At 38.8% G+C, this 72,089-nt stretch overlaps 3 protein-coding genes across 9 annotated transcripts; all 3 read left to right on the top strand.

The window, feature by feature from the left end:
* The first annotated feature begins 1,929 nt into the window (after nt 1-1,929).
* On the top strand, nt 1,930-10,979 carry LOC143849178 (wax ester synthase/diacylglycerol acyltransferase 4-like). Its single transcript, XM_077358228.1, has 4 exons — nt 1,930-2,879; nt 7,732-8,076; nt 10,206-10,343; nt 10,655-10,979. The coding sequence occupies exons 1-4, from the start codon at nt 2,094-2,096 to the stop codon at nt 10,814-10,816; spliced, it is 1,431 nt and encodes a 476-aa protein (XP_077214343.1). The 5' UTR covers nt 1,930-2,093; the 3' UTR covers nt 10,817-10,979.
* Nucleotides 10,980-20,177: 9,198 nt separating this feature from the next.
* LOC143847845 (uncharacterized) lies at nt 20,178-35,833 on the top strand. Of its 5 annotated transcripts, none has more exons than XM_077356634.1 (6): nt 20,178-20,521; nt 21,260-21,385; nt 28,763-30,644; nt 31,257-32,356; nt 32,796-33,704; nt 35,631-35,833. In XM_077356634.1, the coding sequence occupies exons 2-6, from the start codon at nt 21,309-21,311 to the stop codon at nt 35,641-35,643; spliced, it is 3,981 nt and encodes a 1,326-aa protein (XP_077212749.1). In that variant the 5' UTR covers nt 20,178-20,521; nt 21,260-21,308; the 3' UTR covers nt 35,644-35,833. The 5 variants fall into 5 exon arrangements, with proteins under 5 accessions (XP_077212749.1, XP_077212748.1, XP_077212750.1 ...); XM_077356633.1 differs by having other exon boundaries at nt 35,591-35,641; XM_077356635.1 differs by lacking the exon at nt 35,631-35,833 and adding an exon at nt 33,845-34,526 and having other exon boundaries at nt 20,179-20,521.
* A 29,133-nt stretch (nt 35,834-64,966) lies between these two features.
* On the top strand, nt 64,967-70,032 carry LOC143848261 (uncharacterized). Of its 3 annotated transcripts, XM_077357158.1 has the most exons (11): nt 64,967-65,164; nt 65,260-65,326; nt 65,870-65,974; nt 66,066-66,182; nt 66,670-67,113; nt 67,204-67,574; nt 67,683-67,782; nt 68,351-68,410; nt 68,765-68,848; nt 68,927-69,043; nt 69,542-70,032. In XM_077357158.1, the coding sequence occupies exons 2-11, from the start codon at nt 65,267-65,269 to the stop codon at nt 69,839-69,841; spliced, it is 1,758 nt and encodes a 585-aa protein (XP_077213273.1). In that variant the 5' UTR covers nt 64,967-65,164; nt 65,260-65,266; the 3' UTR covers nt 69,842-70,032. The 3 variants fall into 3 exon arrangements, with proteins under 3 accessions (XP_077213273.1, XP_077213274.1, XP_077213272.1); XM_077357159.1 differs by lacking the exons at nt 64,967-65,164; nt 65,260-65,326 and adding an exon at nt 65,443-65,474 and having other exon boundaries at nt 69,558-69,831; XM_077357157.1 differs by lacking the exons at nt 64,967-65,164; nt 65,260-65,326 and adding an exon at nt 65,444-65,474.
* The last annotated feature ends 2,057 nt before the right edge of the window (nt 70,033-72,089 follow it).

Here is a 72,089-nt window from a genome sequence, read left to right as displayed (position 1 = left end):
TTCTTACCCCCTTGAGTTATGTCTCTAGTACTGTATTATCTATCTCTTGTAATAGTTGAACCCATGACTGTCTTAGACATGGCTTGGCCTGATAAATAAAATCTCACCATTTTTTAAAGTATTTTTCAATTACTTAAAAGCGTTTTGGCCATTTCATAATTTTCAACCTAATTGAAAAAATATCATGCAGATTAGGAATTTATTGAGAGAAACCCCTTAACATTAAGCATTAATACACCATTCAAAAAAATATTAAGCATTTAATGCGAGGAATGCATGAGAGGGCTAATTTGGGCCCACTCGATACACCCTGCAGGATTTCAATATCCAAATCTAAACAGAAAATTAAAATAAAAATGGCCCAATGTGCACAATTATGTATTCGACCGACTCTTCTACGACCGCCGGAAGGCGGAAGAGCAGAGTGAGGGAGACGACATCTCAAAATTCCGTTCCGAGGGAACAAACGAAGAGTGACGCAACATGGTTGCTAGGAAACTATATCCTTTCTCGGTTGACATTGATAATGGCACTCTTTTTTTTTTTTTAAACAATGTATTGATCGATTATATAGAGAATCAGTAGGCAGAAAATGAATGCAGGAATCAATGTTAAAATAAACTTTTTGGCCCCCAAAGGAGGACATGCATTTTAAATGAGACTTGAAATTTTTTTTGCTAGGAAGTACTTTTTGGCCCCCTCTAGTTTCTGACACATCCACTTCCACCCCTATAGTTTAAAAAGTGAAAAATACACCCCTGTAGTTTCAATTTGTTTAAGGTTTGCCCCCTCAGCTGAAGGTTCGTCCATAGATTGAAGGGTTAGGATGATCCGATGGAGCTGATTTTTTGGGCACGCCCTATCTATGTCAGGACCCATCAAATGAACACTTTGGATCATCCAAATAATGTGGGCCCATACCCGAATCCAAAAACTACCAAACGCTTTGGATTCTGGTATGAGCCCACATTATTTGGATGATCCAAAGCGTTCATTTGATGGGTCCTGACATAGATAGGGCGTGCCCAAAAAATCAGCTCCATCGGATCATCCTAACCCTTCAATCTATGGACGAACCTTCAGCTGGGGTGGCAAACCTTAAACAAATTGAAACTACAGGGGTGTATTTGTCACTTTTTAAACTATAGGGGTGGAAGTGGATGTGTCAGAAACTAGAGGGGGTGTAAATGTAATTATCCCTATTAATTATTAAGAAAAAGAGACTCGGTTGGATTTGTTGTGAGAGACTGGTTAGAAAGTCTAGCTAAATGAGAATTGATGGATCAAGGGCCTAAGACCATCCGATCAAGGATGCCACTATTAAGATCAATGGATCCGATCACGTACACATGGCACAAGCGGCACCGAATGAGCGTTTCTTATGAAGGAGACGTACAAGTTATAGCATGTTTTTAGCATTTTCGTGTTATTTACAGGTTTTTAAGAATTATAACAGCCAATAGAAACCAATTAGAACTGTAAAAGGAAGAGAGGAGAGGAGTGAACATTACTATTCCCTTATTAATTATAACGAAGTGATACGTTCGCCCCCTTTTCTTCCCCCGGGCCACCCCCTCCAGTTTATTCATGACTACTGTTTTTACACTACAAGGGGGTGGCCCGGGGAAGAAAGGAGGAGAAATTTACCATTTCCCTTTATCAAAGTGTCTGATTGGTACGGGCCCCACTTGACTAATATTGATCACTGCTAAAATGCCGCATGCACAGTGGAGATTGGGAGGTCCCACCAGCCATCTACCTTATTTAGTTATTTTCCTGATACACTCATTTTGAATGAGTTAAAAATGAAGGGGACTGATATTGACACCCTTCAAATTATGGTACAATCTATCTACATCTCATAGTTTTCAAGTTTGCCACCCAACTGCTTGACCCTTTCGTATAGTTGGGATGAGTTAAAATGAGAAGCCATTTACAACCTAAATAAATGAAGTCCACAAGAAACTACCTAAAAATCTAACAATTTCTTACCTTATTAGGTACCAAGTAGAGTGAACATTGAGCCATTGCTTGCATGATTAAAGACATAAAGAGAAGGAAAAACACAGAATAACCTTGAGAAAACAGTTTCAATGGATTCAACCCAACCAAAACTAGTAGAAGAAGAGGAAGAAGAAGAATTATTCCAGCCAGTGAGCCCGGCCACAGAATACATAAACAGTTCTGTACTCTCGCTCAGTATTCTCGCCATCTTCGAATCCGAAATCCCAATTGATGACTCCCAATCTGTCACATTGCTTAGGGAAGAATTCTTACCGATCAACCCGCGATTTTCCTCCATACTAGTTAAAGGACACAAAGGTGCACAAAAATGGAAGAGAGTTGAAATTCGGCTCGAAGAACACATAAAAGTCCCAATTTTCCCCGACGGAGTATCGCCCGATCAATATGATGAATACTTGCAAGAATACTTGACAAAGATAGCCATGGATCAGCTTCCAGAGAGTAGGCCATTGTGGGAAATCCATATAATCAAGTACCCAACAAGAAACGCGTTTGGGACTATAGTATTTAAGCTGCACCATGCACTTGGGGATGGATTTTCGCTCATGGGTGCTTTGTTTTCGTGCCTTAAAAGAGCCGATGATCGATCTCTTCCACTCACTTTTCCTGCTCCTGTCTCTAAATCCCCAACCGATAGGGGGACAAGGATTTTCAAGAATTTTTTTCAGATTATTTCTGGGTGTTGGAATACTACTTCTGATTTCACTTGGAGCGTGTTGCAGAGCACGATAGTTAAAGATGATCAGAGCGCCATCAGATCGGGAACGCCTCGAGTAGAGTTGCAGCCAATTGAAATTTCAACGGTCACATTCTCTCTCAACCATATCCGCCAAATTAAGTCCAAGGTTGGAGGAGTAAGTTTTCTTACGAAACTTACTTTTCCGAGATATATATATATATATATATATAAGGAAAATGATTGTGAGCTTGAAGCTCATATAGCTTATATAAGCTTGAGGGCCCAAACACATGTGGGCCCACATTGTTAGGATGATCCGAAGCATTCATTTGAAAGGCCCTTACATAGATACGGTGTGTACAAAAAATCAGCTCCATAGGATCATCCTAACCCATCCAAAAGTGGAGGGCAAAATGGACAGACACCGTTTGCCACAAATCTGCTCATTTTTGCCCTCCGCTTTTGGAGGGGTTAGGATGATCCAATGGAGCTGATTTTTAGTACACACCCTATCTATGATGGGGCATTGCAAATGAATGGTTTGGATCGCCACAAAAAATGTAGGACCCACGTGTTTGGGCCCTCAAGCTCACAATCATTTTCCTCTATATATATATAGGCAACTGATATTGCCACTACCATGCATGTTTTAATATTGCACAAGCACAGCTTTGACAGCTTGTCTTTTCTTTTTAAATTGGCTTCTGAGAGGATTTTTGAGAACTGTAACAACCTTTGACAGCTGTTTAAATAATAAAAGACAAGATGGGTTAGTGCAATTATCAAAGGATGGCATTGCCAACATCAATAGCATAATAAAATTTATGTAAAAATGGAGGGAAAATGGGCAGATTTGTGGACAAACTGTGTCTGTCCATTTTTTCCCATTTTCCCTTCCACTGTTGGATGGGTTAGGATCATCCTATGGGTCTGATTTTTTGTGGACACCCTATCTAGGTAAGGGACTTTCAAATGAATGGTTTGGATCACCCATACAATGTGGGCTCCCACTGTATTTAACCCGACCGAGTAGATAAGCTTAGCTACAAGACCGAGTAGCAACACTTTTCCGATGTATATATATATATATATATATATATATATATATATATATATATATATATAGAGGAAAGTTTTTCTAGTCGGCCGACTAGAGAAGCTTCTCTAGTCCGCCGACCAAAAAACACAGTGTGCCTACATTATTTGGATAATCTAAAACATTCATTTGATAGGCCCTGGCATAGATCGGGTGTGCCCAAAAAATCAACTACATAGGATCATCCTAAACCTTTGATTTGTGGAGGTTAAAAAGGGATAGATTTGTGGAGTTTATACGCGTCCAATTTAACCTCCATAAATCGAAGGGTTAGGATGATCCTATGGAGATGATTTTTTAGGCACATCCTATCTATGTCAGGGCCCATCAAATGAATGCTTTTGATCATCAAAACAACGTGGGGTCACTGTGTTTTTAACCTCCACTGTCCATTTTTAATCTCCACAAATCGAAGGGCTAGGATGATCCTATGGAGCTGATTTTTTGGGCACACCTTATCTATGATACGGCCCATTAAAATGAATGCTTTGGATCATCCAAACAACATGGGCCCACTATGTTTTTGGTCGGCGGACTAGAGAAGCTTCTCTAGTCAGCTGACTAGAAAAACTTTCCTCATATATATATATATATACATATATGTATATATATATATATATATATACATATATGTATATATATATATATACATATATATATAGGCAACTGATATTGGCACTACCATGCATATTTTAATATTGCACAAGCACAGCTTTGACAGCTTGTCTTTTCTTTTTAAATTGGCTTCTAAGAGGATTTTTGAGAACTGTAACAACCTTTGACAGTTGTTTAAATAATAAAAGACAAGATGGGTTAGTGCAATTATCAAAGGATGGCATTGCCAATATCAATAGCATAATAAAATTTATGTAAAAATGGAGGGAAAATGGGCAGATTTGTGGACAAACTGTGTCTGTCCACTTTTCCCATTTTCCCCTCCACTGTTGGATGGGTTAGGATCATCCTGTGTTTTTAACTTCCACTGTCCATTTTTAATCTCCACAAATCGAAGGGCTAGGATGATCCTATGGAGCTGATTTTTTGGGCACACCTTTATCTATGATACGGCCCATTAAAATGAATGATTTGGATCATCCAAACAACATGGGCCCACTGTGTTTTTGGTCGGCGGACTAGAGAAGCTTCTCTAGTCAGCTGACTAGAAAAACTTTCCTCATATATATATATATATATATAGGCAACTGATATTGGCACTACCATGCATATTTTAATATTGCACAAGCACAGCTTTGACAGCTTGTCTTTTCTTTTTAAATTGGCTTCTAAGAGGATTTTTGAGAACCGTAACAACCTTTGACAGTTGTTTAAATAATAAAAGACAAGATGGGTTAGTGCAATTATCAAAGGATGGCATTGCCAATATCAATAGCATAGTAAAATTTATGTAAAAATGGAGGGAAAATGGGCAGATTTGTGGACAAACTGTGTCTGTCCACTTTTCCCATTTTCCCCTCCACTGTTGGATGGGTTAGGATCATCCTATGGGTCTGATTTTTTGTGGACACCCTATCTAGGTAAGGGACTTTCAAATGAATGGTTTGGATCACCCATACAATGTGGGCTCCCACTGTATTTAACCCGACCGAGTAGATAAGCTTAGCTACAAGACCGAGTAGCAACACTTTTGCGATATATATATATATATATATATATATATATATATATATATATATATATATATATGAGAAAACGGTTCCTACACATATGTGTAGATAAGTTATCTACACACTAGCTTAAAATACAGTGGGGGCCACATTATTTGGGTGATCCAAACCATTCATTTTTAAGGCCCTCACATATATAGGGTGTCCACAAAAAATCAGATCCATAGGATCATCCTAACCATTCGAACTGTGGAGGCAAAAAATGGACTAATTTGTAAAGGTTTAAAAACATCCATTTTACCTCCACAAATCGTAGGGTTGGGATGATTCTATGGATCTGATTTTTTGTAGACACCCTATCTATGTGAGGGCCTTTAAAATGGATGGCTTGGATCACCCAAACAATGTGGGCCCCCACTGTATTTTAAGCTAGTGTGTGGAGAACTCTCTACACATATGTGTAGGAACCTTTCTCTCTCTCTCTCTCTCTCTCTCTCTCTCTCTCTATATATATATATATATATATATATATATATATATATAGGCAACTGATATTGGCACTACCATGTTTTAATATTGCACAAGCACAGCTTGTCTTTTCTTTTTAAATTGGCTTCTGAGAGGATTTTTGGGAACTGTAACAACCTTTGACAACTGTTTAAATAATTAAAGACAAGATGAGTTAGTGCAACTATCAAAGGATGGCATTGCCAATATTAATAGCATAATAAAATGGGCGCTGATATTCTCCTCCCCCCCCCCCCCCCCCCAACGGCTGGCTAACGTTTTCCCACGATTTGACCGGTCTCTCTCTCTCTCTCTCTCTCTCTCTCTCCACACACAACATGAACAGTTGGTGGGCCCAACAAAAACCGTTGGTGGAATGGTGGGCCCATCTTTGAACAACGTAGGCCCCGCCCATAACACACCATAGGATAATCTAAACCGTCCATTTGATGGGCCATAAACGTAAATAAGTTGCGTTCCAAAATATTATTTCCATAGGCTGATCCTAGCCCTGCGATCTAAATAGAAACTACATCTTATGCAACCTATATAGATTGTAGGGTTGTGATCATCCTACGGAAATGATTTTTGGGGCACAACCTATTTACATTGTGGCCCATCAAATGGACGGCTCGGATCATCCTATGGTCTGGATAGTATACTTCATTTTCAAAAATATGGGTGGGGCCTAAATTGGTACGAACCACACCATAGGATGATCCAAACCATGGACGGCTTGGATCATTCTATGTTGTTGACGGTACGCTTCAAATTGAAAAATATCGGTGGGGCCTACGATTGGGCCTTATTGTTAGTGTATGACCAACTCCATAGGATTATCCAAACCATAGACGGCTTGGATCATCCGATGTTGTGGACGGGCCTTAATGTTACTGTATGACCACAGGATGATCCAAACCATTCATTTGATGGGCCAACCCTTTTGGAGGCACAACCCATTTAAGTTATGGCCCATCAAATGGACGGCTCGGGTCATCCAATGGCCTGGACGGTACACTTCATTTTCAAAAATATGGGTAGGGCCTACATTGGGCCTTAATGTTACTATACGAACCACACCATAGGATGATCCAAACCATGGACGGCTTGGATCATCCTATGTTGTGGACGGTACGCTTCAATTTGAAAAATTATCGGTGGGGCTACGATTGGGCCTTAATGTTACTCTACGACCAACTCCATAGGATTATCCTAACCATGGACGGCTTGGATCGTCCTATGTTGTGGACGGGCCTTAATGTTACTTTACGACCAACTCCATAGAATGATCCAAACCATTCATTTGATGGGGACACAATGTAAATAGGTTGTGCCCCAAAAATCATTTCCATAAGATGATCAACCCTACAATCATTTAGATCGGAGGGCTAGGATCAGCCTATGGAAATGATATTTTGGGATGCAACCTTTTTACGTTTATGGCCCATCAAATAGACGGTTTGGATTATCCTATGGTGTGGTATGGGCGGGGCCTACGTTGTTCAAAGATGGGTCCACCACCATTCCACCAACGGTTTCTGTTGGGCCCACCAGCTGTTCCTGTTATGTGTGTGTGGAGAGAGAGAGAGAGAGAGAGAGAGGCCGGTCAAATGGTGGGAAAGTGACATTTACGTTAGATCCTAACGTTTAACAACGTTAGGAAGCATCCAAGGAGGGGGGGAATATCAGCGCCCAATAAAATTTATGTAAAAATGGATGAAGAAATCATGACATTGATGGTTGTTATAAATGAATGAATAAGTAAATACTAATTTCTACAGCTGGTTTGTCTAATACAGACCGTAAATGATGTAGCCACTGGGGTAATGTTTTACGGAATCCAACTATACGGGCAAAGGATGAATCAGATTTCAAGGGGAAAACGTATGACGGCAGTGGTACTGTTAAATACAAGGATGGTGAATGGGTATCAAAGTGTCCAAGATATGTTGAAGGCAGATACATGGGGTAATCATTTTACCTTTCTGCAAATATCAATCCCTTCATGCAGTGATGTAGAAAAGGCACATCCATTAGAATTCGTCTTCAAAGCCAAGAAAATGATCAGAAGAAAGAGAAACTCAATGGCCTTTTATTTCACTGGAAGACTACTCCAATTGCTCAGGAAGATCAGAGGAAGAGAGGTAAGTAGGTTATTTTAATTCCTTATAATCCCTAAAACTTGGGAAAACTAGTGGGTTTTCTCATCTTATTTTATTGGGATTTTTCCTATAAATCTATGGTAAAAGGGCTCTGTTAATGAGTGGTTAAGCATCATTTAATGACCATTGGGAGCATGATTTCACACATACTTTGATGAAAAAATCTCAAAACCGGTTTAAAAGTATAGAAGTACGTGTAAAATCATGTTCCCAATGATCATTAAATGATGCTTAACCAGTGCGTGAGGGCACTCGTTAACAAAACCCATAGTAAAAAGGTTGAACTCTTTAAAAAATATTTCCAAAAGTTCATGACTAACTTTTGGAATGGCGGGAGCCCTCATGCACTGGGACGCCTTTTTTTTTTCATGACTAATGCTCCTGTTAATAATATACATTAAAGAATAAATTTTTTAATAAGAAAATATCCTTAACTAACTCAAAAGGCTCAATATTTTTCCCCAAAAAAAAAAAATACTTATCTATAGCTAGTACAATGATTTTTTTTTAATAAGAAAACACCGAGAAAAAAAAATTTAGTCAAAAAATCATGAGTTTGTAATTGATTGAAGGGCACTCTTGTCAACAAAACTGTGGTGTAGATTTAGAATTTTTTTTGAAGTATTTTAAAAACAAAAGTGTGTAGGCATTTCATATTTTTCAAGGATTATTTGAGAAATACTTTGCACAATTAGGATTTATTAGCAAAAATACCTATTTAATAATTCTAAATGGCCAAAATTGTTCATCCAGATGAGAATTCCAAAGCCCAAAAGTCACCGGACGATTGTGGCCATGCGATCAAATGCCTTTATTCTCTTCCCAAAAATCACTCAAACCAAACGACAATTCTGACCATGTGATTATTGGAGAATTTTTCAAAAATCTTTAGGAATTTTCAGATAATATTAATTTCTACAAATCTACCAATAATGATAATAATCAGAATTATTAAAAATAAATTACTCAAGAAAAGTTTAAAAATTTCTTGTGTTTAGAAATCGAGGTGGGCTGGAAAACTCGCTCTTCTTAGAGACGATACGCCCCTTCAGCATTGGGTTCACCTGCGTTCATCCCCTAAGATATAACGTGTGAAGCAACTAATTACTCCAAACGCTTAAGTTGTTGGAGAAGGCGTTATTTAATCTTTTATACTTTTAACACACCCCCTCACGTGTGGCCCCTCCTTTTAGAGTTGGCCTACACAAGGCACATGCGGCCTCTCTTTTGGGTTTGGCCATTTGCATGTGGATTTTACTATCAATGAGGTTTGAACTCAGGCATTTGCTCTGATACCATGTTAAACAACCAATTACTCCAAAAGCTTAAGCTGTTGGAGAAGGAGTTATTTAATCTTTTATACTTTAACACAACGATCCTTCAAGGTCTCTTCCGTGCAAGGAATTGATCCCATAAACTCTCACCACTCATATCGCAAAGACAATAAAATGTAAAATGATGATAAAAATGTGAATACTAAGAATCAAATATGATGTAGGGGTTTTTCTATCTAAACTGGTTGTTTTGGGGGAGAGAGACGAATATGAAGAAGACACTTTTGTGTATATCTATTTTACGAGAGAGGGAGAGAGAGAGAGAGAGAGAGGTATTCGTTATACCCCCTAAAATCTCTCCCACTACCCAAAACCTTTTCACGATATTAATTCCCAAATATATGGAAAGTCAAATAAATAATAATATCAAATAAAAAGTTTTAAAAATTTTAAATCAGTAAAAACAATTTCATGCTATCTTTATTAATTACAAAACGATATATCATGCTTCTATTTCTAATTGTTTGTAGCTTGAAAACTTTAAGGAAAGAAAGTTGATTATTACCTCAAAACTATTGAAATTTATAACAACTTCATTTTAATTTTTTTGGGTATGCTTAAACCCCTTAGCTCTTTTGTCGTTTTGGACTTTGAGAATTGATTTTGAGTGCAGAACTAATTATTCGAATCAAAGTTACTTTTAATTTTGCATACAATAATCACTTTTGGGCTTGAAATCAATTCCTGAAATCCAAACAAACAAGGCCTTAGTATAAGTCTTTCCAAGGCACGATTTTTACTGCCAGATAAATAAAAAAGAATTGTTTGATAATACAGACAGTATCTCGATATGTACATTCGACCATAAAAAACACCAGCACGGGGATTTCGAATTTGGTTGGTCCGGTGGAGAAAATGGCGATGGGAGGCAATCCAATAAAGAACTTCTACTTCGTTGTCGCGGGTGTGCCTCAGGTTATTTGAATTTCAATTATGCCTCTCCTTTCATGTATTTTTTTTCTTAAAATATGAAAACAACCTTTCTCTAATATTTTATCAACGAAAGGAAGCTACAGTTAGCCATGAGGTTCTCGTTAGCATTTCCTATTGGCAAAATGAAAGGCTTTAAACTTTAATAAACATTAATGACATTATTATCTATCTAACAAATAAAGATAATGGTGTTATTATCCTTAATTTTTATGATTTTAATCTTTTCTAGCAAGATAAACAGTGCTTTCACTTATATTTATATATTTCTAAGTTGCTTCAATTTGGATTTGCAGAGTCTGTCTCTAAGTATGGTGAGTTACATAGGAAAGTTGACAGTTGTAGTGACAGTAGAAAAAGGATTCATAGCCTCTCAAGTGCTCATCTCTTGCATGAAAGAAGCCTTTGAGAAGATATATGAAGAGGCCTGTGGAAAGACTGAGATGGAATTCAATTGACATCTCACATTATGAATGATTGATCATATAATAATGTCATGGGAGAGAAGGAATTGTTATTAGGAATCTCTAACCATGCTTTCTTAGTCCGTTATTTTCTTAGTTTCATGTTTGCCTTGAATTGTACTTACTATCTTTCAATAAAGGTTTGTATTTCAAGAAATTTCAAATCCTCGTTTTATATCCAGCCTTTCTCAAAATCCAAGACGAACAGGGCCTAAGTCTTTATGGGTAACGTACAAATTAATTAATTAACCTTGTTTTAGTGTCTAACTAATTACCTCACCCCTAATATAGGTCCACTTACACCTTTTTTTTTTATCCTTGTTTGTTTTGGATTTTGAAAACCGATTTTGAGTCCAAAATTGATTATTGGACTCAAATTTATGTTTAATTTTGAATATATTTGTAAAATAGTATACTAAAATCAGATTTAGGATTGTCTCATAGGCTTTTGTTGGTTGTCTGGATCCGATCGGTAACAATTCGGATCATATGATAAGGTCCCGAAATGTGCCTATCGATCCGATCAGTAACAATTCGGATCCTATGATAAGGTCCCGAAATGTGTCTATGGATCCTGGTAAAGTGTTCCCGATGGTCCATCATATCGGACTGTCTGCGTCTATTGACACCCAACTCATGCTCAACTCAGCAAAGCCTTTGTCCCAAACTAGTTGGGGTCCGCGGGTCCATTGACACCCCTACTCTTTTTATTGCAACACCTTTACACAACAGCTGTTATAAATCCCAATAAGTAATCAATAACCAACAAGAGAAACAATCAACAGTAACTCAAACAAATTTAAAATGGAGGAGTGCCAATGTCATATCAAGAGTGTCATTATCATCTCCGTATAAATTAGTATAGCCAAACAGCCTAACACCATATAAAATAGCATTGAAATGTATTTTCATACAACAAACCACACATTGCAATGTAAAGTTCAAACCATAATATCAGTGGGAATCTACACAAAAAAACTCTATATTTTTCTAAATGAGAAAAACAACAAAAGATGACCCAATCATCCACTTAAAAATGTCTCCTCCATTATGGGGGGGACAGAGAGAGACCTTGTGTTAGTATTTTTTAAATCAAAATTTAGAGGGAAGATTCAAATTAAAGTTTTCCCTCTCTTATTTGGAAGGCAAAAGTCTTTTGCTTGAATGGGGACTTGAACCAAAAACCTCGATGTGTGTGTGAACATTGTGCTCTCTAAACCAAGGCAAAATAAATAGTCCCACATGGGAGCTTGAGAGAATTTTTCTCATCCATATAAGATGGAGAGTTGGAGAAAGGCTTGAGCCTTCAAGGGGCTTTAGAATTTGTTGGGTCTTGGGCTTTTAGAAGAGCACAAGCCCATGTTTAAAAAAAAAACACACGCGCGTGCGCGCCTCGCCGGGCCGTTTTGATTTTACCCTTTGGTTTTGATATGGACACACCACCTTAATTGCAAATAACCGTTTAGAATCTCAACGGTCACAAAATGACTGTTGGGAGAAAAAAAACGTTTCTGGCCTTTAAGGGTGTGTTTTAATGGTGGCTCTCCCCCAACAGACACTTTCAGGTCTATAAAAGGGGACGAGACAGATTGTTTTAGAAACAGAAAAATACACAGACGTTTTTGCACTCAAGGTTTTCTGTTCTTCTTCCTCCTTCGTTCCGTTCTTTCTGAGCACAGTTCTGTTGGTGATTCTGGGTGGGCCAGTCAGCGAGTGCACGTGGACTGGGGCCAATTTCGGCTGTTTTATCTTGGAGCGTCGGTTCGCAAATCCTGGTTGCACCGGTAGGGGGCGTATACAATTCTTAAGGAGAGTGACCAGTGGCACGACTCAGCCTTATTCTTTTCAATTCAATTTCCAAAGAGTTTTCAACCAAACAGATAAGTTCTATTTTATTTCTGATTTCCAAACAGAAAGAGTTTTTCATTTCAAGTTGGAGAAAGGCTTGAGCCTTCAAGGGGCTTTAGAATTTGTTGGGTCTTGGGCTTTTAGAAGAGCACAAGCCCATGTTTAAAAAACACAAACGCGCGCGAGCCTCGTCGGGCCGTGGCCCGTGGCTCGTGGCCCGTGGTCCGAGGTCCGAGGTCCGGGTTTGGGTTTGGGTTTGAATGAAAAGGTTATTTTTATTGCAAAAAACCGTTTTGATTTTACCCTTTGGTTTTGATGTGGACACACCACCTTAATTGCAAATAACCGTTTAGAATCTCAACAGTCACAAAAATGACTGTTGGGAGAAAAAAACGTTTATGGCCTTTAAGTGTGTGTTTTAATGGTGGCTCTCCCCCCAACAGACACTTTCAGGTCTATAAAAGGGACGAGACAGATTGTTTTAGAAACAGAAAAATACACAGACGTTTTTGCACTCAAGGTTTTCTGTTCTTCTTCCTCCTTCGTTCCGTTCTTTCTGAGCACAGTTCTGTTGGTGATTCTGGGTGGGCCAGTCAGCGAGTGCACGTGGACTGGGGCCAATTTCGACTGTTTTATCTTAGAGCGTCGGTTCGTAAATCCCGGTTGCACCGGTAGGGGGCGGATACGATTCTTAAGGAGAGTGACCAGTGGCACGACTCAGCCTTATTCTTTTCAATCCAATTTCCAAAGGGTTTTCAACCAAACAGATAAGTTCTATTTTATTTCTGATTTCCAAACAGAAAGAGTTTTTCATTTCAAGTTGCAGATTTTTTGGGTTCGAATAAACCATAGATCAGATCCATACTCTAACTTTTCCAACAGTCTTAAGAATCGTATTAAAACAGATCTGATCTTCTGGCTTCTGATCATCAAAACCCATTTTGTACAATTCATTAAATATGACACTGAACCTATAATACTTGAGTATTCCTTTTGGGATACCAACTCACCTTTGTTTTTCTTTAGGTGAACCTGACAATCTAAAGGTGTCTTTGCAGGTGAACTATCATATTGTCCAAACTTCCTAAGAATGTTTTCCACATAATGAGACTGAGACAATATTATTTCATTTTCTTTTCTAATGATTTTCATTCCAAGAATTATATCAGCTTCACCCATATCTTTGGTTTCAAAGTTTGACATTAAAAATCTCTTAGTAGATTTAACTATGTTCAAACTAGTACCCATAATCAGTATATCATGTACATATACACACAAAATCACACCTTCATCACCATTAAACTTACTATAAACACATTTGTCAGATTCATTTATCTTATAGCAATTTTTAATTAAGACACTATCAAATTTGTCATTCCACTGTTTAGGTGCTTGTTTTAAGCCATATAGTGACTTAATTAATTTACAAACTTTGTTTTCATGTCCAGTTACAATGAATCCTTCAGGTTGTTTAATGTAGATTTCTCCATCTAAATCTCCATTTAAGAAAGCTGTTTTTACATCCATTTGATGTATTACCAATTTATGAATAGAAGCTATAGCTAATAAAATTCTAATGGTGGACAACCTAGCAACGGGAGAATAAGTATCAAAGTAGTCTATATCCTTCTTTTGTCTAAAGCCTTTAGCTACTAGCCTTGCTTTAAACTTATCAATTGTCCCATCAGGTCGTTGCTGGCCCGGTCCCCCTCAACGGCCGCCCTCAAAATGTACCGATCAGGGATGCAGTATTTATCCCTGACGGCCTGAAGTTTGCCCGGCCCCAGATGATTCACCTCGTACAGGGCCCCGACGTTGTACTGTGGGTTGGCCTCCATCTGTGCCTCCGCTATCACCTCAACGGGCGCGCGCGGCAAGCGAGGAACTACCGCTTCAACGCCTTCTTCGTCGTCGCTGGTTTCTACCCGGTGCGGTCCGTCCCCACGGACCGGGATTGTGTCTAAGTCCACAATCACTTCCTCTCCGCTCTCCTCGTCTACTACGATTATTATCTCCTCGTCCTCAACACCGGCCTCCGTAGGCGAGGCCGGCCTCGTCCTCTCCGACGCCCCGGACCCCGTACTACTAGTCGAACCGGACTCCTTTGAGCCAGAGTCCGACTCGGAACTAGTGCTTGACATAAAAAGGGAAGAAAAGAAAAGCTTAAAGAAATTACCGAACTGAGGTGTTGACCGAAGATCTCCGGGCTCACTGATCCGAGGCGGGCAGAAATTTGACTAGCCGAGCAACAGAGAAGGAGAGAAGAATGTGAAAAGTGAAAAATGAAGAGTAAAAACTCCGGTATATATAGGCTTGGAAGAGCGGGAAAAATCCCGCCCTTTTCCCACCAGCCGGAGTGCGCCACGTCACCTACCGCATTAAATGCGCCGCTCGCATTAAATGCACCGTCCGCATTAAATGCGAGGTACAAGTTCCAAAGTGATAACGCCAAAAGACCTGCCCGGCATAGCCGCCCAGAAGCCTTAGCCGGACAGGATATGACGCGTTCGCTAGAAGACAAAAGACCTGCCCGGCTTGGCCGCCCAGAAGGCCTAGCCGGACAGGATATGACGCGTTCGCTAAACGCCAAAAGACCTGTCCGGCATGGCCGTCCAGCGCCTTAACCGGAGCCGGACAGGATATGACGCATTCGCTACGCGACAAAAGACCTGCCCTGCCTGGCCGCCCAGAATGTCTAGCCGGACAGGATATGACGCGTTCGCTAAACGCCAAAAGACCTGTCCGGCATGGCCGTCCAGCGCCTTAACCGGAGCCGGACAGGATATGGCGCAATCGCTACGCGACAAAAGACCTGCCCGGTATGGCCGTCCACAGCCTAAGCCGGACAGGATATGACGCATTCGCTACGCGACAAAAGACCTGCCCGGCCTGGCCGCCCAGAAGGCCTAGCCGGACAGGATATGACGCGTTCGCTAAACGCCAAAAGACCTGTCCAGCATGGCCGTCCAGCGCCTTAACCGGAGCCGGACAGGATATGACGCATTCGCTACCCGACAAAAGACTTGCCCGGCCTGGCCGCCCAGAAGGCCTAGCCGGACAGGATATGACGCTTTCGCTAAACGCCAAAAGACCTGTCCGGCATGGCCGTCCAGCGCCTTAAACGGAGCCGGACAGGATATGGCGCACTCACTAGGCGACAGAGGACCTGTCCGGCCTAGCCGCCCCGTCCAAGAGATCTGTCCGGCCATGACGCCCAGGAGGTTTTGCCGGCCAGACTTCTGGTTCAGATTTCGACCGGACTGAAACGCCCAGAGGCTCCTGTTCGGCTGTACTCCTTCAGACCAAGTTTCAAGGTCGGACCAGGCCGCCCAGAGGCCCCTGGCCGCCGCGGTTTTTCCTGGCCCCTGCCTGAGGCCGGCCTCAGCTGCCCAGAGGCCTTAAGGCCGGCCAGATGCTGTTTTAACCCTCTTTTTGCTTCCCCTAGCCGCTGTCACGACTCGGAGAACCAGGGGGCAACTGATGGGGTCCGAACTCGGCGATGGGGTCCGAACTCAGCAACCAATTGGTTGTTGACACGTGGCCCTCCCAGGGACCACTGCAAAGCCAACACCTGTCCCTGCTAGGTATGACACCTGGACCAATCAGGAACTTCCACCTGCCCCTCCTAGGTATGAGACCTGGTCCATACAGAGGCCACCACCTGTCCTGGACAGGTGGCTCAGAACTACCACCTGTCCTGGACAGGTGGCTCAGGATCACACTATAAATAGCCCTCATTTGTGCTAAGGTGAGGGATCTGAGACCAAAAACCCTAAGCTTTTGCTCTGACATTGCTCTGCACTCCTGCTCATACTGACTTGAGTGTCGAAGCGCCCGTCCGGAGCAACACTCCGGGTTGGTCTTCTGACCCTTTGTCTTCTTGTATGTGCCCTTGTGCAGCGCGGGACTCCACCAGCCCTTCAGCTGTGGCTTGTCAGATCAGCCCTTCCGGCCCTACAATAACCTGTTACCAATTTTAGACCTAACAATATGTGTGAAACTGCACAGCACCGTTTCACTCTCTTACCCCTTGGATTTCCTGCTTAAACAAAACAGTACCACGAATAATTGCTATGGGCACCTACTTTCATTCCAATTTTCCATGCTTTTTCTTTTGTCATTCTAGACTCTTCCTATAATTTGATCATCACACCCCATTTTGTCTTTTGTTAAATTCTCACCCCAACACCGATATCTACACTCCTTCATTCCCATTTCTAGGATTTAATTCTCTTGTATGTGTTCACCTATTGTCATTCATGTTTAAGGATTTCTATTAATCTCAGATCATGTTTATTAGTAACAGTCAGTGCTTATATAATAAGCACTTACAGTAGAAGATAAGGATAAGCATGATAATGGTAATCCTAATCAAGACCACTTTCCTAATCTATCCAAACTGCCTGTCTCATTTAATCCTAGATGATCCAACAGTGAGATCTCTAACTCTCTATGATATGGATTATGATAACCTTTATGTAGATCTTATCCTTATCTTCTTATGTTTATGTAAGTGCTTATTTAAGCACATGATAGTGTTAATGAAAATTATCCCAAATTAGCAGAAATATTCGATTCAATACCAAGGACTTCAAGTCTACAAAAAGGGACCCATGCTCAAAGGGACGCATCTTCTTCTATTCCATAAACACGCTTAATCTCTCATTCTATGGACTAGTCTTGTTCATAAACTGTTTGGTGTTATTATCTTACTTGAGTGTCGAAGGGTGCCCAGGTCCACACTCTAGGGCCCTCTAACGTCATGTTCTTTGGCCGCAGGTCATCTGGAGCATCCGAGTTCTTCTACACTGCCTGCCTGAGATGCAGGTATGGATTTTGGCATCAATAATTAGCAAAACGTGATACGGCAAAAAAAATGGGGATGGGAAAATTTTGGGTTTACTACAATAATGGTTCAGAAAACGTAGTAAAAAACATTTAAGTAAACAAAAAAATGTGTTTAATATGGTTAAAATTTTGTCATTTACGAAATATAGCAAGGAATAGCCTCTCTGCAAAGCAGGTGTAAGGCTGCATACATCTAGCCCTCCCCAGACCCAGCAATGGTGGGAGCCTCGTGCACTGGGCCGCCCTTTTTTTAGCAAGAAAAAATTGGAAAATTAGTCTAAAAAACATGCTTAATATGTTTAACATGCGTTTTAAACATTTTCATAGGAAAATGGAGTTTTTTCACCTTTTACACTGTAACTTCGGCTCTGTTTGGATTGAAGTAATTTTGTAGAAAAGTTTGGAAAGGAAAAATATTTCTAAAATTTCCTAATTATTTTTTGCACACTCACAGGAGAAAAAAAAATGATAACCCCTATTTAACTTTACTTGGAAGGGACCTTCAATTTATGGTAATATCACTCTAAACTAACGATCAACATATTTTTACCCTGTAAATCAGGGAAAGAAAAAATGGTCCCAAGGAAAATTTTTCCATCGGAAATGCTTTTCTTGTAAAAATTCTCAAGTCTCTGCCTCTCTGGCCGTCGCTCACCGTTGGATAGGCTAATATTCCATGGAAAAAAAATTGTGATTGCAATCTTTCACAAGGCTCTTAAAAACTTCAGGGAGATGATAAATAGACACCCCTTGTAGTATAATTCGCACTCCTTGAACGTGAATTATGCAATTATGGGGCACACTTTAACGCTTTTTGACCGAATTCACGTTAAATGGGGTGTGAATTATCCTACATGGGGTGCGAATTTATCATCGCCCAAACTTTAATAGTAAAGTCTATAATAGATTATAGATAGCAATATCTCAGTAAAAGCGATTGTAGTAATTTTCTGTAGAATTGAATAATGGGATTGGACGAATATATTTATTTTTTAGTTAGAAGAGATCCAAAGCAAGATGTGCTCTTTGGAGTTAACGGCGCTTTTTTGACGGCTCTCTTTGACGGCTCTCTATGCCGACGAAAAAACTTCAAAGGTAAGAGCTAAAAGCCAAAATGGAATCTCTGTCGTCTGGTATTTGACGTTTTCCGTTAAGTGCCGGACGCACAATCTTAAATTCCCTGTTAGGGCACACCTGGGCCCACATCCATATTCTGTTTGGGCTACATGCCATGAATGGGCTGGGGCCCATCTCTAAATTCCGAAATGTATTTATTGCAAATTAATAATAATAATAATAATAATCTTTATTTGAGTTAAGAATAAGATGGGGAAAATGCTAATAAAGTTACTTCCTAAAAGTCACATGTGGGGCCCCACTTCTTCCTCGATTACTTGTCTGGATCCGTTGATTTCACATACATACCTCCAAGTGGAATAAAGAAAAGGAAGTGATATATTCCATTCCCTTTTCTCCCCTGGGCAACCTACCTTTGGCGTATTTATGACCATTTTTTTTACACTAGGGGGGTGGCCTGGGGAAGAAATGGGGCAAATATATTATTTCCCCAAAAAATTGCCTTTTTTCCATTCATCATCGTCCTTTTATTAAACCTACATCATTTATGCTAAACATTCACATTCAAGATGAGATGGTTCTCGATGGGAACATAATACCCAATTCATGTGGCAAACTTGATCGTCCATGTCCATCTTGGCCCGACCCGACCCGTGTTTTTGCGGGTTGGGTCACCCGCGGGTTAGTTTTGACGGGTCACTAAAACTCAGACCCGTGCCCGCAAATTTGCCGGTGGGTCGGGTCGACCCGCGGGCACAGGTCGCTTTTGCCAGGTCTAATAATACCCAATTCATGTGGCAAACTTGATCGTCCATCTTGACCACGACAGCAGTGGGTCCCACCTTGGATAATCTGCAACCCGTTGATTTAATGATCTTAAATATATAAAAAATACCTTGAAAAATAGACAATTACATCCAATGTGAAGCACCTAGGACAATTTAATGAGCCAATTAGGATCATACAGTCAAAATTAACATCTAGCTAATGCCCCATCAGAAGCAAGGCAGAAAATTGGACGGATTGGATCAATTTTCATGATCATACTATCAAACACAGCTAACTTTAACTAAGCTGGGGGAAATACCCAATTTACCCATCATGTAATTCAACAAAAAAGGGCAGTTATAAATCAATTCAACCCCCTAATATCTTAAATCGACCCCACCTCTCTCTCTCTCTCTCTCAGCACTGCCCTGTATGGGCTAACCTTCTGTTACTTTTCTATGCACCAATTATCACATCACTAGGACACTTGCATAGCCCTAATGAGAAGTCTTAGAGGCAAAATTGTCATTTCACAGTGGTGAAAGTTAGCATAGAGGGACTTAGGAGACAAAATTGACCAAAGTAGAAGAGCAATTTATGACAAGAATCTAAGCCACATTAAATACGATAATTTCGTGACTAGCGTGGCACAAATAAAAAAGCAAAACTAAATAAAATTAAAAAGGAATTAATATTTCGCACCCCCTTTTCCAACATTCGCACCCCCTTTTGTATGTCCTTCTCTTAAAAAGAAGACAAGAAAACTCATCGATCTTCCCCTCCACTCTCTCTCTCTCTCTCAAACCCCTCATTCAAACCCCAAGACTTCCCTTAAAAAACCAGCAATTATTTATTCAAACCCACTAATCACAAAATACAAAATTACAAATCTACCCACACAATCTCTTGCCTCTACCCATCAAACATTTCTAGTCATTAAAACTAAAAGGAAGGGATAATTCAGTCATTTTAACATCTATAGAAAAGCTCTTGTTCGTTTTCCACCCAACCCACCTCTCTTTGGTCGCTTCCCTTTTCTTCAGGTGTTGTGTGCTGCTTTTGGCCGAAAATGAAGAAACCCTAATGAGATAAAGAACATATGGTTTGAAAGATGATGAAGAAATCTATAACAGAGCTTTGGGATTTCTATTTTCATCGGTATTTTTGACTTTCCACCTTTTAGAATCTCTTCTCCACTTTTCTAGCTAAGCTTGTTTTCCTTTTTTTTGGCGTTTTGAATGTTCTCTGATATTTAATTTTTTTCTATTAATAAGTATCACCTCTTTCTATTTTTAGATTTTTCCCCATCTGGGTTTTGTTCTTCTTGTTTGGTTTTGATTGCTTATTCATTAATATAGCTGTTTTCTATCTGTTTAATCTTTAGATAGATAGATAGTTAGATTATCTTGAAGGGTTCTTTAATAGAGTAGATTGTGAAGTACTAAGATTTATGAAATGGGTATGTGTCATTTTACTTTGTATTCTATCAGAAATAGAAGGTTGTGGTTTTTTCATTCATTAAAACAACTGATTTCTATATTTAGATATAGAGATAGATATAGATTTTCTTGAAGAATCCTTTTTATAGAGTAGGCTAGTGAAACCACTGTGTATTCTATCAAAAATAGAAAGTTGAGGTTTTCTCGTTCATTAAAATAACTGATGTCTATGTCTATATCTATCTATATAGAGATAGATATAGATTTTCTTGAAGAGTCCTTTTATAGAGTAGCTTAGTCAGCTTTTCTTATCAGAGATGAAAAAGTTGAGGTTTAAAGGGGATTCCCCTTACTTCCCTGATATCCAGTGAGATAGTCTGTAATTGCTGATTAGATTCTACCTTTTCATATTGGGTTGGTGATTATATTTGCTGTTGCCGTTGAAATCTGGCCTAAGGTTGAATGGGTCCCAGCTGGAAGCACGCCTGAGGAGGTGACCTGCACTCATGAGCAAATTGTCAGAAAACCATTCGGAGTTTGGACTCTGGGGAGGGTCTCCGATGCTTATGTCAGAACCGGCAAGGTAATATGAGCTCTCTCATGAGAACTGTTGAACTGACTGAATGCAAAAATGGTTAAGAGTCCCATCCCTTGGAGATTGCGCCTCTATTTATAGGAGAGATTAGAGTCCTTACTTTCTATTGGTTATTTATTTATTTTTATTTTTTTTGTGTGAGGGGGCATGTGTCCTTCTGCGATTGGCGCCACATGTCTACTCCCGATTGGTGCTACATGTCTACTCCCGATTGGTGCCATGCGTCTACTCCCAATTGGTGCCACGTGTCCACTCCCAATTGGTGGCGAATTTTACCCACAACAGTTGCATAATATGTTATCTTTTGTCTATTAGTGAAGCGGTAAAAGCACTGTTCTGATGACTTGTCCAAGGCTTGGTTTCAAGTAATTCAATTGTCTACAGAACAGGGAAAAGAGAAGAGTCTCGGGGCATTCATATATTTGATTTTTATGATGTGGAGTCTGTTTTGAAATTTGACCATCATTACTTAGTATGCATAGAACTCAAATACTTAGCTGCTCCTAATAAGAATAACGACACTGTTTGACAGTAGCTTTTATATTGTAGTTAAGGTCGGAAAATGAAAACAACTCCATAAAATGTATCACATACCAAACTATGTATACATACACACACATATATATAAAGTTATTAACATGCAGTGTAATGTAAACTGATTGTATGTAATGAACAATAAGAACCAGGTACTAACTATAGTTGTTGATGATATTTGGGAGGCATATTTATTGTGCAATATTATATATGCAAGCAAAGTTTACAATATTATCAAACTGAATTATCTGAAATGGATCTTGTGAATCTAACCGAATGGGCCTGGTTCAGTCAATAGGTAACAAGATCAAAGTTGCAAGCCCAAACCAAATAAACTGACTAACTAGATTAGTCCTTATCAATGGATTGATTGCCTGACCTCAATTGATGTTGGTAACAATGTGTGACTTGGATTATGCCCATGTGGCATTAAGATGGCAAATGTTTCCATGACCATGTGGCATTTTGGCTTGAATCACCTACTTGTGACATGGGTCTAGTTTCACTTGTGGGTCCCTGTGAGTTTTTGCACACATAAACTCAACTCAACTCAACTAAGCTTTTGTCCCAAACTAGTTGGGGCCTGCTAATGAATCTTTTAGAAAATTTTCATGAAGAAGGTGAAAGGATCTACCCGGCTCAAGTTGACTGTCTAATCCTTACACTAGTTGGGTTCGTCTGCATGGATCATTTTCTTCCACCAAGCTAATGGTCTCTGTTATGTTCGTAGCCCTCAAGTCTTTCCCCACTGTTTCTACCCAAGTTGTTTTCGGTCTACCCCTACCTCTTTTTACTCCATCAACTTGGCACGAGTCACTTCTTCTAACTGGAGCATCCAAAGGCCTACATTGAATATGCCCAAACCATCTTAAGCGGTGCTCTCTCATCTTCGCCTCAATTGGTGCCACCCCCACCTTTTTACGGATGTCCTCATTTTTAATTCGGTCTAACCTTGTGTGGCTGCACATCCACCTAAGCATTCACATCTCTACACTCATCTTATTCTATAGCATTCTTTTCTATGAAGTAAATCCTATAGAAAGTTGTGCACCATGCAAACAAGAAAAAAATGTAGGGTACCTGCCCAGACCAATAAGATGAGAGGATATTTGAGTGACATGCTTTAGCAATCCCAGTTGATTAAGTAGCCTAAATTTGGTGGGCACTTGACTCGACATGGGGTGCTCCTTAGGTGTGCTAACATAGACCCCGTCAAGAGCAGGCTTGGGTCTTGACTAGAAATGTTATTCAGTCCCCTCCATGGAAGGCCTATCTAATATATATATAAAAATGTCGGAAGGCCTATCTAGTTGTCACCAATGTAGCTTAATGACCAATCTAAACCTTGCATGCTGCCACCTCTTCTATGGCTAACCAGAAGACTAATCCCAAGGTCAACCAATAGCTGGATAGACATTACCTGGGCCAATATCACTGTCTAGGCTTCTATGGCTGCCTTTTTGTTAGGCATCCTCGATATATGCACAATCACACATAGACGGCATGCACAAGTTGGTTTTGTCCTGCGACTGACCATGTGGCACACCCTGCGGTCATCGTGTTTTGGCCCCACTCTGTATATAGCTCCTTCATTTATATTGATGATGGGGAGGGTTAAAACTGGAATAAGAGTCGAATAGTATTAAAGTGGTTTGATTACCTTCCTCCTTGACTTATTGTAATTCTTTTTCTCTTCTCTTTGTATCTCTTAAGGACCATCTCAGTTCTGTTTTTTATATAAATCTGCCTTATTAAAAAAAAAGAGTCAAATAGTATTGCTTATTTAGAAAAATTGCTTGTTAACACTCTCATTTTCAACAACTACGAATGTTAAGATTCATTTCAGTTATTTGAACTTGTTGATGAGGAATGCCTGAGGAGACCTTAGAAGACCGCACAATTATGCAAAAAAATTTTCCTTGCTTTGTTCATTATTAATTTGAGTTGCTGGGGAGTGGCATAGAAGTTGCATAGCAATTGAATTGTTTGTGAACCCCTCAAAAGTTGGTTTAAGGTTAGAACAGAATTGAAGACAATCAATACTTTCCAATTCTAGATTTACTGGGAGAGACAATTACATTTAAGTAATTGGGTCAATAGTTAAATTATCAGGAGTTGAACTGATTAAGTAAAAATATAAAAATAATAAAGTTGGTGATTACATGGAGAGAAGGGGTGGTGGGTCATTAGACGTAGGAGTAACCATAAGGATAATGAGATTGTTAGCTTCTCTTCCCTCTTAGGGCTTCTCTTGTTAGCTTCTCTTCCCTCTTAGGGCTCCTCTGTTCATCCTATCTTTCTTGTCTTGACGTTGACGCAGGAGTTTGGATACCGGATACTCAAGGCTCTTTCTATGTTAGCTCTTTCTTCCAAAGGTTGCTCATTTTGGAAGGGAGAAATTCATGTTATACTAGGATTTGGAAATCCGTAGAACGGTAGAATCTCCATGGGTGTTGGCATTTTCTTGGATAGTGGAGTCAAAGAAGATAAATATTTGTGACCAGCTCAGGAAAAGAAGAATCTGTCTGTCTAGCTGGTGCATTCTTTGCACGAAAGATGAGGAATCATTAGATCATCTAATAATTCATCATCCTCTCTCTGTTGTTCTTTGGTGCTCTGTTATGAAAAACTTACATGGCAAGATACATATTAATAAAAAGAATGAGCCAAAACCGAACAAGCAAGGTGGTAACCTCGATTTATTGGCCATGGATGATTTCAATTCTCTTTGGACCACAAACATGCAAGCGGTGCAATATTAAGGGCTTTCGTGTTATTTCTGTGCTCAATTAAAGAGATCATATTCTATTGGGGAGGAAGGCCTTTTGGAAGAGTTAAAAATCCTTTGGGACCTCGTCCCATATGTTCTTATATTGGAAATCCAGAAGGAGAGGAATAAGCGTATTTTCAAAGAAAATAGTCAAATCATTAGGAAGGACAGTGGTGGAGATAAAGATTGAGCTTATTGTTTGGGTAAGGAACAACAAGAGTATAACAACTCATGGCACTTGTCAATTGCAATATCCTTAGAAATTGGAAGAACATTATCTGGGAAAAAGGTTGGAAAGTTAAAACTATTTTTAATTGCCGACCCCTCCATGTGGTTCGATTAAATTAAACTTTGTTTGGATCTCCAAAAGTCAGCTGGGTCGTGCAGGGTTAGGTTACATTTTCTGAGACTCAGATGGTCATATTCTATTGTCTTTTTCTGAATCAGCAGAAGAGCATGACTCTAACGAGGCGGAAGCAAGAGCTCTCCTTTGTAGTCTCAGGATTTTTAGGTCCTTTCTATGTGGTTACCTAATCATTGAAGGTGATTCATCCAACGTCATCTCATGGACGACTAGAAAAGTAGCCAGACCTTTGAAACTCACTGATTTGATTGCTTAAATCCTGGATCTTTGTCACAAAGTTGAACCAGAAATTCTTCATGAATTACGGTCTGCAAGCGAGTTAGCGACAAAATGGCTAAAGAAGGGATGAAGAGGGAGGACAAATTCCATTCCACAATGACACTGGTTTCGTCTTGATGATGGAGGCTCAATAGGGATCTCTATGGGCTTTATTATGGACATTTCTGTGCTATTTTGTTTAGATGCTCTCATGGGAGCTGATATGTTGTCATTTGGATGTATCATTACTTTTTTGGCAATAAGATGTTGTTACATTTTGAAAAAATGCTCCAGCTTGCCAGTTTGACAATGTAATCTAATCTTTCTCAGAAAGAATCAGGTTATGGCATGATAACCGGTGCGATGAGGCAGCTTTGAAGGAGTCTTTCTCTGACCTGTTCGTAGTGGCTGAGAATAAGGACGCATGTGTAAACCAATGTTTTGGGTGGAACGAGGACTTGATATCCTAGAAGTTGAAATTCAGAAGGTACCCAAAGTGGCCAGGTTTCTTGGGAGGCTTGAGAACTACTACATCAAGAAGTCAGGTGAAGATAATAGGGTTTGGATCTAGAGCTCTTTTGGGGACTTCACTGTCATATCATTCTACCATCATATTGTACCTTGTCCCATGCCTTCGCGACTAGTCAAAGTGTGGAGCTTTCCAGCGCTGCCCATGATATGAGCATTCAGATGGACTACGTTCCCTGGCAAGATACAAATCGTAGATCACCTGTACAATCGCCAGATGTTGATCATTGACCATTGTGCTCCTTGTCTTGATGCAGGGGAGTCAGTGGTCCTAGCAGCCTTTCATCGAGTGTGTTAAGCATATGACCAGAGGAGCGCCATTTCTCTGAAAGTGATTAAATGGAGTAAGAAGGAGATACGCAGAGAATGTGAAACAATCGAGAAAGCAGTTCTCGCTTTTCCTGCGGATAGAATGTGTCTTTCTGAATTCCGCCTGATTCTGTGTATTGTGTCCTTCTCAGTAACAGCCCCTTCAGTCCGTCCAATCCAAGTCGTGCCCGTAAAGGAGGTGAGACCATCCAATCTACAAGCCCTTCAATGCATGATGGAATGGCCCAAGCATTACCATCTTAGCTAACTTGCTGCCATAGAGGGAGGTGAAAACTAGTTCAACGATAGGGGAGGCGAGCAAAGTGCGGTGGGCAGAAGCTAGAGCAGGTTGACTCTCCCGATAGGTGGGTGAAGCTAAAACTGATGCAGTGAACGATGCAGCAGTTGAAGCAATCACACTGATGCAGATTCAGCCTCGCATGTCTAATTGCTTACGAACTAAAATAAAAGCAGCCATCGTTTCAGATGGACTATGTTCCCTGACAAGATACAAATCGTAGATCACCTCTACAATCGCCAGATGTTGATCATTGACCATTGTGCTCTTTGTCTTGATGCAGGGGAGTGAGTGGGCCATATATTTCATCTACTGCAGATTGGCCTGGGAGGTATAGAGAAACATCTTGTGTAGATTTGACATGTATTGGGTGTTCTCCTACAAGCTTATTGATCTTTTGGGGGATTGGTTAATGGTGCCATGACACAAGAAAGGAAAAATCCTTGGGAATGTTAGGAATGGTGAATCAGTTGATCACCTCTTTCTTCATTGTTCTTTTGCTAGGGAGATTTGGTGTCGCATGGATTATTTGGAGAGGAATGCAAGGCTCTTCAAAAACCGATCAAAAGGCCCTCTTTTCACATTTACCGAGATCATATCAATTGTTATATCTTGGGTTAGGGCTCTCTCCACTTTCAAATTCTATTCTAGCTCTGATCTCAATAGAGGTTGGAAGGAGATTTGCTATGCATCAGAAAGAGAGGATCCAATTATTCCTAGTTGGATGCCGCTGGATCCTGGTTGGCTCAAGCTTAATTTTGATGGGTATAGCATGGGTTGCTCCATTGTGACCAGGTGGTCGCGGGTTCAAGTCACGGAAACAGCCTCTCTTGCGAAGCAGGGGTAAGGCTGCATACATATAGTCCTCCCCAGACCCCGCAGTGGCAGGAGCCCCGTGCACTGGGCCGCCCTTTATAGCATGGGTAACTCGGGCCCTGCTGAGGTGGGAGGATTGCTTAGAGATGAGGAGGGAGAGACCAGATGGGCATTCTCAGGTCCCATTGGTTTTGAATGGGCAGAGGTTAGAGCAGTTCTCTAGGACATGAGGATCATCGACGACAGCGTGGATAGATTGATAGTCGAGGGAGATTCTCTTAATACCATTAGATGGATGTATGGTAGTGGGAGATTTTGCTCCTTTGAAGAGATTTAGGACGGATTGATGGGTTCAACTGTTTCTTTTTAGAATGTCAGAAGGTCGGCAAATAGCAATGCATATAGGCAAGCTGGGGTAGTGGTTTCTAAGGAGAGTTTGGAGATGTTTGATTATCTTCCTCCTTGATGGATTCCTACTGTGTTTGTTCACCCTAGGGGGGTTTGTTTCTTTTCTTGTCTTCTCTGTATTGACCATCTCGGTCGCAAGGTTCCCCTTTCCATTTTTAATATAATTCATTGCCATTCAAGAAAAAAAAAAGATTCAGTATGTTAAATGATACCCTTATCCTATAGAACACATCATAATAGATTTAAGTATTTGCAATAGGTACATATCAGTTATCATAAATCCTTATATTGCACCACATCTTTTAGTACTGAGTAAAAACATTATGTCAGGCGATACACTTTCTGTTCCTTTGCAAAAAACATATAAATCAGAAGGTACATATGTTGTGTGATTTACACGCATGAATTGATTAGTGTTACTGCTGTTGACATGGCCTAAAGATTATGAAATCCAGGTTCCTCTTTCATAATTATCATTCCTAACATAATTTACATATTTGTGCTCTGAGTAATTGAACCTGTTCTCTTCAAGAAAACATGTGTTCTTTAAAGGCTGTTATGCGTAACTATTGTAGAACCAGAGATTATTATGGTGCTAATAGTAGAATCGTTCAGGATATACATACGAATATTTATTCATGTAGATATTGACTTGCAGTCTGAATGTCTTATCTATTTCAGTTGTTTTAGTTTTGCCTCTTTGTTTTTCCCTCAAATGGAGGGTGTCATGTAACTTTTTTATGCAGTACTTCAGCTATGACAGTTTATGTAGTTACTAGGCTTCTAACATTCACGTGTGCCCTATGACCCGTTTCTATTATCTTTAGTGACGTTTGGGCCCCACCTGACTTATGCCTATAATTTTCTTGTTCTTCATCGCATTTCTTAAAGTAGTCATCATGGGAAATTGGCATCTATGTGGATTCTGATTCTTCTCATTCGAAGTATTGGCATTTCATATTTTGCAGGTTCTCTCTAGCCAGCAGCAGCTAATTTCCACTGCATATTTTTAGAAAAAATTATGTTTTTACTTTCTTGACATAGTCTAGTCCCTGCTAATTTGATTTTCATTACTTCCAGGAAATGCTTGTGGCCATCCAAAGGTTTTCATCTACTTCTGGTCCTAGCATGTATCCTGTTACATCAGGTTGTGTGTGGGCCATGTGGGCCGTGTTCCACAAGGAACTATTTGGTTCCATGCATGGATGGGATGCAGGGGCCTTTGGATAATGATGCGTGCAGACCATATATTGACAATGATGCAGGTTTTCAAGACATACTTCTTGGTGATACTAGCTCAGTTTACACTCAATTAACACCTGGATGCTCCCGGCTTAAGTATGCCTGTACTGACTATGATTCTTTTTGCTTTCCATCAACATTGCCTGGTTACGTGGCGGAAGAAGATAGTCCCAATGTAGCCATTTTAGAAATACCTGAAGACTCCGATGCTCATACATCATCTGAAGGATCAGTCCTGAATAATAACGATGAATTTAACTCGAGCTGGTCAGCAGCCCATGCAACATTTATGTTATTAAATGGAAGAAGAATCTCGTGTTCTTTGAGCCCTCAAAGGGAGCTTCACGACGAGGTGTCTCCTCAGAGGGAGAATGTTGATTGTAAAGGACCTTCCCTTCCAAATGTTTCAATGGACAAAACAATTACAACAACCCTTCGTGATGGTTTTTCGTCACCTCACGTGTCGATAAACCCTCCTTTATTGGATTGGGGACTAAGTCATCTATTTGTCCCTTCGTTGGCTTCTTTAACTGTGGTCAACACATGCAATGACAGTATGTTATATATCTATAAACCATCGAGTACTGACCCACAGTTCTATGAATATGACTTTGATGAGATCACTCTGGCACCTGGTGAGGCTACTTCAATTGCCTTTATTTTCTTACCAAGGTGGCTGGGTTCATCATCAGCTCATCTGGTTGTGCAAACGAGCTTAGGGGGTTTTCTTATTCGTGCTAGTGGGTTGGCCATAGAGTCCCCTTATGGAATACAACCTCTGGTAGGCCTGAGTGTTTTGTCAAATGGGAAGATGAGCAAAAATTTGTCTTTGCACAATCCTTTTGATGACATCCTCTATGTTGAGGAAATAACGGCATGGATCTCAGTTTCATCTGAAAAATCATCCAACTTTGCTCAAGCTGTTTGTAGATTGGATGTATCTCAGAGTTCTGATGAACTTAATTCGTTACCGAATGATAAGGAGTGGTGGAATGTTAAGAGTGGTCAACTGGGTTTGCCACTAATTGGGATAAGGCCGGATAGGCAGTGGGAAGTTGAGCCTCAAAGCACTGAAACTATCTTAGAAATTAATTTCCTCTCTAGCATTGAAGGAAAATTTTTTGGTGCTTTCTGCTTGCAGTTGCAGAGTCCTTCACGAGATATGATTGAAACCATTATAGTTCCTCTTGAGGCAGAGGTGCATGGTAGGGTAGCACACAGCTCTTATAGGGGTTCAGTTTCCGTGTTCCTCGAGTCTATTGTTAGATGTGATGGTAAGGACTCAATGGTTGTTGCCGTCTCTCTAAGAAATGATGCTTCATATTTTCTAAGGGTGGTCAAAATTATTGAAGATACAGAAAGTGTGAAGCTTTTCCAGGTCAGATACATGGAAGGGTTAATACTCTTCCCTGGGACTACTACATACATAGCTGAAGTCATTTATACTCCGCCAGATGATTCACAGGATAGCCCACCTGAGATTCCAAGTATAACTCCAAACTGTAAGCTTCTTATAGTGACAGATGATTTAAGCAGTCCACAGATCGAGATTCCTTGCCAAGATATTGTCCCCACTTGTTCAAGACCTCAACCTTATTCAGATTTTTCCGTGTCTGGAAATTCATATATTGGATTGGAAGCTCAACACGGGAATGAAAAGTCTGCCAATACAAGAACTGGATCTTTAGGCGGCAATATTCAATCACAATCACCAGTCAAGGTATTCTTATTTTCATCCTGGTTTGTAAGTTGAAGAATTTTGATGATGGCACACATTGTTGTGTTTCCTTCATACTGATTTTTGTGATTCATTTTTCTTTTTTTCTTTATTTTGTAAGCCTCTGTGATTCTTCATTTGTTCCGACAAATGAAGAATCAGAGGAATCAGCCATGTACCCTCTAGAAGATTTATATAGTGATGCTTTTGATTCTTTGCAGGGCTCTTCTCAATGTTTGTTGTTATTGAAACTTTTACCAATCTGTCACACCTACATCTTTATAACCATGGTTTGAAATTTCTGCCAGGACTGACATCGGAAGTATCTAAATCCGAATTCCGGCGAAATTTCTCCGAAATCCGAAATTTCGCCGAAATTTACAAGATTTCCACCAAAATTTGCACCGAAATCTTGTAAAATACCGAAATATTTTCTGAAATTTAACATGATTTCAGCCGAAACCGACACAGAAACCATCAGTTAAAACCTTGCTTATACTTGGCTGGGACCTGATTTAGATATTATGTTACTCTTGCCTTTTCTATTTTCTATTTTTCGTGTTAAATGATTTGGTGTTATTGACATCCATTATGAACATTTCTGTTAACTTTCAGTGGAAGGTCTCAGAGATTGAAGCAGCAGATGAGCTGATTTTGAGAAACTGGAGATCTCAGGGCACCATAAGTGGCATGTCTGTACTTGAAGAGCATGAGATACTTTTCTCAACGGTCCAGGTTGGAACTCATTGTTCTAAATGGATCTCTGTGAACAACCCAAGTCATAACCCCGTCATTATGCAGCTTGTACTGAACTCTGGGGCAGTCATTGATCAATGTGGGGATGTTGATGAGTCCTTAAAGCAACCCTTGTTGAGTAGTTTTGTTCATAATGATTCTATGAAAATCAGTGATGGGTTCTCATTAGCAGAGACAGCGGTAACAGATGCCTTTGTCCAACCTTATGGAAGAGCTCTTTTTGGGCCGATTATATTTCATCCGTCAAATCGATGTGTATGGAGAAGCACGGTTCTCATTAGAAATAATCTTTCTGGTGTAGAGTGTTTGCCTTTACGGGGATTGGGTGGGTCACTTTCCTTGGTCCTGCTTGAGGGGTCTGAGCCTGTTCAGAGCCTTGAATTCAGCCCCGGCACGCCAACTTCTCTCAACATATCCACACCAGAGCCATTATTTTACATGGAAAGCACTGACTTTCTCCAACCATTGTCAAAAGAGTTATATGCAAAAAATACAGGAGACCTACCTCTAGAGGTGAGAAGAATCGAAGTTTCGGGAACTGCGTGTGGGAAGGATGGGTTTACGATACACGAGTGCACGGGTTTTTCTCTTGCACCAGGAGAATCAATGAAGCTTTTGATTTCATATCAAAGTGATTTTTGCACTGCCGTGGTTCACAGAGACCTCGAACTTTCCTTGGTGACTGGAATTTTTGTGTTTCCTATGACAACAAGCCTTCCCGCCTACATGCTCAGACTCTGTAAGAAACCAATTTTAGGGATTCTTATGTGGAAACTCGTTAAGGTGGTCGTATTTGCTGCTCTTGTAACGTCTCTGGCGTTCTTCTGCATAAGCATCTTACCCCAACCGATGACATATGGTGCTCAGGACCATTTGTTCAAGAGTGATAAAAATTCCATTGCCACTAGCAACAGTGCGGGAAAGACTTGTCGTCCTCATCGTAACCCAAGAAACACCAGGTTATTTTTGTCTGTGTTTTTTGTTGAAGTATAAATGATCAAATAATACTATCTCTATCATCTTAAGCTTTTGAAGTAAATGGTTATTTCGCATGGTTTCAGAGCTATTACCTCATGGCAGGTCCTGGGTTCAAAACCCAACAACTCCTTTTTGAGTTCTCAATTGTCTATACCAATCTTGAACCTTACACCTCATGGCACAGGGACCTTATTCCCTCTCACCACCAGAGTATCTTGGACCCAACAACTCCTTGATATTAAAAATCCACGTGTACGGCCAACCCAAAAGAGGGGCCACACGTGAGGGGGCGTGTCGGAGTATAAATGATTAAATAATACCGTCTCTAACAGCTTAAGCTTTGGAATAATTGGTTGTTTCACAGTTTTCTTTCTTCTTTTTTTTTTATTCTGTAGTTGAATATCGTAGTTGTATGTTCAGGTCAGTCAGGGAAGTTGAGAACGCAGAGCTGGATTTTCCCGCTAGATATTCTGATCGTCAAAGCAGTGTTCAGGAATTGGATATTACTACTCAACATGTGAAACAAGCGCGGGATAACCATGACCGGATTCATTATGTCTCGGATCATCAAAAGAAAACCCAACTGTCCCCATCACCATCCTCTTCAAAAATGAAGCCGATGACAGTAGCTGAGAACTCTATTATATCAGAAGCACCACAAACAGGGAACCTCACAGTGAGGATTGAAAAAGAAAGAGGCAAAAGAAGAAAGAGAAGAGCAGCACTAACAGGAAAACTCGAAGCTTCAAGTAGTCAGAGTGGGAACTCTACTCCCTCCTCGCCCTTGTCCCCCCTCACGTCCTTCATACCTAAACGAACACCTTTATCTCCCGATATCCAGCAATCTGTTGACTCTCATGACCATTCATTCACTAGAAAAATAAACCAGAGTCACGAGGAGCATGTTTTTGAAGCTGTTAACGATACGAGAATACTAGAACCAAAGGTTTCCACCAAATCATATGATCATAGTTGGCCTTCTGTACCCAAACAAGTTATAGGCAAGTCTGTTCTATTGCCTTCTGCTACTTTTCCATGTAGGCGTGCGCCTAGTTATGTGGGCACACCGCTTTTTTCGTCTCCAACTGCTATTGCCCCGCATGCTCGGGCGCCGGGATCCAAAGTCATTGAGGGAAAAAGGACCGAGACAGAGGATACTGGGGGAAGGAGAGAGTTTACTTACGACATTTGGGGTAACCATTTTTCTGAGTTCCATTTAATGGGTAGGCCAAAGGAGTTCTCAGCAAATATTTCTGATGATTTGGAAGATGACTCCCAAAGTTTCTTTGTAAGAGGCCCCCAGTCTCTCATGCAGAAGTCTACTGAAAGGTCTGTATCTCCAGCTCCTGAATTCTCTATCTATGCTGTAAATTTTCTCGATCAAATGAGTTAATTAAGTTGCCAAGTATTTATGGAATTTTCCACCCAGCTTCAAGTCTCCCTCTTTAATGGGCTTTTTTTTTTGGAAGATAACGAAATTTTACTGAAACATCACCAACTGAACTACATCATTGGAGACAAGGCGTCGCCCATGCAACAGCACTTTACCATTTCCTACATTTATACCCTGTCTATATGCTCCCCCAACACAAAACTCCAAAAAACTGATTAATACCATTGTGATAACACACATACATAAGCACAACCCATCTACCAAGGAGTGAAAGATCTGGTGTCCAATCTCCCCACACGTGCAGATTCAAAAATTATCCAGTGTGGAGCGTGCAGCTTATTTCCAACAGTTCAGCATGCTGGCAAAACATTAAAAACACAAGGTTCACGACTACCCAGATCCATGCCCGGCGCACCGCAATATATCAATATCATTCACACCTATTTGCAGTAGAGAATACAGACAAACCACACCTATTTGCCGCAGAGAATGCAGACATTCTCCCGCCAGCAGCACAGAGCGTAGAAACCAAATTTCTAAATGACCACATTCCATAATTCTGCTCAAGCTTCTTCCAGGACTTCTTGAACAATCTTGCCATCCTCCTCCACTCCTTAATTGGCTTTTGCTCCTTGATTTTTATACTATTGTTTGTTTGTTTTTTTAGTTTTTTTTTTAAAGATTTGGTAATTTAAGAGTTAGTATACATTTGGACAATTTTAACTCGATTTTACAATATTTCATTGTTTTCTCCTGAACTATTCCAAGACTTATCTCGCCTCCGTCCTAGAAGCTCGAAAAAAATTGATGGACTAGTGAGGATGGGCGATTTTTTTTCTCTTTGTTTGTGTTTTTTAATTTTTCTTTTTGCACAATTTTCTGATACTTGGACTCACCCCCAAACACCCCCACCCTCACAGCCAACGTTCCAATATCTCAAGAAGCAAAGGAAAATGGTGTCTAAAGATACATTTTCACTTTCGATATATTGTTAGAAAAGGATATGCACTTTCGGAACTGATATCATATGACATAAAGTAATGTAGTAACATAAAAGGCTATTCCATCTGTTTAACAACTTATCTTTTCAATTATAGCACAATGTTTTTCTTAATTAAAGCTCTTTAAAAGACTAAAATGCCTTTTTATTGTTTAATTAAACTAAGTAGAGCAAAATTAGCATCATTCAAAAGAGAGAGAGAGAGAGAGAGAGAGAGAGAGAGAGAGAGAGAGAGAGAGAAAGAGAAAGAGAGAACTCTTTCAAAATAAAGTATAACAAAATTAGCAATGCTTAAAGGCTCCCTCAATGTCATCAGATGGCTTAGAGGCTCTCTCATTGCACCTTGGAGGTTTGCTTCTTTATTTGATGAAATTAAGTATAGAATTCGATCCGCCTCAATTTCATTCTCCCATATAAGGCGCTCAGTGAACGGAGAGGCTGACAAACTTGCTAGAGATGGAGTTGTTCGGGAGAGAGTCGAGCTCTTCGACTATCTTCCCCCTTAGCTGTTTTGTATTTTTGTTTTTCTGGGATCTCTGGTCCTCTCTCTCTCTCTCTCGTACATTCTGGGTCCTTCTCGGTCCCCGTTTCGTTTCATTTAATGAAATTCAATATTACCATTCAAAAAAAATAAATTAGCAATGCTTATTCTGTAGAATGGATGGGAAGCCAGGGAGAAGGAAGAAGAAACAAAGATAAGTTGCATTCATCGATTGACTGTGCTTTACAATTTGATTGATGTCTTACAATTAGATGCGTAAAAAGAAAATATGCAAAATCATATGTACTACAATATGCTTTCTTCATCAAAATTCTGTACAGGACAGTCATGTACAATTGAACCAGACCCCTCATCCCGCAGGTACCGCCATTGATGGCGACTGCCCAAAAGATCACATTGACCAAAGATTACCAATAATCCAAAGTTACATGAAAAAGTTCAGCTCTGATCTTCTAAATTGGGTTCATAAACCTAGTCATGTAGGCACAAACAGGCTAAACTCATAACGCTGGATCTTGCATCTCATTTACTGATTTTATTTTCATTGTTCTAGGTTAACCACTCCATTTGTTTGAGCAGTTTTAGTTTCTTGGCAACACTCTTTGTTTTCCTCCTTGACTGACCTTTTTGTGCATGCAATCCATGACAATTCTCTTTCAAATTGAATGGTACAGCTGCATTCATTTCACTGTTGTAGACTAAGGTATTTCCCTCAATTTTATCATCTATTGCTAGTTTGGGTTTGGGTTGGGTTGGGCCATGGATTGTTTCCAGATGCAATTGGCGATCGTATTGTCCTTGGGAACGACAACGATGATTGATTTGATTCTCCTAGTGGACATTTACCATATTTTTGTGGTTGATTTGAGTTGCTAGTAATGTCATCTATAGCTTACCTTTAATTGAAGAGTTGCTAATGAACCTTGTGTGAGTTTCCAGTCGTATTATTAAATGATGTAATGGTAGGGAGTTTTCTAGGGATGTGGTTTGTTTCGTGATTAATCTGCATCAACTTGATATTGTCTATCGATAAGGGAAAATGTGCTAGGAAAGAAGTCGGCCTTGGCGTGCTGAATCTCTGAAGGTAAGCTACATTAACAATGTTCTAAAGGCTGAATTAGAGATGAAATAATTTCCTTCAATGAGTTAGTTCATTATGATTTGAGATAATTTCTAATTGGTTGTTCAAGCCAATGAAGAAACATAAAATAGAGGGATCTATCAAAACAAGTGGGCATAAATCTTAGCCTCTTTTTTGTGCATTTTCAATAAATTAAACTGTACATAAGATTCATGACACTCTTCATCTCAACAATTTTTCATATAGTTTATTCATGGACTCAACTCAACAAAGCCTTTGTCCCAAACTAGTTGGGGTCGGCTAAATGAATCCTTTAGAAAAATTTCATGAAGAATGTGAAAGGAATCTATCCGTCTCTAATCCTAGCTCTAGTTGGGTTCTTATACGTGGATCATTTTCTTCCATTCTATCCTATCCAAGGTCATGTTCTTTGTTATGTTCCTAGCTATCAAGTATTTACTTACTCTTTATACCCAAGTTGTTTTCAGTCTGCTCCTACCTCTTTTACCTCCATCAATTTGGCACGAGTCGCCTCTTCTTACCGGAGCATCCAAAGGCCTGTGTTGGATATGTCCAGACCATCTTAAGCGGTGCTCTCTCATCTTCTCCTCAATTGGTGCCACCCCCACCTTTTTACAAATGTCCTCTTTTTTAATTCTATTTAACCTTGTGTGGATGCACATCTATCTAAGCATTTGCATCTCCGCTACACTCATCTTATGCACATGCTACTTCTTGGTGGCCTAACATTCTGAGCCATATAGCATGATAGAGATTTTACGGTCGCATAGAACTCTTGAGGCAAGCTTCCACTTTAACCAACCTGCTATTATTCTATGGTTAACATCATCTTCAATCTCTTCCTTCTTTTGTAAAATATAAAACACATTATTCATAGACTGTGAACTTTAATATAAAACACATTATGCCTTTAAGCACAATCTAAAATTATGATGTCTTCAAGATATGCTATGAATAGAAGTAGATGAAATGTTCACTACAAGCCATTTTAGGAAGGCATTTTGCAAGCTTAACTCCTTCTGGGTTTTAAGCATTAGGATGATTATTGTTTGTCTTGTTGATCGAAGGGGTCGTAGAAGGTTCTAGAAGGTCTTACAGATGTCTATCGAAATCTAGATTATTTGGGGGAAACTAAAGCCATCTTAAGTAGCTTTGATGGTAAGTCTTTTTAAAGGTTTGTTTGGGTGATTTTAGAAGCTTAAAAGTTGAGATCGTAGAAAGGAAAGAGAGGAAATTGATGTGTCTTTTTTGAGTTCTGAGAGTTGCAAGAGAAGATGAGCCAATGAAGTGTTCTGCTCCCATGAGAAGCTAAGAATATGTGCCACTTTGGAATGTTCTGCACCCATGAGAGAAGCTAAGAATATGTGCTTTTAAGCTACGTTTCTTGAAGAGGAGCAAGGTTGTACGGACATAGCATCTTCCCCATTTGGATTATGGGTACCGCCATGTGTAAGACAATCTGACCCTTCATCTGATGGTCTAGGGTGCAACTTGGGTCTATTTTTGGGAATTCGCCTTGAGCTTTTACCATAAAATCGGGTCGGGTCGGGTGGGAGCGTCAAGCCTCTTATTTTTCAAAAGTACAGCGGGCCCAGCCTACTTCATAGGATGATCGAAGCCATTCATTTGATGGGCCACAATGTAAGCATTATGTACCTTCATATATCCAAGCCGTTCATTAAATATGTTGTACCTTCATAAGATGATTCAAGCCTTTCATTTGTTGGGCCACAACCGTAAATAAGCTGTAATTCATAAATGTCTCCATAGTATGATTCTAGCCCTCCGACATATAGAGGTTTTTTTTTTTTTATAATGTGTAGTCCCTTTACAGATCGGAGGGTTGGGATCATCCTATGAAAATGATTTTCAAGGTACAACCTATTTACATTTTGACCCAAGAAATGAACTGTTTGGACCATCCAATGAAATGGCCCCACCCTCCAAGCTTAGGCACTTTAAGTGCTATATTTTGTAAGATATTTCAGAGAAAGAAGGGAAAAAAACACTTAGACCCCCTGTGGTTTCTGACACGTTCAACTTAACCCCTGAAGTCTAAAAAGTTACAAGTAGACCTCCCGTGGTTTCAAAACGTAACTGGTACACCCCCTCCGTCAACTGTCCGTCAGTTTAACCGGACGGAAAGACTAAACTAACTATAGTTAATATTTTGAGGACAGAAATACCCTCATTTGTAGAGGGATTAGGGTTACGTCATTTCCCACCGCTGTCGTCGCCCCTCCAGCCACCGCCTTCGTCGCCACCTTTGGCAGCCGTCGTCATCTCCGGCCACCGCTGTCACCTCTACCACAGACAATCAAACCCCATCCCATGGCTACATCAAACCCACATTTCAAGAAAAAAGCTTTGATAAAAATAAAAAATAAAGCCCTAAAACATTAGGGTTTTTCTGCAAATCATTATAATGATGTGAATGAAGACAAATAAAACTCCTAAATGGAGGGTTTATCTTGATAAATCAACAAGGATTTGAATCAAACCCCAATTTTTAGTTTTCAAGTATGAAAACCTTAATTTTCAGTTGGGGAAGACGAGGGCATTTTGGTGTTTTCCCCCACACCGTCAGTTCCGTCCAGTTAAAAAAACCCAATGAAAGTACATGGGGTCTACTTGTAACTTTTTAAACTTTAGGGGTTAAGTTGAATGTGTCAGAAACCACATGGGTCTAAGTGTATTTTTCCCAACAAAGAAACACAAAGATTAAAAACCGAAACTTTTGAGACCATTTTGCTGACGATATTTCGTCCAAAACATTCTTGTTTTCTCTTGCAAAAATACACATTAAAATCACGAGAATTTCTCAAATTGGACAGAATGACCAAAGTACCCTTTCCAACCTCAACCTCAACTTTTTCCCGTGCATTTTTCCACGCACTCAATTGTCTTTACATGGCGATGGGCCCCACCAAGATATCCATGTGGTCTGTATCTTCACCGCCTTTCTTACCGTGGGCCACCCCTTTTAGTGTAAAAAGAGTTCTCATAATACTAGAGAGGTGGCTGGGGGAAGAACTGGTGGCTAATATATCAATTCCCTATACATCTAGGGGAACCTATTGAGGCCCCGAGGCCCAGCTAACCCTAGAGAGACAACTGAATTGTTGTAATGTGTGTCCCCTGAAGAATCGTTAGACTAAGAGAGTAGCAGTTCTTGTACCTTGGATTAATATAGCTAAATAGTAGTCTAGTAGAGGGAGGGGGAGAATGATACCCGCACACCCATGTTTAATATTGGCACCCCCTTCTTTATTTATATATATGCCTTTCTGCGAAATTCCCTAGAAAATCCCATTTTAATGGTTTTCGGGAAGAGTGCCCATTGGATTATCTCACCAAAGTGCATTTATTATTCCTTTAGTTTTTCATTTTTCCATGCCATTCTAAATGCATTTTGGTGAGATGGTCCAATGGGGACACCCTTGCAGGTGGTTTTTGCAATTACGTTAGGCACTGTTCGCCTAAGATTATGACAACCGATTGTAAGTGTCAAACCAATTGTTGGACTCAAAATTACGTTTAAATTTGAGTCCAATAATCGGTGTAGCACTCATAATCGGTTTTCATAATCTTACCAAGATGGTAGATTATTTTAAAGATACAAGAAATAAAAGGAAGGATTCTTCAAATGTAATTAAGTGGTTGGAAGGTTCATCATCTCCTCCTTGGAGGTTTGCTCCGTGGAGGGATGAAACATCCGACCGAGTGGTGGGTCACACTATCTCATTTCACCATGTTAGGAGTATGACTAATTCCTAGGTCGGTAGGTTAGCTAGTGAAGGGTGCTCTTGGTCGGAATTGAATTGGAGGTGTTTGATTTCCTTCCCCCTTGAGTTGTATTAGAGTGGTGGTTTGTTCTTGTCTTTGTTGTCCTTTGATCATCTCGATCGACAAAGTTTCCCCTTGTCCCTTTAGTTTTCATTAATATATTATTTTGCCATTCGAAAAAAATAAAAGGAGAGAAAAAAGAAGATGAAGAGGCAAAGCTTGTTAGGAGATAAGCATAGGAATGATGTACAATCATTCCTAGCGGCATGTCCACACTCCACATGACCCTTTCATATCAATTTGGTTTGCCCACACTAAAAGGCAAAAAGGGTTGTAAAATCTACCCTCCAACGCAAATTCTGTCGCCCACCATTTCTTTTTGGGTGCCCCTACCAAATTCAAGTCTCATAATCTTCTATTGAAATTTCAACATCCAAGTCACTGCCAAAGGAGAAAAGCCACTATTCCACTTTCTCAAAGATTTGTCAGTCTCACCCACTAAATGATTTCAATAGGACTCTTTTTGGTGGGGCCCATCTATTTCATTCCATTAAGCTCCTCACATTTCTTCATTGAAGGATAGACAGTTGGTTCTTCAATGTAGGGTCTTAAAACAGGGCCTTTGAGAGAGGTGACTTTATTAAGAAGGTTATTTGCTGCTAACAATGAGTAGGAAGTAGTTGTCTTTTGCCGGACATAACATTCTGGCTGTTTTATGAACAAAAAGAAATAGTGTCCTAAGAGCATTAAGAGCTTGTGGGGATATATCCATAGTAGATAAAATAGGAAAGCCTGGATCGCCATAGCAACACCAACGTTATTTATATAACCTTATAAAAGTAACTTTCCAGTAGCCATTAAATACATCGTAAATGAGAATGATTCTCTGTAGCTGTTAAATATCTTATATACATATGTAGGGATTTGCTAGGCAATTTCGATTTCACGCGTACCTGACTTTTGTACTAGAGAACAGTCACATGCCCCCCGAGTCGACCCCCTTCTACCTTAGTCACGTTCCGCGTTTTGTCCAACAAGCCATTAAAAACTCCTTTTGACTCTCCCGAATTATGAACGCGTCAACTGAGTATTCGACCACGTTGTGCCGAGTAGACTAGGATTTTCTTCGGCCACAGTTTTAAAACAATGCCACCGCGTGGACTCACTTTTTAGAGTTTGTCTTATTCATTTAATTCATTGTTCTCTCATGCACAAGTCAGCCTCAAAATGGCTTTCCGCTAAATGGCCTAGCAAATCCCATATATGTGGCTGTTCTCTCATACAAAAGTCAGCTGTGAAATGGCTTTCCGTGAAATTGGTATCAAATCCTTTTATACATATTAAAAATGGGATTTGCTAGTGTCCACCGCAAAAGGCATTTCGCAGATGGTCTGTTGCATGTCAGTACTGCCACCTCATGAATGAACACAAATCTGCTGAAAACTCTCACATGCAACAAAATTCCTTTTGCGATGGACGCTAGCAAATCCCATTAAAAATAAGAAGGGTTCTAAACTGAAGGGCGCCCTAGCAAAATTGGGATTAAAAGGAGCCCTCATTGGTTATAAATCACCAGAGTGCATTTAATGTTTGTTGACTTTTCAGCCCATTTAATGCACTCTGGTGATTTACAACCAATGAGGGCACCCTTTCATCCCTTTTTTGCAAGGGCGCCCTTCGTTTAGAACTCATTTAAAAATATTATCCACTCCTTTTGTTTGGCTTTTACTGAAAATGACTTTTTCTCTTAGGAGGAAATATAAATGGTGAAAGAAGGAGAAGGAAATATAATCTCCCCTCGCGTGTGTAACGAAAAAACTTGCATGGTCGATGATTCCTTGGTTTACATAAAACCTTTTAAATAAAAACTTTCTATATAAATGTAAATTTTTATTTCTAACTAATAATTCTCATGTTGGCACATTGCGTGTGCCGTTTATGTGCGTGTATTGGCGTACACGTGTGTTGGGAAACAACAAATTACTCAAAAAGCTTAAGTTGTTAGAGTTGTGTTTTATTCAATCATACTTCAACACTACCCCTCATGTGTGGTCTCTCGTTTTTGGGTTGGCCATACACATGGCACATGTGGCCCTTGGCCGCAAACGTGGTTTGTTTTAATATCAAGGAGCTGTTGGGTTTTGAACCCTGCGGGGAGGCAATAATACCATGTGAAACAAACAATTGCTCCAAAAGCTTAAGCTGTTATAGCTGGTGTTTTATTTGATCATTCATACTTCAACATATATATATTTAGAGAGACAGAGACTCATATGCATCTCGCATGCTTATTAGTACAGTAAAGTTGTAAGTCATGCTGCCTCACAACCATGGTTTTGAATTTCAGAATTTCAGTCCGAAATTTCGGGTTTCGGTCATATCCCAAAATTTCATCCGAAATTCAAGGGATTTCACCCAAAAATCTTGATTTCTATAACTATTTAGATGACTATTTAATATTATTCCAAAATTTTGGCCGAAATTTTGGTAAATTCGATTGGAATTCTCTGCCAGATAAAATAGCTGTTAAATTGATTTCGGCCGGTTTCGGCCAAAATTTTAAAAATTCAGCTGAGATTTCGGTTTCGGTTTCGGTGAGGACTGAAATGCATCCCGAAATAGAAATCATGCTCACAATTAATATAGACCTTGTACTACGATGAGAATGCATTGGGACACTCCAAGCCTTGAATCCTCAACCTTTCAAGTGAAGAGCTACCCCAAAATTTTATTAGTAAGAAATAAATGCGTACGGTTCCAATCTTACATTTTCAAGAGTAAAATATCCTTAATTTTCCAAAAAATCCTCAAAATCATTTATTTATTCTATATTGAATGACATCACATTATCATAAGAAAAAATTGATATTTAGGTAGAAGTCATGGTAATATCTAGGGCTGCAACTCGGGTCGGGCAGGTCGGGTTTTGGAGAACCCAACCCTACCCGAGAAATATCTCGGGTCGGGTCGGGTCGGGTCGGGTTTTTTTTCGGAAAACCCACGATTCCCAAACCCGGCCCTACCCATGATAAATCTCGGGTCGGTTCGGGTTGGGTCGGGTTTTTTCACGTTGACGCAAATTTTTAAGGAAAATTCTTGTTTGGCAAGGCAACTCAACTCATAGAAGCAGATTTTACACTCACATTACACTTGAATCAAACAATGATGTAATTACACTCACATCACACTTGAATCAAACAATGCTGTAATCAAACAATGTTGTAATTACAATCAAACAATGCTGAATCAAACACTTGAATCAACTCAACTCATAGAAGCAGAAATTACACTCACATACAGTAACAGTGGGTGCGTGGGTTTTCACTTTTAACTTTGGGATAATTACATTTACACCCCGTCTAGTTTCTGACACATCCACTTCCACCCCTATAGTTTAAAACGTGACAAATACACCCCTGTAGTTTCAATTTGTTTAAGGTTTGCCCCCTCAGCTGAATGTTCGTCCATAGATTGAAGGGTTAGGATGATCCGATGGAGCTGATTTTTTGGGCACACCATATCTATGTCAGGACCCATCAAATGAACGCTTTGGATCATCCAAATAATGTGGGCCCCTACCTGAATCCAAACACTACCAAAAAATCATCCAAATAATGTCGGCCCACATTGTTTGGATGATCCAAAGCGTTCATTTGATGGGTCCTGACATAGATAGAGTGTGCCCAAAAAATCAGCTCCATTGGATCATCCTAACCCTTCAATCTATGGACGAACCTTCAGCTGAGGGGGCCTACCTTAAACAAATTGAAACTACAAGGGTGTATTTGTCACGTTTTAAACTATAGGGGTGGAAGTGGATGTGTCAGAAACTAGAGGGGGTGTAATTGTAATTATCCCTTTAACTTTTAACTAACAATAGAAAAAAATGTACATACTATAACTTATGTAACTTGGGTCGGGTCGGGTCGGGCCCCTTCAAACCCGGCTCGACCCGAGATTCATGCGGGCTTTTGAATGCTGAACTCGGCTCGACCCGAAACCCATGAAACCTGAACCCGACCCAGGCTATTTTCGGGTCGGGTCGATGCGGGTCGGGTAAAACCCGGCTCGAGTTGCAGCCCTAGTAATATCCACATCCTACACGGCCGAGCATTAACTGTTAGTACATACGACCTGCAGACTGTAACGTCAAGATCAATTGCTACGACTAAAAGGACCTCTGCGTTTCACATGTTGTAAGATTGGAAGGCATGAAAGGACTTTGATAAAGCCACCCATGTTGATATAGTGATGTAGCCCACCATGGTGATATGAGTAAGACCAGAATTTATAAGATGGATGGCCGTGAAAACACGTGAAGTCTAAAAAAGTAGGTACGGCCCACTCCATATGATGATCCAAACCGTTCATCTGTTTGGGCACAGCGTAAATAGATTGTGCCCCAAAAATCATTTCCATAGGATGATCCTGACTCTCTGATCTGAATATGGAGTGCCCCAAAAATCATTTATGGAATCTTCTTCAGATCGGGGGGTTAGGATCATCCTATGAAAATGATTTTTGGGGCACAACCTCTTTACCTTGTGCCTAAACAGATGAACAGTTTGGATCATCATATGGAGTGGGCCGTGCCTACTTTTTTAGACTTCAAGTGTTTTCACAGCCACCCATCATATAAAATCTCTGGGTAAGACCTTTTCTTTATCTGTTATTGTGGTCCACAATAGCCCATTACACCCCGCTTGCTCTTATCTTCATCTTCCACATACTGTCATATAAGCTCGATGTACTAGATATGGACCAACCTAAGATGAAATGCAGAGAGTACTTTCATAACGATAATTTCTTCACCTCTCACTCTTTCCTGCACTAAAATGGGAGAGGTGTTATTGTGGGGAAATGATATTTCCACACCCTTTCCAGCATTTCCAGCCCTTTTGTTTGTATTGCCTGGTATATTCAAACAAATGGGGGCGGAAATGATATCATTTTTAGGAAATTAAGGACAAGCAAAAAAGGGGTGGATATATTATTTTCCTTTCTTGATGATTAGGGTAATCTCTGAATGCTATACCTTAGTGCAGTGTATAAACAAAATGGGATGGAAATATATGAGGAAGACCCACCTTGAGGAAAAGGAAACAAGGGACCACAAGCGTCTATTGTTTTGTTTGGTATGCGTAGTAAAATGATGGGGGTGTCTTTATCTTGTTGGATTTTGGAAAGCAATGCTCTGGCTAGTGGGTGGGCACCATCTATGTTCAATTGCACTATCTATTTTCTGGGTCCCAGTCTTATGTTCTCCTCCTCCTCCTCCTCCTCCTCCTCCTCCCTCAACATAGTACTAAAACTTTACGAGTCAAAATTGTTGAAGAGTCCATAGTTAATTTTCTATCAAACTTTACCCAAATTCTATTTGGCTCTGTTAGGATTGCAGGAATTTTCTGAAAAAAAAAAAATTGGAAAGGAAATTATTTTTTCCAAAAATCTTTTCTTTGTCATTGTTTGGTTACACATGAGAAAAAATAACTTGAATAGACAATAACCAAGTTTTATTTAGATGGACCTTCAATTTATGATGATTTGTATCTAAATAAGACATAACAAAATCATCTACGCCTATCTACTGTCTCTCCCTGTTCATATGTCCTATTGCTGTAATTAAAAGAATAGAGCAAATTCAAAGTAATTTCTTATGGGAAGGAGTCGATGAGAAGAATAAATGCATTTGGTTAGTTGGAAGGAGGCTTGCAAAGCTATCAAAGCAGGTGGGATTGGGAACCGTCAGTTGAAAGTCGTCAATAAAGCTCTACTTGGGAAGTGGCTTTGGAGGTTTGGGGAAGAAATGACTAGCCTCTGGAGGAAGGTAGTAGAAAAAAAGTATGGCTGAACCCCTGCTAACTGGATAATAAAGGGTAAATATAGCCCAAGGGCTCTAACCGTTTGGGATCTCTAGGAAGAATTTTAAATTTCAAGAAAGATTTATAGTCTACAGTGGAGATAAAGTTTTGGTAGGACAAGTGGTGCTCCCAAAAGGCTTTAAAATAAACCTCTAAATCTTGGAAAGAAAAAAAAAAAATTATGTCAGTTCCATCAGTCAAAAAATGACCAAATTTGGGAATTTATATTTCCTGGTCCAAAAATGATGTCAAAAAGAGAGATGGACAATCTTATAATAGAGGGCGACTCTATGAACATCATTAGATGGTTGGAAGGCCGAACTTCTCACCCGTGGAGATTAGCAGAGCTCATTAGTAAGATTATGGATCAGGTATCGGGTCACTTGGCTCGCTTCAACCACGTTAGGCCGTCAGCAAATGGAGTGGCTGATCGCTTTGCCCGAGAATGAGTGACTATAGAATCGCTTAAGATACTCTAGAATTCAATACCCATAGACAATGCATAACACATGTATATATATTACTTACGTGGCAGTTTGATGTATTAAAACAAATATAAAAATATTACCTGAAAAAATCCACGGTCTAATTAATACGGTTACAATATTTCATGTACATATTACTTACAACGTCATTTAGATGTATTGAAAAATGCGAGTGCGTTCGGAAAGGCTTCTCATTCTCGCCCGATTAAACGGGCAAGAAACGGAGTGGTGAGAATTGTTAGAAACGGTTATTTATCGCTTTGTAGAATTCTATCTTTTAGTCAAAAAGTAGGCAAATTTTTAGAAATGGGCCTTAGCGGGTCACACAGCCGAACGGGATTTCTGAGATTTTTTTGGCTTTCGTCATTCTCCACCCCTTAAAAAGGGGGAAATCCCGTAAAAGAATGGTTGCCGCACGAACACGCCTTGATTAAAAAAATCTATGCAGAAAAAAAATCCAACGTCAAATAGGTGCGTTGCAATATTCCTAAGAGGGTTTTGCTAACAAGTGCCCTTAGGACACCCATTAAGGTGCATTGGAAATGATATTTTACAATCATTTTACACATTGTTTGATAAAAATACTCACATTTCTGTGAATTTATTATCAAAAGATATGTAAAATATCATTTCCAATGCAACTTAATGGGTGCCATAAGGGCACTCGTTAGCAAAACCCTTTTAGGATCTGCAATGCCCCTATATTTGTCCCCGTCATCTTCAGTTTTTCCGTGAAGTTTTTGTTTTTTGTTTTTTTTTTACTCGCAGTTTTTCTGTGCAGTTACAAAAGCATTTTATGTATCTAGTTTTTGCAAGGGCACACTTCATTTTATCACTCTTATTATATATATGTGTGTGGAATTTTGATTGGGGCTTGGAGGGCTTTTTTTTTTATGGGAAATGATATATCCGCCCCTTTTGATCACCATGAACACCCCCTGTCAGTGTTTCACTGACTAAAGAGGGGCTGTTGTACTTAAGTCAGAAGAATTCAATGCCCGTGATTGCCACAAACATTGACAGGGGGCGTTCCTGGAGATCAAAAGGGACGGATATATCACTTCCCCATTTTATCCACGGGCAATAAGTTTCCTATTATTTGGCTAACTCATTTTCCGTAGATTTCATTTTTCAAAATTTAAATTTTTTTAACCATTTTCTCGGAAGGGTTTTGCTAAAATATCATTTCCAATGAATAAGACAAAATCTATTGAAAAGTGAGCCTACGTGGCTGCTCTCTCATGCAACAGCAGGCCCGCAAAATGCCTTTTGGGATGGCCCCTAGCAAAACCCTTTATACCACATCCTTTTTTGGGTTTGTGCCCCATAAATGAGTAAAGTGGGGCCCATTTTGAAGAGCCTCTTCGAAGAGTGCTCACAATAGAACATGGCATGCGCATTGCGCAGTGCGCACTATATTAACAGAAGTTTGGAACTTTCCAATTACAGCTTTCCTCTTGTCAGTCGTGGCCCTCGTGGGCACGTGCTCAGCATTTACTATTTATAGAAGTGGAGGGGTGGGAGTAACAAAAACAAGAGGCCGTTTATTCATAGGATAATGATTTTTTCGTACTAATAGGTACATATGTGACGTGACTAGTAGACTACTAAGTGCTTCTTTGGAAATTATAATCAGCTAAATCAATTATTTAATTTAGTGAAATGATGTATATATTATACTCCTTTAATTTGATAATTTGATAATTACACTCCTTACGTCATTAAACACTTTTGTCATGGTTGTTGATAGAATTTTGGAACATTACAATCCTTAATTTGCTGTTCCCACCGTGGTGGAGTATGGTACAAAAATTAAATCAATTAGAATAATGAACTTTTTGCTCGTGAAAAACATCAAGACAAGTTAGTTGGCATGTGTCAATTGGCCCCGATTAGGAGTGTAAACGGATCGAATTCGGAGCGGATATGGCTATATCCGAATTCGATTACAGTATATACTATCCGAATTCGAAGTCAGATTCGGATTTGACGGATATTTAATATCTATTACCGAATTCGTATCCGTCGGATATTGTTCGAATTTGGATATTATCCGTATCCGTTTATCCGGTAAATTCGAACATTTTATTGCAGCACTTTATCTTTTTTCTCCTACTTACTCGAATGAATTTTCCAAACCTTAAAACTAAACCTCTACATTCTCTTCACAAAATTAATTCTCAAACCCTAAAATATATAAGATCCTCTTCGTCCTTTTAAAACAAAGGCAGAGAGAGAGAGAGAGAGAGAGAGAGAGAGAGAGAGGCGATCGGGATAGATGATAGTGTTGGTAGTGGTCTTTGGGTTTTTCCTTCTTTTTTTTTTGTATATGATGGAATGAGTTTGGGCTATTTTGATGGAATGGGTTTGGGCTATTTTTGTTTTTATATCTTTTTTCTAAAAAGAATATTCACTTTTCTTATAGAAACAAAAGATAGTGTGTCATTACTAAAAATAAATATTAATGATATTATTAATAATAAATAAAAAGGATTTACTTCTCGGATTCGGATGTTAAACGGATCGGATATAAAATTTACCAGATTCGCATCCACTAAGAGCCGGATATCTCATAAAAGGATTCGGATAATATCCGCTTGAAACGGATTCGGATAATATTCGCTTTAAACGGATTCGGATGCGGACGGTAATTGAATTTTCGAATATCCATTTACACCCCTAGCCCCGATGGGTTGAGAGTAGGGCTGCAAATGAACTGAGCCGGATACGAACATGTTTTGGGTTCGGCTCATTAAAAGCTCAGCTCGAGCTCGAGCTCGTTCGTTTACTAAACCAGTCGAACTCGAGCCCAAAAATTAGGCTCGTCAAATAAACAAGCCGAACTCAAGCTTTGTGTAATTCGGCTTGGACAAACTCGGAAACATCTTAAGCTCGGTTCATAAAGGTGAGCCGAGCTTTAAAGCTATATATATATATATATATATATATATATATATATATATATATATATATATATATAGAGAGAGAGAGAGAGAGAGAGAGAGAGAGAGAAAACGGTTCCTACACATATGTGTAGATAAGTTATCTACACACTAGCTTAAAATACAGTGGGGGCAACATTATTTGGGTGATCCAAACCATTCATTTTTAAGGCCCTCACATAGATAGGGTGTCCACAAAAAATCAGATCCATAGGATCATCCTAACCATTCGAATTGTGGAGGCAAAAAATGGACTAATTTGTGAAGGTTTAAAGACATCCATTTTACCTCCACAAATCGTAGGGTTGGGATGATCCTATAGATCTGATTTTTTGTAGACACCCTATCTATGTGAGGGCCTTTAAAATGGATGGCTTGGATCACCCAATCAATGTGGGCCCCTATTGTATTTTAAGCTAGTGTGTAGAGAACTCTCTACACATGTGTAGGAACCGTTTTCTCATATATATATATATATATATATATATATATATATATATATATACAACTTAAGAGAAAACGGTTCCTACACATGTGTAGATAAGTTATCTACACACTAGCTTAAAATACAGTGGGGGCCACATTATTTGGGTGATCCAAACCATTCATTTTTAAGGCCCTCACATAGATAGGGTCTCCATAAAAAATTAGATCTATAGGATCATCCTAACCATTCGAATTGTGGAAGCAAAAAATGGACTAATTTGTGAAGGTTTAAAGACATCCATTTTACCTTCACAAATCATAGGGTTGGGATGATCCTATGGATCTGATTTTTTGTAGACACCCTATCTATGTGAGGGCCTTTAAAATGGATGGCTTGGATCACCCAAACAATGTGGGCCCCCACTGTATTTTAAGCTATTGTGTAGATAACTTATCTACACATATGTGTAGGAACCGTTTTCTCATAACTTAATGGTATTTATTTGATGTGTTCACTAAACGAGCTAAACCCGAACCCAACCAAGCTCGAGCCTGGCTCGGCTCGGCTCGGCTCATTAAAAGCTCTTGTCGGGCTCATTTGTTTACTAAACGAGCCTAGCAGAGCTCGAGCTTTGTTGAATTTTGACGAGCCGAACATGAGCCCATAGTATCATGCTCGTCACAAACACGAGCCGAACACGAGCTGATGCTCAAACTAAGCGAGTTGAGCCCGAACACACCAAAGTCCGGCTCGGCTCGGCTCATTTGCAGCCCTAGTTGAGAGCAAAGGTCTTGGGTTCAAAAAAGAGGGCATGAGAGCAAAGGTATTGAGTTAAAAACTACTTGATAATTGATATTAAAAATTCAAATGTAATGGCTAACCCAAAAAAGAAGTGTCACATGTGCCAAGTGTAGGCCAACCCTAAAGAGAGGGGCCACACGTGAGGCGGAGCATAAAGTATAAAAAGATTAAATAATCCCACCTCGAGCAGCTTAACCCTTTGGAGTAATTGGTTGGTTTACATTGAGCACATTGGTTGGATCTAATGTGTACATTGGTTCCGTATCCTTAGGATTGAAATTATTTCAGATAGCCCGCCATAGCCACAAAATCCGATGGAGCATCTTGGATTCAAATAGAGGATGCTAATGTACAAAAAATCCCTTTATATTTTTGTTGATTTTTGTTCATGATGAGTATCTTTATAACATTTATTAAAAATCTTAATAAAGAGATCGGCAACTTTCATTTTTCAAATTTTATCTAGGTGAGTCTCTCTTTCTCTCTAACCCTAATACCTAATCGTGTACAACGATAAGTAGGACCTAGGACATTCCAACGGACGATCATGCTTTAATAAGAGAAATGATTTCAGCACTGCAGGGTTTTTATAAGATGCGCAAAAGCATCTTGTCATTTAGTATTTGAAGGGCCTGTAGGAGCTTTTTAAGAAGAGGAAAGTGTTCCTGAGCTATAGCTCAAAAACACATGTGGCCCCACATTTTTAGTGAAATTATCATCAGCTAAATCAATTATTTAATTTAGTGACATGATATATATACTCCTTTAATTTGATAAGCGAGATGATATTTTCACAACCCCCCCCCGCCCCCCGCGCCCCCCGGCGGCAATACGCATGCGCCCCTGTTGTAAGGTGATTTGACGTGAACAGTGGGCAACTTTAACTCTTTTTTACGTCAAATCACGCTATAAGAGGGGCGCATTCGTACTGCAGTGGGGGTGAAAATATCATCGCCCTTTGATAATTACACTCCTTACGCAATTAAACACTTTTGTCATGGTTGTTGATAGAGTTTTGGAACATTACAATCCTTAATTTGCTGTTCCCACCGTGGTGGAGTATGGTACAAAAAATTAAATCAATTAGAAAAATAATTTTTTTGCTTGTGAAAAAATCAAGACAAGTTAGTAGGCATGTGTCAATGGGCCCAGATGGGTTGAGACTGGCTGCAAGTGAACATGTTTGGGTTTGGCTCATTAAAAGCTCAGCTCGGGCTTGTTCGTTTACTAAACAAACCGAATCCGAGCCCAAAAATTAGGCTTGTCAAATAAACGAGCCAAACTCAAGCTTTGTATAGTTCGGCTTGGACAAGCTCGAGAACTTTTTTGGCTCGGTTCATAAAGCCAAGCCGAGCTTTAAAGCTAGAATTATGTTCGTTATATATATATATATATATATATATATATATATATATATATATATATATATATATATATATATATATATATATATATATATATATATATTACTTAATAGTATTTACTTGATGTGTTCACTAAACGAGCTAGATCCAAACCCAACCAAGCTCGAGCCTGGCTCGGCTCGGGCTCATTCGTTTACCAAACGAGCCGAGACGAGCCGTGCTCGAGGTTTGTTGAATTTTGGTGAGCCGAACACGAGCCCATAGTATAAAGCTCGTCACGAACACGAGCCGATGCTCAAACTAAACGAGCCGAGCCCGAACACACCAAAGTTCGGCTTGGCCCGGCTCATTTGCAGCTCTAGTTGAGAACATAGGTCTTGGGTTCAAAAAAGAGGGCATGAGAGCAAAGGTATTGGGTTAAAAACTACTTGATAATTGATATTAAAAATCCACATGCAATGGCTAACCCAAAAAGAGGGGCCACATGTGCCAAGTGTAGGCCAACCCTAAAGAGAGGGGCCAAACGTGAGGTGGAGCATTAAAGTATAAAAAGATTAAATAATGCCACCCCCAGCAGCTTAACCTTTTGGAGTAATTGGTTGGTTCACATTAAGCACATTGGTTGGATCTAAATTGTGTACATTGGTTACGTATCCTTAGGATTGAAATTATTTCAGATCGCCTGCCATAGCCAAAAAATCCAATGGAGCATCTTCGATTCAAATAGAGGATGCTAATGTACAAAAAAATCCTTTTATATTTTTTTTTTCATTTAGTTTAATAAAAAGATCAGCAGCATTCATTTTTCAAATTTTATCTAGGTTAGTCTATCTTTCTCTCTAACCCTAATCCCTAATCGTGTACAACAATAAGTAGGACCTAGGACATTCCAACAGACAATCATGCTTTAATAAGAGAAATGATTTCAGCACTGCAACGTTTTTATAAGATGTGCGAAAGCATCTTGTCATTTAGTATTTGAAGGGCCTATAGGAGCTTTTTAAGAAGAGGAAAGTGTTCCTGAGCTATAGCCCAGATAAGCTTATCTAAGCTATAGCTCAAAAACACATGTGGCTCCACATTTTTTGGGGATCCAAAGCATTCACTTGGAAGGCCCTTCCACGGATAAGGTGTGTACCAAAAATCAGCCCTTTATGATCATCCTAACCTAATCAATTGGAGAGGAAAATGGACGGACAATGTGTGTCCATGTTTCTGCCCATTTTTTTCCTCAACAATTGGCAAGGTCAGGATGATCCTATAGGGCTGATTTTTTTGTAGACACTCTATCCATGAAAGGGTCTTCCAAATGAATGCTTTGGATCCCCCAAAAAATGTGGGGCCAGATGTGTTTTTAAGCTATAGCTCATATAAGCTTATCCGAAGTATAGCTCATGAACACTTTCCTCTTTTAAGTACTGCAACATCCTTTTGACAGCCTTTTAAATGTTATAAAAACATTGGGGCGCTTAAATCATTTCCCTTTAATAATTGTACAAACAACTTCTCTTTTCCCGTTTAATTGGTTTGTAAGAGCTTTTTGGGAACTGCAATAACCCTTACCCTCGACAGCTCTTTAAATAATAGAAGACAAGATGGGTCGGTGCAATTACCAAAACATGGTTGTGCTGATATCATTTCCCATTATTATTATTACTGCCGTTGTCAAAACTTCAGTCCTTTGTGTGCGTGTGTGGACTTGTGTGTTTGGCAAGAGAGTAGATTTGTAGAGTATCATGTGGCCACCCACATGTTGCAGTCCTATCCGGATTGGGTGCATCATGAATACCTCAAATATCAGCCGTTTTAACTTTGTCTTCCTAGTAACTTCATTATTTTATGAGTTGTACAAGCCATTGAATTTGAAAATACATTAATATCATACGTGAGAAACAATGCAACTTCCAAAACATGTCATAGCAGGTAATATCATACGTAAGAAACAATGCAACTTACAAAACATGTCGTGTTACAGCATCACATCAGTAATTATTTTTCCATAACAATTGTAACCTTACTCTTTTGATAGTATAACAAATGCACCCCATATACCTATACCTATATGTAGGGAGCCCTTGCAAAAAAGAGGTGAAAGGGCTCTCCCATTGGCTGCACATCACCACAAATAATTGCATGATGGTGATGTGCAGCCAATAGGAGAGCCCTTTCACCTCTTTTTGCATGGGCTCCCTTCACTTTAGAATTCCTCTACCTATATATCATAAGATTAATCACTCCATGCATTGTTACTGTATGATGATTTTTAGCCTTAATTTCTCTATTTATCATTTCTAACTTTTTTGATTAGACAAAAAGTAGGGTCGTTCAATTATTTGTGCTGGTGTTTAGATTCATGATATCTTAATTAAGAGACTTCCTTTCAAGAAACGACAAACAAAAGTTGGTGCAAATGGTGTCTTATCTTTAGGAGAAGCCAAACAAAATTGTATTGAAATAATGTAAATGGGGTGGAAATATCACTTCTCTTTGTTAAATAATCTCAATAATTAAGTCAAAATGCGTGAAATTCCCAGCTAATGGTTAAGGAAAGAACCATGTTTAGGAGAAGACGAACAAAATTGGATGGAAATAATGGAGATAGGGTGGGACATATCATTTCTCTCAGTTCAATAATCTCAATAATCTAACTACTATATGCTTCAAATACCCAACTAATGGTTAAGGAAAAAAACAAAATGTCAGTTTCATTCATTCAGTATACGAACGCAATCAGAATTCGCAGTTAGTTTACGAGACAACGACTCTCACAACTTCAATTCTGATTTGTGTCAAAAAACTGGAATTGTTTGAAAATTTTAAACAGTACTCTCGAATGGCCCGAGTCGACTCAGTAAACTTGCATGGACAGAGTCAACTCTACTTATTCAATCAGGTGACGGATCGAGAAAATCAAGCATGGTTTGCAGTGCATACTTGGTTTGCAATAATTGGAGAATGTTCACTTATTTTCTTGATGTGATTACCAAGAATATCATAAATAATTGAAATATTCTAAACTTTATACTGTATTTTAAACTTAAAAAATCTCTAATATTTCAAATATTCTTGCATGTTACCAATTAAACATGAATTATCCGATTTAAATACGTGTTTGACAAATAATGGGTTAATTTCTCCTATATTATTTGTAAATCTAGTTAGGAATTCAAAAGGGCGACGATATTTCCACCCCCTGCAGTACGCAATCACCTCCTTTTAACGTGATTTGAAGTAAAAAAGCGTTAAAGTTGCCCACTGTTCACATTATAAGGGGGCCAACGCGTACTGCAGAGGGGGTGATAATATCATCCCCCATTCAAAATTATGAAAAAAGACATTGTAGTGAAAACTGAAACTCACATCCTAGTCTAACAAACCATGCCTTCTGGATTTTGTTCAAAAAGATTTATGTCATTTATGCTCGATTGTAATCTTTCATAATATTAATGCTCCGGTAGGGGCTTGCCTAACTCCAGCTTACCCAAAAAAAAAAAAAACATGCTTGCTGTTAACTCGTTTTAACTCGCAAGAAAAATGTGTATAGATGAACCTAGATATATTAGGCAACCAGTTCACATTAGAATATTCTATTCTTATCTCCTTCCCTACTTATCTTAATCTTTCTGTTTATCCTTTTTTGTGTTTTATCTAAACACTCATCAAGGCTTAATTGTAATAATCAAAATTCAGGATTAATAGAAATTCTCTTAATTTTATCATAATGATTTTTTAATCTTATTTAGAATAAAATGTATATTTGTAGTGCATAAATATATGTTAGGTACCTTACCGATACACCAAAAGCTCCAGAGCTGAAGGAACGAGTTAGGCATGGCCCTTTAAACCTGTCTCATACCAAGCTGGGTCCCACCCAGTCCCATACCTAGGTGGGCCCCCATGCAGGACCATAACATACCACAACGCTTCCGCACCCGCCATCCTCGGTGGCCCACTCTGTGACAGATTTCACTCTGGTTTTTTCCAGGTAGCATTTTTCAGAGGTCGCCCCTTCCATGACTCGAACACGAGACGTTGTGGCTGCTCTGATACCAAATGTTAGGTACCTTACCGATACGCCAAAAGCTCCTGAGCTAATGGAACGCGTTAGGCAAGGCCCTTTAAACCTATCACATACCAGGCAGGGTCCCACCCAGTCCCATACCTAGGTGGGCCCCCACTCAGGACCGTAACATCGTGTTATTGTTACGTGCCTAGACGGGTCCTGCTTGGGGTGGATGCTAATTTAGATTAAGATAATCTTTATTTAGTTATTTCTCTTATTATCATAAGATCTTTCAAGATCTGTCTATGCTTATCTACAAGTGCTTTATATAAGCACATATTACATTTAATGGAAATTAATGAAGAAATTATCTTAGAATTATATCTTTTTGCACAATGGAGGATTGATCATTCCCTCGAAGTGAATCAAGAGGCTAATCTTTCCTCTAAGAAGATCAATCACGTTACGAACCGCTCGGGTTCGTAACAATGTTGTGAATGAAAAAAATGGTCTTTTCCCAAATTCTTCCTAATTTTATTTTTTTTTTCCAAATAATTTGCTTGCCGAATTTTTCATGAATCTGAACTTGTATGTTTGGCAAGGCTTCTCATTCTCAGAGGAAGAAACGGGCAGAAATGGGAGAATAAAAAAAATCTCATGAAGCGACTCCACATAGCTTTGAAAAATCTGATTCTTTACGGCCATTTATGCTGGATTTTGAGAGACGGTGCATTGGGGTCAAGGTTCCCCGAATTCGTTCCTAGCATTTCTTTGATGCAGCAGAAAATCCACACAGAATCCCTTTCGTGAAGGGTTGCCAAACGCAAACTAAGTATGGCATTGACCCACTTTGTTTTTAGGCTGATGCCGATCGTGGGGTGGCCCACAATTTTGATATGATCCAACGGTGATGTACGTGTACGACATTTACAATGGAAGTGGGACCAAGTTTGAAGCAATCTTGATACTAGTCCAGACATGGTGTAGCTTCTCTTGTTCTTCTTAGAAGGTGGGTGATGAAATCTCATTCTATTTTTAGCTAACATATAATATGACATATGTGAGGTGTAGATATGCAGCCGATTTTTCTAACATCATCTGTGGATCATGTCGGTGATAAATTTAACTGCTATTTCCAACCCTTATATTTTAATAGGAGGAATGATAGATACAAGGGCCCTCTTTATGCAAGGGCTAAAGAGATCCATGTCATTAATTGCAACCGAATTCGCCGACTTTAAAAATGATGTAGATCTATTCAAGGGCCCCTCTCCGGCCCTTGAATTATTTTTGGAAAAAAAAAAAAAAAGTACTTTTCAATTTTTGGATTAAAAAAGGGCGACGATATTTTCACCTCCATGCAGTACGCATTCGCCCCCCTTATAATGTGAACAGGTTACCTAAGTCTCTGTTTTTTTTTAAATGATGCTTTTAATTATTAGCGAAACCTTTAAAAGAGGCTTGAATGATCAAGGACCTATGATCATCCGATCAAGGTGATCTCAATGGCATTTGGCTGGACTTGTGATCACTGATCGAACGGTTCGGATCACATAAACATGACACAGGCCCTGCCCAGAAAGATGGTGGTCATTATAAAAACAAAGGATGGGATAAGATTCTTCTAATAAATAAAGATTTCCATTTTAGGGCATGTTTGGCAACAGGGAAAATTATTCCATGGAATATTGGTGGGTCCAATTAAGGAAGATTAGCTGTGAAGAAGGGTGCTGAGGACATGAGTGGAGAGTAAGAGAAATCCCTGAAAACAGTGAAAAATACCTTGCTTGAGATCAGGTTTTTCTCCTGTTTGTCAGGGTTTTCATGACTGCCTCACCCCCACCCTCTCCCTCTGAGCTCATCTCTCACAACTAGCCCCACTAATATTTCATTGAATATTTTTTTTCATGATTGTCAAACATGCCCTTACAGAACAAAAACTACATCTAGATAATGTTTTCAATCATTTTAAACACAACTTAAGGTGATCAACACATCACTAAAACTTAGGGGTGCAACTCGGGTCAGGTTGAGGCCAATATGAACCCGACCCGAGGAACCATTTACTCAACCTGATTTCCGAGCTGATGAGGGTTGACCCGTCTCGTCCCGACCTGAGGAAACCTTTTTTTCCAACCTGAACCCGATCCCGATTAGAGTTTGACCCAACCCGACTTTTTTGGTTGCCCAAGCCCTCAACCTGATCCCGATCCAAACTCAACCCGGGTTGGGAAAACTTAACCCGAACTAGACCCGAACTCAACCCAACCCGACCTGATTTTTTTTCTGAGTTGAACCCGACCCGAGTTGCACCACTACTAAAACTACATACACAGCATTTTTTTATTTTATTTTTTATTTTTTTGAGAGAGAGAGAGGACTAGCAAGGAATTTGGGAACTTAAGGGGGGACAGGAGGTCGAATAAAAGGATGAAATTCATGGCGTCAAGCCTATAGATTTTACAGAAAAAGAAAAGAAAAAATATCCAAAATTACTGTTCCTACTATAATGATATAGACTTGTAAGGAACACAAACAAAAAAGTAATATTATTATTTTTTTGTTTTTTTTTTGTCCCCTCTTATTCCTTCCTTCTTTCTAAACTGAAAACATCCATAGGGGATTTAGAGTTTAAAAGTTATAACCTACTAGAATAAGATTTTACTAAAGAAAGCACAATTTTTAGAATAAGATATGTTTATGTGAATGGTGTCACGACATATCGATAATAATAATATAATATAATTCTAATTAAGGTTAGGAGGTAATTATCATGAAGATTATTGTGTCTTATCATATCTTCATTTCCCAGAGCCTCGACAATCATTTCATTTCTAAACTAAAAAAGATAAACTAAAGTTGTAATCACAGTTAAAATCATATATTGTAAGAAATTATGATTTTAATCTTTAAATTAGTAGCCACGTGCCACCTGAGGCACGTATGGCATCTAACCCATAAAATTCCAAATTTGAATTCTACAGAAAAGGACGAAAAACTACAATATTATTTAATTTTCCCAAACTAGAGTGCCACTTCAGGCACGTAAGGTATCTGTCTCTCCCATAAAATTCTAAAATTGAATTCCACACTAGTCGACGAAAATAAGCATATATTATTTTATTTTCCCAACTACTATATTTGTTGTGAACTAAATATTTTAAACCCCTAACTTACTTGCATCACATTGATAGAGAGCCCTTCGATCTCGACCATCCATCCATCCATCCAACAGTTCACCATAAATGGATCGGATTCACCAGATCTTGGTCATATCACAAAATGTTCAGATCCGATGATCCCTTGTATTTTTTATCCGTAAATCCAATCCCTTATTGGTCGGATCCTTTTTGGACTGCTTTTCGGATCCTACTTTCTGAGTCTAAGTCGCGATCTACTTCAAATTGGACCGTTCATCACAGTTTCGTATGTCGTACGTTGCACTGTACATGGGTAGGACATTAGGGTCATGAGAGAGAGATCTTCATCCAAACAAAAAAGTGGAAAAAGAAAATATTTGTCATATAATGTTACGAAAATACATCATAATTAAATAGTTATAAATGAATCAAAATTGAATGGTATTTTTGTTCATTGACACCCTCTATTTAGATCTAAGACGCCCCATCAAATTGTGTAGCTATGTTTCGGTCACGGCCCAAAAAAAAATTCTGACCATAGGGTATGGATCGAACGGACACAGGTTGGATTCAATTGTTCTGCCTAAATCCTATCCAACTTTCGGATCTTTGGATCCATTTGACACCCTGGTTCTGATGAAACAATGTAGTCGCGGAAGCGTTTGCATGTCATGTGGGGTCAAATGGAATAAGAAGATTCAAATGAGGCGGAAGTGAGGGCGATCCTCCAAAGGCTTAAGAGCTGTGATGGTAAGAGAGCTGGATAACCTCATAGTAATTAGTAGAGGGTGATTCCCAATGCTTTCCGATGGAAAATCGATAAAGCGTTAAAGTGAAAATACCTTTTTAATTTGCTTTTGGTAGGTAAACTGGGATTGAACCTCCAACCATGCTGAAGAACAAAGCCTTGACCATTGAGCTAGAGGCTCTATCCCAACCCTTTTAATTTAAACCACACTCATTTGCAATCATTCAATCAATAAATGGATCAGAGATTTGCAAAATAGTCTCATAAATCAATGGTTAGAATCATCCAATGGAGTGCAATGTTTACAGCATCCATTTCAATTACAAGATTAGCTAACAAATCGACGGTCAGGATCATCTGTTAATGTGGCAATTTTTTTGCATCTTAAGATCTGGCCAAATCAACGATGAAGATCATCTACGCGTTGCAGATGATAATGGCACGCGATCCCAATCATCAATACATGTGAATGTTAGTGTAGTATATGATGGAAATGAGTTGCATTGGATCATATAATATCTTGGAAAACAAAGGTAGGTCGTGGGAGTTAGCGTGGGATTTAATGATGACAACAGGCATGTCTCTTAAAAGTAGTTTAGATGAAAAGCAAACTTATTACTAAATTAATGCACGACATGGATTGTTTATTTCATTTTCCGGATTCATGCATGTCAATCGTTGTCACCACTTCACGTTGGAATTAGATCAGAAAGCTGAGTGGTGGGGTGTCAATACCGTTTTTCATACCTGCCCTTCTCAACCACCTCGCATCTTTGTGCTAAAAAGAAGAGAGAGGAAAAAAGGTAAAAGCAGAAAGGGAAAAGAGGAAAAATCTTCCCATATTAGTATTACCACTTCTTCTGGGAAATGTCAGGATATAATTAACTGATGACAGTAATTCTTCAAAATCTTCCCATATTAGTATTACCACTTCTTCTGGGAAATGTCAGGATATAATTAACTGATGACAGTAATTCTTCAACTACCTTTAATGGATCCGGACGGTCCGATGGACTCTTAAGATCCGATCCAATTTAAAATGGGTCTTGCATATTGATTTTAAGAGATTTGCTAGGGTCTTTCGAATAAAGGCATTTCGCCGTGTTGCATGAGAAAACAACCACCTTAGATGAATATGAAATGAATAATACAAAATCTACTGAAAAGTAAGCCTGTTGTTGGATTGTGTGGCCTGATGCCCTGGATCCGGAGATCCGTGATGGTGATGATCACCATGTGACAATCCTCAAACAACACCTGTGGACAAGGCCCAAGAATAGGAGAAGATGGCCAAACAATAGGAGACCCGGTGACCCACCCTACGAGAATAAAGCATGGTAGGAGGTGAGTAGAAAAAACCATCAGAATTTGAAGATGAGCAAGAGAATCAGGTAGTGGATTCAAAGAATGTTAGACGCCCTTGAACATTTGGGGTAAATTTGATTCTTGAGATCCTTTGTGTTTTTTCTTTTCCTTAGATACTACTGCTAAGGATAGGTCCTGTCTTTGTTCTCTTGGTTCGTCTCCCTATTCTTGTGATAGAGTTAGTGTTTTGTATGCGGATCCCCGTCAAACCCCAGCTTACCTATCAAAAAATAAATAAATAAAATCCTCAGACACATATTGCACTCATTAATTTTTCTTTCAATTTTTTATTCTATTTCCAAGAGATTCGAAATTGAATTCTGATTCTGATTCCAGGTTCTGGCAATCCAAAGGCAGCCTAGGAGTATATTGGCAAATTTTTATTGCAAAAATAGATAAATATCCACTCACTGCATAGGATAGTCTGAATTGGAATGGAATTAGATTTAAACACCAAGTACATTGTTACGTGCCTAATCAGTCGTAACACAAATAAACAAAATAGAAAATACAAATGAGGGGGAGAGAGGTTTATTCGAGGCAACCGGACCTCCTAATGGCTTGATTCGAGAGGAACAATGACTCTCCTACAAAGTTTCCTTTGCTGTAAAATTATCTTCTCATCTTCTTTTCATTGAATTGCTACTGCATAAATACAAGCAAGAGGGAGTGCCACATCACAGGCACACTTACCCACTAACAAGACACATCATAAGTAACTAACTCTCACTACTCTAAACACATTAGCCACAACTAATGGCCATTACAGTAAAACACACACCCACTACTATGCACTATCTAACCCCACATACAACATAATAAAATACACATAACATTCATTTCCCCTTACCAACAACCTTGTCCTCAAGGTCAAATTATTGGAGAAAAACTTATTCCACTAGGGTCCCAAAACTTAATGGTCGCGATCAGTTGAACCTCGCCTCCAAAATCCATAGTGATCAAAGTTGGGACGAAATAAGATTTTTCATAAAGCCGCTTCAAAATGATGAAATGATCATGATGATCCTTGGTGGTGTCTTCAACAAAACTATTCTTGCCACCGTCGATTCTCGCATTTTTCTCCACATGAACATCAATACTTTCAAGATTTAACTTTTCTCTTTCCTTACGCATTTCTTTGATCTCTTTGCTGATTTTTTCCAAGCTTTCCGCAAATCGCCGGTGTTCTTCCTTCATTTTCAAAAAAAGCACTTTAATTTGCTGGAAATCATCGCATAGGGATTCCAAAATCTCTGAAGGCGCAGCCATGGCGTAGGATCTACCGCTCTGATACCAATTTGTTACTTGCCTAATTAGCAGTAACACAAATAAACAAAGAGAGAGAGAGAGAGAGAGAGAGAGAGAGAGAGAGAGAGAGAGAGAGAGAGAGAGAGAGGCAACCAGACCTCCTAACGGCTCAATTCGAGAGGAGCCACGACTCTCCTAAACAAAGTCTCATTTTCTGTAAATTTTTCTTCTATCCCTCCATTTCATTGAATTGCTTTTACATAAATACAAGCAAGAGAGAGTGCCACATCACAAGCACACTTACCCACTAACAAGACACATCATAAGTAACTAACTCCCACTATCCTTAACACATTAGCAACAATTGACGACTATTACACTAAAACACACACCCACTACTATGCACTAACTAACCCCACATACAACATAATAAAATACACATAACATACATGATCCGATAAATTCTTGAATTTAGATAGATAAGATCTAAATCCAGCCGTCCATTGGTTCCCCCCAATCTTAGAAGGAGTTATTATAACACAGATATAGTAACATAAATTGTTTCCATAATGGGATTCCCTTTAAGACTTTTTTTATTGGGGCCTGTTGACAGCTTTTTTTGAAAATATAACAGCTGGTGAGATTGTAAAGTAATCAGGGGAGTGTCCTTATTGAAACAAGGGACTGTAGATATAACCTTTGGCTTGGTGAAAATATTGAAAGTGATGTCAACTACTGACTGGTATTGCACATCTGTTTTTTGGTTAAAAAATATATAAAATATTCATAAAGGATGGTTTCCATGTGTAAATAGCCCATCAGGGACACTAATTACAAAATTGCCATTTAATTTTTTAATGAAATATTAATGGATAAATACACTGTCCCTGGTGATCAAGAGGGGCGTAAATATCACTTCCCCTCTACAAAAATTGCAGATTAGTGGGTCCCACTGTGTACTAGCATAGCCTGGAAGTTATCCATAGGCCCACTTGAATGGATAATCCAAACCATTCATTTTGGGGCAGTCTTTGATAGGTTGTGCCCTAAAAATATAGGGCGGTTGGATGATTTTAACCCTTTGATTTATTGTCCCCATTTTATGATAGATTGGTAATGAAAACTCCCCAAATCATGATCATCCAATGGGCCCCCATTTTGAGACAAGGTCTAACCATGGTTTTAAATTTCGACCGAAATCCGAATTTCGGTGGAGACCGACACCGAAATCGACCAAAACCGAAACGGTCATTTATTTCAGTCGAAATTTCGGTTTTTCTGAAATTTGACAAAAAAAAAAAACTGTTTTTTTATATTAATTTAATATTTTACTGAAATTTCGACCAAAATTTAATATTAAATAAAATATTGGTTTCGAGTTATGTACCAGATTTCGACTGAAATTTTGAAATTCAAGGGTCCGAAACCGGTACCGAAACCGAAATTTTAAACCTTGGGTCTAACAACAATGGGGGTCAAAAAAAAAAGAATGGTTATGATCATTCAGTTGTGCCCCACTGTCCCTTCTAGGCTGCACCAGTACTGTACTAATATCATGTAAAAGGAAGGGTTTGGATTAATTTTCATTGAATACAATTAGCTTAAAAAGAATGCTCATCCAGACCACTTAAGAGATAAGCTAAGAAAGATTTACTAAAGGAAATTATCCTAATCTAATTTTCATTCAGTTACCTACACTAACCACACTCCTGATCTATCACCTATTCTAACACAATTAAGGGTTCTACACAATCAATGGTCACAATTACATTCCTCATGTGGGACCCAATAATTGATATTTACTATATAGGGCTTTTTGCTAGTGGGGCCTCTTACATAAACATTATTGAATGACGAAATTACCCTTCAACTTATCATCAACAAAAGTGGATTTGGTGGTCATCTTTGGAAGGAAAAGTAGCCAGGTTGGAAACCTCTTTTAAAAAAAAAAAAACCTTGTAAGAAGACAATCCAATACTGTCTTTTTTTGTCATACAACTCCAACTTAAAGATCTTGTTTTTTTTTTTTTCATTTCATTACAGAAAAATCCAAAATAGGGTTTTGGAGATTTCTTCACGGACAGTAATATTTCCAAAAATAAAGAGCATTTCCCATGTTTTCAAAAATAGCTACACTACCATTCTTGTTATTTCATCCATTCACCAGGGTATTTTCGGTACATTTTTTCCCTTTTCTTTTCCCCCCCTTAGAAATTAAAAAAGAAAAGAAAAAAAAAACAAAGAGATTGTAACTGAAAAAGGGTTCGCATGTTTCTTAAGTGATGATGGTGGAGACATGGAGGCGTACGATGCTAAAATGCGCCGAGTGCGCATGTCTTTTATGAAAAAAGCAGCCGTTGTTTTCAGGACAGAGCCACTGTTCTCTGTCTCTCCTACAAAAAGCCTCACTCTCTGTCTCTCTCTATGTATTTCTCTTTACTCCACTTATCTTCTTCTTCTCTCTCTTTCTCTGTTTCTTCTCTTTTATTAATGACTTTCAGCTTGGATTTTGGTCGTCTTCTTCTGTTATTTTTGTTGTTTTTTTCACTCCAATCGAGGTCTGGATTTTTTTGGGCTTCATTCAATTTTCCCGCGTTAAAAAGGAATTAGCCTTTTATCAAGGTCTGATCTTTTGTTTTTATTATTTTTTTTCAGTTGGGTTTCATTTTTATTCTTTTATTATTATTGGGTTTTTGAGTTATTGTTATGACTAACAGGTTAGAGATGAATACCAGAGTACGGACGACCCTTCAGATCATGAAAACTCCCATGAAACATGATAAAGTATGCGCCTTTACTTGAAATCTGAGATGGGTTTTTTCATTTTCATTAGGAAAATGGATTGTTTTGTTGGTCTCTAATGAAAATCTTTAATGTGGTTTTGTTTTTTCTTGGAATTCAGATCATGAGAACTCCCATGAAACATGATAAAGTTTGCGCCTTTGATTGAAATCTGAGATGGGTTTTTCATTTTCATTAGGAAAATGGATTGTTTTGTTGGTCTCTGTTGAAAATCTTAAATGTGATTTTGTTTTTTTCTTGGAAAAGTTTTCATTTTTACTTGCAGATTGAAAAAGTAGGCATTTTTTTATCAAAATCCAGAATTCCGGATTTTGGCATTTTTGATATTTTCTTTAAATTAGAGATGAAAATGGATTCTTTTCTTCTTCTCTGATGAAAATGTTAAATGGGATTTTTATTTTTATTTCTTGGAAGAGTGTTATTTTTTTACTTGCAGATTGAAAAAGTAGGCATTTTTTGGTTTTGGTATTTTTCATGTTTTTCTTTAAATTAGAGAGTGATTTTCCATTTTCTTGGATTGTGAAGGCTAAGGAGAAGTTAGAGATGCAGGGGAGTAGATTAATGGATGCAGAGAAGGCTACAAATCGACGCCATTCGAGCAAAGAGAGGAAAATGGCCTTGCAACAAGATGTAAAAAAAAAATCTCCACAAGATTTTATTTTTTCTCGATTTTTTTCCTTCTGTTTCTTTTCAATTTGATTTTTTAAATGTAATTCTACAGGTTGATAAATTGAGAAAGAAGCTTAGACAAGAAGAGAACGTTCACCGAGCCTTGGAACGCGCTTTTACAAGGCCTTTGGGAGCTCTGCCTCGGCTTCCTCCATATCTTCCCCCATATGTAAGAATATTTAGCTTTTTTTTTGTCTCTCTTTTTTTTTTGTTCTATTCTTCAATTGAAAAAAAACCTGAGATTCTGTTTAAAAGAAAAGAAGTGGAAACAGAAGAAAATTAATACTAATAGAATGTAGTATAAATTGCAAATGACATTATTCAAAATCATTGACAGAAAGTAAGGTAGAGATCAGTCTTTCTGTTGCTTCATTTATGTTAAAAAGATCTAATTTTTCAGCATTATAAGTTGGATCTTTTAAAAAGAAAAAGTGAAAGCAGAAGCAAACTAATACTACTATGTATAAATAGTAAATGAAGAATTGCGAATGGCATTAATCGAAATCGTTGACAGAAAGTAAGGAAGAGATCAGTCTATCGTTGCTTGATTTAGTTTAAAAGGACTCAAATTTGCGATTTCTAAATTGGGTCTTGTCTATGGAGTTTTGTTTCTTTTAATGGAAACTACTTGACACAAATCGATGTTTCTCTTGCAGACATTAGAGCTCCTCGCAGAGGTAGCTGTTCTCGAAGAGGAGGTGGTTAGGCTTGAAGAACAGGTTGTGAATTTTAGACAAAGCCTTTATCAAGAAGCTGTCTACATTTCCTCCTCAAAGAAAAACATTGAAAGTGCTATTGATTTCGAGTGTCAAAATCTAGTCCGAGGCAAGTTTTCATCCCAAACTTTAAAAGCAGACCTTGATTCTAATCCAAATGGGCATTTCTCCAATCGGCCAACGAATAAGAAACAACCATTGAAGAAACTCCAATCCTGTTCATCTTTTTCTCAAGATGGGCGTGGAAAAGAGAATCAATCTTATGCTAACAAGAACAACAAGCAATTGTCGCCATATAAAGCCACGAGAAACAAAGTCTCTGCAAAGAAGCCGTCTGTCGAACCCAGATACATGGAAAAAAGTTCAGATCCTTCGAAATTACCGGTAAATGTGTTATTAATTTTATGAGGAATAGTGAGTATTAGGGTCAGGTTTATTCTATTTCCGTGATTTTGAGCATAGTTTTTTTAATAGAAAGAATGCAGACTAGTAGACCAAGAAGTAGCAGAAGAGTGTTCTCCTGGTATGCCCAATGAAACAGTATCAGAAGGAGAAAGTAGTGGTCCAAACAAAACCTCTGAGGATATATTAAAGTGCTTGTTGAGCATTTTCTTAAGGATAAGCATGCCTAAAGCCATGGGATTGGAGTCGGATATGTTACCATCTATTTCAGGGTCTACTTCTTCTGAATCCTCCGAAGAAACAGAATTCCGAGATCCTTATGGTATCTGTTCTGAATTCAGAAGAAGGGATATCGGTCCATATAAGCATTTACGTGTGGTTGAATCAAGCTTGATGGATTCAAACCGGGTTAATAGTTCTCTGTTTCTGATGCAGAGACTGAAGTGAGTTTTTTTTTTTTTAATATTTAATTCTGTCCATGGTCTTTCTTATGTTGCTTGATGTAAATTTCTATTACTGATAAGAGTTCTGTTTCTTGCTTTTGAAATTAGGCTTCTCCTTGGAAAGCTTGCCTCGGTGGACTTACGGGGGCTTACCCATCAGCAAAAGCTTGCATTCTGGATCAACATCTATAATTCCTGCATGATGAATGTATGATGCCTAATGAGACCTCTTAATGAAATAAAATGAATCAAATGGAGATGAAAGATGAAATTTTTTTTGCATCTTCATTCATCTGTTGTTTAAAAATTTATTAAATGATCATAGGTTTTGGATATATGTTGCAAAAGTAGTTGCAATACCCACATCGAACACCCATGGGTATTAATGTAGAAGTCTGAAAAATTCCTCGTTATCCTGTTGTTGATCTTGAAATGAAAGAATATTTAGTGAAATTCATATCCCATGCCATGAAAGAGGATTCCTGTTGAACACTTCGAAGATTTTACAATCCTCACTATTTGCGCTTTTGAGAGCTTCTTGCTGTCTGGTCTGCGTCTCTAATTGACATTCTTGCTGTCGTATACTGTGGATATCAATTATTTCCTTTTATATAGTTAATTCATATTATTTTTTGCCTCTTAAAAAAGATATACTCATTATGTAAATGTTGTGTCCTGGAGATTCTGAGTGATGCTGCACTTCAACGAAATTACCTTGACTATCTAGGAAAATCATACAGAAAAATGTAATTAATCATGTTTTTATGTTGTTTCAGGCATATCTAGAGCATGGGATGCCCAACACTCCTCATGTGGTCGTTGCACTGATGCAGAAGGTAGTATGATCTTTCTAACTTAGGGGTGCAATGTGATTAGATGTATCAATTGGATAAATTTAATGAAAAAAAGCTCAATATTTAATCAAATCATAATTCTTACTATATTTTGATTTTTCCAAGTTGAGAACCAGTACTTATATAGGGGGCAATGTGATTAGATGCATCAATTTGATGAATTTAATGGAAAAAGCTCAGTATTTAATCAAATAATAATTCTTACTATACTTTTGAGTTTTTCCAAGTTGAGAACCAGTATTTATATGGGGGGCAATGTGATTAGATGTATCAATTGGTTGAATTTAATGGGAAAAAAAAGGCTCAGCCTTTAATCAAATCATAATGGTGTCGCAGGCAATGATAAATGTAGGCGGGCACCTGCTGAATGCAATGACAATTGAGCATTTCATCTTGAGATTGCCTTATCACTCGAAATACGTAAGTGGTGTTCTCCAAGTTTTTTTGTGGCACAAGTTTTAATCGTTAACTGAATAGGAATTTTTTATTTCCCGCCAGATCTGCTCGAAAGGTGCAAAAAATGAAGAGATGACAATGCGGAGCGTCTTTGGGTTGGATTGGCCTGAGCCCTTGGTTACATTTGCACTTTCGTGTGGGAGTTGGTCCTCTCCTGCTGTAAGTTATTTTTAAGTTTATACTATATTGGATCATTTGACTATTAGAGAGTTCTTTATGATTTTCTTCAATCTTGTTTCTCTCAGTACCATTAATGTTATGGAATGTTAGTACTGTATTGGGTAGCAAAGTATTCCAATTGCCACGAAGATGTCTTATTTTCAATTTTTAATTTTGTGACAATACTATTATCTGATACTGATTTAAAGTAAACAAAAAGATTAAAGAATCCCCAACACTGTACATCAGGGCTTGCCTACATGCAGACAAAAGAGCATTTGCCGTTATGTACCCAAGTGATGGGGCTTATTATTATTATTTTTGTTATTCTTCTTTTTTACCACTTGTTATGTTGTAACTCCATACCTAATAATCAGGTTTTAAGCTTTATTTTACAGTATTTAAGCCGTTTTTCGAGGATATATCCATCTGGGCCTTTACCGCTGCTTTGGTTAACTATGTTTATGTTACTGATATGAATTTTTTTTCCTATTAAAGTTGCGAATATACACAGCATCTCAGGTCGAAAATGAATTGCAAACAGCAAAAAGGGACTACTTACAAGCGGCAGTTGGAATCTCCACGACAAAATTGGCAATCCCCAAGCTGTTGGATTGGTATCTACTTGATTTTGCGAAGGACATAGATTCTTTACTGGATTGGATTTGCTTGCAACTGCCAGGTGAACAAAGGAAAGAAGCAGTTAGGTGCCTTGAAAGAGGGAGACAAGAGTCATTTTCGCAACTTATACAAGTAATTCCATATGAGTTCAGTTTCAGGTACCTTTTAGCCCCATAGAAGCTTCTCTTCTTCATCAAATCTAGCGTCTACAGTTTAAGGGCTGGGTCGATGGGTCTGTACACAGCTATAAGCGAATGTAGGGCGAAATATATATTTAATTGATTTGTATGTAATTATGTGAGGAATGATGTTTCTAAGTCTGCCATGAAGGGGTTTTACATAAGAAAAGGTTTCTTTATTGAGTCATATATACTTTTCTTCACATATTTGGTTGGAATTTCAATGGATCCTTTCTGTTAAAACACTTCAAATAATGTTATAGTTAGAGATTTTGAATTGTTATAATTTTGATTCATCTAAATACATTTGGATTTGGAAATCAATTCCATTTTGACTTTTTATTGGATCTACCCAAAAAAATGTATTTACAAAAATTCATGTTAGCTTCCCTATATGATACTCAAGGTCTGGTATTTACTTATTAGTGAGTATTTAGTGAAAGCAACTTAGAAGAGACAGCTATGGGTCATAGCTATAATGGCTCATACAAATGAAATAAAATTAAAATAATCTTTTTTTTCCAAATAAGAACTAATTTTGCTAGTAATAAGTCTCACTTGTATAAACTGTCTACTGTTTATGGTTGTCATTTTTCAAGTGAAAATATTTCAAGATTCTTTGTTGTTAAGTATAACTAACTTTTTAAATTCTTTGTTATTATTTTATCCAGATGCTTAGTAACTGCTCTATTATGACAACCTCTTAAACATTCCTGGCCTACACCCAAATCCATCACCCTGTGGAACCATATCTTCCAACAGCTTTTTTCTGAATAGCAACTTTCAACAACTAATGTGCACTTCCATGGAAATCTTGATCTGTAATATGTTTGTTTTTAGCTTATCATGCATCTGAAAACTACATTTATTCGTCCAACTTGCAACAGAGAAATGTATTCTTGCGACGAATTTTCAACAACTTATTTTTTGAATGGCAACTTTCAACAGCTAATGCCCACTTCCATGGAAATCTTGGTCTGTAATATGCTTGTTTTCTGCTTATTATGCATCTGAAAACTACATTTATCCGTCCAACTCGCAACAGAGAAATGTATTATTGCGACCCAGTTGCTTATCTGGCGCCCCTAAGACAACTAGGTGCAGGACCAGTCTTTTTAGCCATCAAACTCCATCTCATATACTTATGGGTTATGACAGAGAGCCCCCATGTGACCCATTATCCTCTGTAACATTGCATTGTTCCCTCGTTGTGCTTGACAACCTTCAACGCGTCAGTATAGGACCACGGTCCCTTCTTCCACTCTTATGTTTGGCAAGTTTAATGTTATAACACTTGGGCCATGTTTGGCAGCCATGATTTTATTTTTGGGATTTTTGCTAATAAATCCCTGCTTTGCAAAATTATTGGTAAATAGTCCTTATGAATTTTATATTTACCAATTAGTCCCTCCTTGGAATATTAGTTTTTCAAGTGGTGAGAAAGGGCTAGGAAGGAGGGGAGAATGGAGAAGTAGAAATTAGATAGCGTGAGTGAGGATAGGGTGAGAAAATGTTGAGAAACAAGGAAAAGAAAAAATCCAATCAATACAAAATTTATTTTTCCCTGCTTTTTTAGCCACTTCTTACCCTCTACTCGGTTAAGTGTTATAAAATTGAACTTCGCCGGATGTGTCCATTTCTTCTAATCCTGCGTCTTTTCTTTTCTTTTCTTTTTCTGCAACTCCATTTTGTTAATAAGAGCACTGTAGAAAAAACATTGGCCGGATATCTTGATGAAAGGTTATTACATTTCCCCCATTTATTTGTCTTTTTCTTCATTTTTGGGAAAAGACAAACACAATGGACTGAAAATGACAAGATATGAGGTGGAAATATCATTTCCTTTTTTTAGAAAATGATATCCTCCCTCATTTCTTCCAATAACATCTCTCTCCTTATTTTAATATCTTCTAGTTAACTGTTAAAAGGTTATTACGATTCCTAAAGCTGTCAACAGCCATTCAGATAAGTATTTAATAAAGGAGGGACTGCCATTATCAGAAAAAGAGACAACAAACATCATTTCCTTGTAGATCTAATGGGGACTGACATAGACTCATGAAAGCAAAGTTGCACCTTTACAATGTGTTGCTTTGATGTAAACCCAAAATGCAATTATGGGTCTAAAAGAATAATTGAAAACAACCCAAAATGTAGCAATTTACATCCAAACACAAGCTAAAGGATTTTGTTGGAAATAGACTCATCAGAGCAAAGTTGCACCACCCTTATAATGTTTTTGTTTT

This window comes from Tasmannia lanceolata, unplaced genomic scaffold (assembly GCF_043159265.1).
Source record: "Tasmannia lanceolata isolate RefF3 unplaced genomic scaffold, GAP_Taslan_0.1 ptg000016l, whole genome shotgun sequence".
NCBI lineage: Eukaryota > Viridiplantae > Streptophyta > Magnoliopsida > Canellales > Winteraceae > Tasmannia > Tasmannia lanceolata.
This window is presented reverse-complemented; position numbering and strand designations above follow the sequence as displayed.

Coding starts and splice junctions, on each gene's coding strand:
- LOC143849178 (XM_077358228.1), top strand. CDS start 2,094: ATGGATTCAACCCAACCAAAACTAGTAGAAGAAGAGGAAGAAGAAGAA. Junction 2,880..7,731: donor TTAAGTCCAAGGTTGGAGGA/GTAAGTTTTCTT, acceptor TGTCTAATACAG/ACCGTAAATGATGTAGCCAC. Junction 8,077..10,205: donor GGAAGATCAGAGGAAGAGAG/GTAAGTAGGTTA, acceptor TTGATAATACAG/ACAGTATCTCGATATGTACA.
- LOC143847845 (XM_077356631.1), top strand. CDS start 21,309: ATGAGCAAATTGTCAGAAAACCATTCGGAGTTTGGACTCTGGGGAGGG. Junction 21,386..28,762: donor CTTATGTCAGAACCGGCAAG/GTAATATGAGCT, acceptor CATTACTTCCAG/GAAATGCTTGTGGCCATCCA. Junction 32,357..32,795: donor CGTAACCCAAGAAACACCAG/GTTATTTTTGTC, acceptor TTGTATGTTCAG/GTCAGTCAGGGAAGTTGAGA.
- LOC143848261 (XM_077357158.1), top strand. CDS start 65,267: ATGAATACCAGAGTACGGACGACCCTTCAGATCATGAAAACTCCCATG. Junction 65,975..66,065: donor AAATGGCCTTGCAACAAGAT/GTAAAAAAAAAA, acceptor GTAATTCTACAG/GTTGATAAATTGAGAAAGAA. Junction 67,575..67,682: donor TTTCTGATGCAGAGACTGAA/GTGAGTTTTTTT, acceptor TTTTGAAATTAG/GCTTCTCCTTGGAAAGCTTG.